The 72,089-nt window shown below is 36.9% G+C and overlaps 1 protein-coding gene across 4 annotated transcripts; it reads right to left on the bottom strand.

Annotated features, from left to right (window-relative positions):
• Positions 1–33,204: 33,204 nt before the first annotated feature.
• On the bottom strand, positions 33,205–70,639 carry MMADHC (metabolism of cobalamin associated D). 4 transcript variants are annotated; one of them, XM_047083293.1, is made up of 9 exons: positions 70,516–70,639; positions 69,986–70,045; positions 65,314–65,458; positions 43,271–43,306; positions 41,419–41,636; positions 39,036–39,141; positions 38,342–38,472; positions 34,482–34,568; positions 33,205–33,732 (listed from the first exon to the last, which is right to left on the bottom strand). In XM_047083293.1, the coding sequence occupies exons 2-9, from the start codon at positions 69,992–69,994 to the stop codon at positions 33,538–33,540; spliced, it is 927 nt and encodes a 308-aa protein (XP_046939249.1). In that variant the 5' UTR covers positions 69,995–70,045; positions 70,516–70,639; the 3' UTR covers positions 33,205–33,537. The 4 variants fall into 4 exon arrangements, with proteins under 4 accessions (XP_046939249.1, XP_046939250.1, XP_046939251.1 ...); XM_047083294.1 differs by having other exon boundaries at positions 70,580–70,611; XM_047083295.1 differs by lacking the exon at positions 70,516–70,639 and adding an exon at positions 70,297–70,476.
• Between the last annotated feature and the right edge of the window lie 1,450 nt (positions 70,640–72,089).

Below are 72,089 nucleotides of genomic sequence, written 5' to 3'. Positions count from 1 at the left end.
GGAAAACATTACATTTTTCTTTTCACTAACATTCAACTGAAATTTAGCATTTCTTTTCATTGTGAATATAGACAACACATCCTGTGTGATTAGCAGGTCCTGTGACTTGTCACCAACAGAAAACACAGATCTTTTCCTATCACATTAGAGATCTCCCTTGACTTACAGTGGCATTATGTCCAGATAAGTCCATTGTAAATTGAGCATATCATAAATTGAAAATGCACTTAATACACTAACCTGCCCAACGTCATAGTTTAGCCTCACCTACCATAAACGTGCTCTGAACACTTACATTATCCTACAATTGGGCAAACTCATTTTAACACAAAGCCTGTTGTGTAATGAAGTGTTCAAATTTCAGTGGTGGTCTTTTTTGAATGTGTATTGCTCTTACACCATAGTAATGTCGAAAAATCCCAAGTGGAGCCATCATGAGCTGAGGAGAGTCTGTGTAGTTGTTGATGATATCTCAATACCATGTATAGTTTCACTGAATCAGAATTACAAATCCTGTAACATTAAGCATTCATAAAACACATATATTCTGTCACAAATTTCAAAAATATTTTGATAAATATTTAAACAGAATCAAGTCTTTAATATATGTACTGTGTGCATTTCAAAACATATTATGGGGGTGACTTGGTGGTTCTGTCAGTTGAGCGTCCACATTTGGCTCAGGTCATGATCTCATGGTTTGTTGGTTCAAGCCCCTGTTGGGCTTTGTACTGTGCCGAGCTTGCTTCATATTCTCTCTCTCTCTGCCTCCCCCTGGCCCTGTTTGCTCGCTGCTCTTTCTGTCTCTCTCTCTCTCTCTCTCACTCTCTCTCTCTCAAAAATAAATAAATACTAAAAAGATTAAAAACACTATTCTGAAAAGAGGGCCATGGCACGAAAAAGAAAAAAACACCTTGAAATATATTTCCTCAGTGTAGCAATGAATATCTAACTTATGACAACAGGGTTACTGCTTCCAAACTTTAAATGTCTAGTTTGAATACTAGCTAAGATGTGATAAACACAGAATCATACCAGACTGAAAAAATCTCATAGTAATTATAACCATCAGGATATTATTAAATAATATATAGAAAATATGAGGAATAAACCAAACTTGTTCATATTGTGTATGTTTGGATACATTCGCCTAATGTCAGTAATCTTTTTGTTTTTGAGGGCAACCATAGACATTTAGAACTATTAAGACTACCGTCGCTATGTTTCTTTCTAATTCATTCATTTTATCAATTTATAAATAGTAAAATTCTGGTTAAGGTATTTACAATATTCTTGACCTTCACTAAACCATCTAAGTAGATGCCTGTGTTGCACAACATATATGATAAAGATTGTCCACTTTATTTATGAATCATGCTGGGGGTTGTAATATTAAGAACTTTAATTTCATCTACATCTTATTAATGATTCTGAAAATAGTGCTCTTTTTCTAAAACCAGAACTCAATGGTGTAAGCTTCAGTTTCCAAAGGCAGCAGAACATAATCTGAATAACTTGTCATAGAATCTTGTACCATCATGTCTTTCCATTTATGACCTAAAAATTCCTAAAAATAATCTTCTTTCAAATCACCTTAAAACACTTCCCAGAGGCGCTTGGGTGGCTCAGTCCATTGAGCTTCTGACTTTGGTTCCATGATTTCACAGTTTGTGGGTTCCAGTCCTGCATTGGGCTCCACACTACCTGTGCGGAGCCTGCTTCGAATCCTCCGTCCCCACCCCCTCTCTGTACCTCGCCCATTCACTCTCCTTCTCTCGAAAATAAGTTAACATTAAAAAAAAGTAAAAAATCACTTCACCATAATCAACAGCCCTTTCTTCCAATAAAATATACAAACGTTATTTCCAAAGTGAGAAGTTTGACCAATGATTTTCTTTTTAAAAAAATTTTTAAGTTTATTTTATTTATTTTGAGAGAGAGAGAGAGAGAGAGAGAGAGAGAGAGAGAGAGAACATGAGTGGGGGAGGGGCAGAGAGAGAGGGAGAATGAGAGAATTCCAAGCAAACTCTGCACTGTCAGCAGAGAGCCTGATGCAGGTTAGAACTCATGAACTCAAGATCGTGACCTGAGTCAAAATCAGGAGTCAGAGGCTTAACCAAGTGAATTACCCAGGTGCCCTTGACCAGTGATTTTCATAAAGCAATGCAGTTCTGAGTTTCAGTTTCTTGCTCATGAATTGGAGATAGGATCACTTACCCCATATCGTTTTTTGTGAATATTAAATGAGGTACTTACGTAAATTTGAACAGAAAATGTCTGTGCAACAAACTGTTAATTCTATCCCTTACTGACTTTTAAAAATACAGTCATCACAATTGCTGTAAACAAATAATGTGACCTTTACAATGACTTAGCGAAATCTCCACAAAGGAACTATTTTGCATCAGGTATGACTTTTTAAGACATGGCTACACAAACACACAGCATCTGTCTTTATAAATATGGATACTTATCAAATCACTATTTTTTTTTACAGCATATGTATGCATCTTTCTAAATTTTTGAAGTGGAGTTCTGTTGGATCCAGTGTTCATGTGTTGGGTTTTGAAGTACTGCCCACTTAACTAAAGGAAACCTATTTAAAACACCAATAAGCAATTTATGACAAATGTCTCTGGGCGTGTAGTGCCTGAATAAATCTACAGTAGTAAATGCCACGATTCGCTAAGCTAATGCGCTGTGTATTAACAGCTAGTGGGAGTAGTCTGCTTATTTGTTTTGGATGTTATGATTCGTTTGTGATGGTATTCTTTTTCTTTCTCCAAAGTTGTGGCTAGATTAAGTACTAAAATGTCCTGCCAAACACACCTCCTGAAGTGGTTGTGTTATATTTTTAGGGGAATACATTTGTGGGGTAATTTTTACTGTTTATATGTCCACAAAATTATACATCTTCACAGATCAGATGATAATAGCAGCTAAAATTTACTGACCTTTTCCATAGGAAATGGCAACAAATGACTCATATATGTCATTTCCCCTAAACCTTACAGTCTTTATTAGATGAGTGTTACCAGAGACAGAAAGTAATGTATCCAATTTGAAAAACTTGTGAATGGCAGAACTAAGATCCAAACCCAGGTGTTTTCCAAAGCTCTCACTCTTTTTTTTTTAAGCCACAATGCTACCCAGCTCTTTGACTTCCTGATGAGTGTCTAGATGCCTGAACTCTATATATCATGGCATGATGTAATGTTGAGATTTTCAAAAGCCTAAACCAGGTTGCAACTTTTAAAATGAGCATGAAAATATGGTAAGCCACCTGATTTCCTAGAACCAAATGGAAATGAATATAGTACTTGATCAAAGGGCAGATTATTAGAATTACAGTATTAGAGAACAAAAAATAAGCAGAACATTACTCCTGTGAGTTCTGGTGAAGAGTTGGCACTATTTCCGATGGGGCTGAAAATCTTTATGGTCTCACTACCAACCCCACCACTGGCCCTTCTCTGAAGTATGAAAAATCAGTGGGCTAAATTCTAATCTCAAATTCAGTAATGGAGAGTTTCAAGGAATTAGGTTAGTTTGAATGAGGTACACCTAGCATTCAATTCTGTGTCCTCAATACTGGCTATTCCCTGAATTCCAGATTCCCATCTCCCTTCCCATCCAGATATTCCCATTTGGGTATTTACCACCACCTCAGCTTCAACACATTTAAAGTTAAGACAACTATAAACCACAAATTAGTGCTTGTTAATGAGACTATCAGGAGAGGCAGTAGACTCAGGGGCCAGAGTGCTGGTGTTCTAGTCCTGGCTGTCACTCCTTATCGTGAACACATCCTGTAACCTCTCTTTGCTTTAGGCTTCCTATTTGTGCAATGGAAACAATAATACTTATTCATGGGGTTATCCTGACGACTAAAGGAATTATTACGCGTAACGCATGTAGGTGCTGGGCACATAGTAAACACCATGGAAATGTGGCTGCTATTTATTATTATTATTATTATCATCATCATCCATCATCCCGGCTGAAAATTACAGTCTTTTGTTTGGATTGTTAGGTGTTGGGAGGATGTGGGAGCAAAGCAAGGGAGCAGTCAGCCTCCAGCGTCTTTTACTTCTCCTTTGGCACACTTATCTCATTTTTAACAGCTACTACCCTCCTTGAGGTCTCTATTACCTTTAATCTTCTCCATTACAGTAGGAGTTCTCTTGTACTTCTCTCCTAGGGTTTATGCCTTGTGCCAGCAGGTCTGTCTTTTCAAAAGTAGATTTATGGAATTATTCTCCTACTCAACAGCTTTCAATGTCTAATGCTATTGTATGTAGTGCAAGTTTGTTGTTCTGGGAGAGAAAATCTGTCTTTCCAGGCTCAGACTCTTTTTCTAGCCTCCTCTCCCTCCTTTGCATGTCAGGGATGTTCTAGGCAAAGCAGTCCACCCACTGCCATGTTCTTCTTCACAGCACATTCCTAGGTCTGGAATATTCTCTTCTCACTATTCAAATCCTACCTTCCCCTCATGGGCCAGCTCAAAATTTCTCTTTTGCAAAGCCTAGACATGCGGTAAGCTCTATGAATTGGAGCAGACATTAAGGGCATCAGAATAAAAAGTCAGACTTTATTAATTCAGTCAGAGTACACATATATTGGGGGTGATTATTTAAAAGGAAAGGTGTGGGGTTTGAGAAATAGTCACTGAATTACAAAATTTTGAAACTATGATTATTTTTGTATTTAGTGATAGCAAGCAATGACTGTAACTAGCAAAGGGCTTGCTGTCACTTATTTTAATAAATAGATCTTACTGTATATAACATAATGCTTGATTACTGTACAAGATCAAATTAATAGCCCTCATGATTTCAGTTGTCCCTTTTGGTGTAACATGATAGTTGCCTTCCTAAGAAAACTTGCATGCGCAAAAAGAAATGTCAGTGGAAAAGCCAGGAGTCAGATCATAGCAGTATTGTTGAGTAAGGAGTCAGCAATAAAGGGGCTTCCTTACTGTAGTAGGTCTATAATTATAAAGCCTCAGCATTATTGAGTAAATCCAGTGTTTTATTACATCCCGCGTATTGGCCTTTCTTTCTCTGTTGCTTCTAGCACCACTGTTAGTCAGAACTTCTTACCATTTCTATCATCACTGATAGAATAAATGAAGCAGAGCTGCTCAGATAAAGTAGGAGTACTGGGAGCATCTTAGTTTCCTCTCTCAGAAGGAGGAGTGTTCCGAATTAAGATTGCATCAAAAATAGATGATCATGCAGTGAAAATTGATTTTATAAAAGCTCCTAGTGTGACAATTCTTTTTTACAGAAAAGAAAATGTTACTTTCAGAACCACCTGGCTAAGTTACCAGAAATTGCCAATTAGAGAAATAGTTCTACAGACCAGGACTCAGCAAATCTGAATTCTAGTGTGACCTTGGACAAATCACTTAAGACTCTGAACACTTGAGTTTTCTCATCTAAAAAGTAAAGGTAGGACTAGATGATTTCAAAGGCCCAAGGCACATCAATATTTCTATGCCCTTTTTTTCTTACCTGTAAGGCTATAAATTATTTGTGTAAGGTTCTGTTACTTACCATGACTTTAAACCTCATTGAATGTGTCTATTCCCACATACTTTACTTTTCAAAGGATTAGAGTATAAATTCTTAATGTTAAAATAATTACAAATTTTCAATTTTCTTTTATGATTCATAGACACTTTGGATTTTTTTTTCAAATATTTTGAGGAGAATGCAAGTGGGGGAGGGGCAGAGAGAGGTTCTCAAATGGGGTGCGCTGACAGGCTGACAGCAGTGAGCCCTTCTGCGGCTCAAACTCAGGAACTGTGATATCATGACCTGAACTGAAGTCGCATGCTAAACCGACTGAGCCACTCAGGCGGTTTGAGATTTTTAATGGCCTGTTCCAAATACTTAGCTTAATATAAAAAATCCAATCACTTCATTTTTAATACACATTTTCTACATTGCACACAGTATTGTATATTTTTAATGACCTTAAAACCATAGTCCATTACTACAGTTCCAAAACCGAATAGTTACTCTTAATAGCTTTTTGGCTTTCGTAGTATTTCAGAAACATGGTTTCTTTTAATGGGGACCTGAGGCAGCAAGTGAGTGTTTAACAACTGGGAATTGATTTGAAACCTGGGACCATACATATATCAGATATTTTGGCTAAACCCAGCATTCCCTGAAAATTCCAGAATTCTTTGGTTGTTTATTGGTGAGGATGAATTTGACCACTTACACCAGGGCTAATTGCTGCCCTTTTCTTTAAGTATGATAGCTACGAGTCCTTCTCCCTATCATAATTCAAGCCACTAGACTGATACTTGCACAGAAACTTATACATATCTTTTTTTTTCCATTTTTTAAATTATAACTATTGAACCATTTGACTTCCTGCACTGGAGATTCATTTCCGATTATAATATAATTAGTTTCATAGACCAAATAATGGCACCTGGGCAAATAGCAGTAGGAAACAAAAAAACAAAGTCATTATCAATGTACAAAACCCTTTTTCTGAGCAGAATGGTTTAAATTTGAAACTGGCAGGATTGATAAGGTGGGATATTCTTTACAAAATCAGAAGCTCCAAATTCTTTGCAAAACTGGAAGTCCCAAATCTGAGGAATTTCTAGGCAATTAGATTGTGACATCTATTGGCCAAATGTATCACTGCATCCTATCATTTTAACCATCTAGGAGCAGAGGGTTGGGTAAAATTGGCAAAATCCCAAGTGCAGAATTAAGGGTTCTTCCCATTTGAGATGTTCACATGGATACATTTGAATGTAGTATTTTAAATTTAGGTAAATATACCTCATATGTATAGCTGTTTTGTTCTTAGAAGTTATTTTGTTCCCAAGATATTCATAAGGTGTGTTTCTCTCTTGCCTCTCCCTCCCTCTCCCTGCTTCTCCCTGCTTTTCCCTGCCTCTTCTCTTTCTCTCTCTCTCTCTCTCTCTCTCTCTCTCACACACACACACACACACAGACACACACACACACTGTATATTTGTGCATATTTGTTTGTGCATATATGTGAAAGACAGTCATTATTAGCATTAGGTTCTTCTACACCATGAAATGGAGAGGCATAGTGGAAAGGCCAGCAGCTAAAGGCAATCCTTGACTTCCAATCTTTAACTTACCAGTGAAAAGAAACTTAATTTAAAAATGGAAAACAGGATTAATTTGAGAGGCAGGCCAAGAGTTCTAATAGCCCATATAGTATATCACATCTTTTTCACTTTGTTGCCATACCTCTAATTTGCTTGGAGGAATTTTTGTTGACGGTTGTAAATAAAACTTCTGTAACAAAATCCGTAAAGATTTTGATAGTCTCAATTTTAACATTGTTTATCTCCATTATAGATTCCTTGACCAGTCTTAAGGTTTTTTCCAATATGCTAAAACAATTTTTACCACCTGGAGACGTTATTGTCTTGAATCAGTGTAGAGCTTATCTGTATAAAATTGTACTACATGTTGACCTATGTTTGACTGTAAGGGAATTATGAAGAGGGAGCAATCTAAAAGCCAAGTGCTCATCCATTTGAGATTAATTGCCTCTTCCAGGTCACTAATTCATACCCCAGTGTCCCAGGAGAGTTAATTTATTTCCCATGAGTGACCACTTGACTCTGCTAAGGTTCTTTAACTCACCGGGCTTAATATAGGACAAATCTTATTACTATAACTTAGTTACTGCAAAAACAGGAAAACCAACCAAACAAACAAAAAACCCCGCCATGGTTTCCCTGTACTTTCCCAGCTTATTTACTCAGTGACAAAACAGAGTGTTCCTTTTGATTGTACCACTTATTTAACTCCATTTGAATAAGTGTCAGTCTCGTCTTTTACAGTTAAGATTGTCTGACATTGGACATGGAATTTTTACACTTTAAAGTTGTTGGGGTGTCTGAATGGCTCAGTCGGTTAAGCCTCCAACTTCGGCTCAGGTCATGATCTTGCAGTTTGTGAGTCTGAGCCCCGTGTTCGGCTCTGTGCTGACAGCTTGGAGACTGGCTTCGGATTCTGTGTCTTCCTCTGTCTCTGTCTCTGTCTCCCTCTCAAAAATAATGAACATTAAAAAAAATTTAAAGTTACTTTGTTATTTATTTTTACTCAAGTATAATTAACATACAGTGTTCTATTTCAAATGTACACTATAATGATTCAACAATTTTCTATATTTCTCAGTGCTCCTCAAGATAAGTGTACCCTAAAATCTTTTATCTTTTTCACCCAATCACCCACCAGCCTCCCCTCTGGCAACCACCTGTTTGTTCTCTGTACTTAACAGTCTGAGTTTTTTGGTCATTTTTGTTGTTTCTTAAATTCCACACCTGAGTGAAACCATATGGTATTTATCTTTCTCCGGCTTGTTTCATTTAGGATTATACCCTCCAGGTCAATCCAATTTGTTACAAATGTTAAAATCTCGTTCTTTTTTCGGGCTGAGTAATATTCCATACAACACACCTTCTTTTATCCATTCATCTATGAGTGGACACTTGGGCTGCTTCCATATCTTGGCTATTATAAATAATGTTTCAATAAACATAAGGGTGCATATATCTTTTCAAATTAGTGTTTTTTGTCCGGGGGGGTGTTGGTGAATACCAAGAAGTATTACTGGATCATAATATAATTCTATTTTTCTTTTTTGAGGGATGTCTACGTGTTATTCTGATCTTATGGGGAAAGCTCTGTTTTTCAGCATTGAGTATGAAGTTAGCCGTATATTCTTCATGTATGGACTTTATTATGTTGAGGATTATTTATTAATCCTAGTTTATTGAGTGTTTTTTTATCATAAATAGCTGTTGTCCTTTGCATAGGTTTTCCTTGCATCTGTTGAAGTGATCATATGATTTTTTTCCCTTTTTCCTGTTAATGTGATATATCACTTTGATTGATTTGTAAATAGTGAACCACCCTCACATTCCTGGAAAAAATCCCTCTTGGTCATCATGAACAATTTTTTTAATGCATTTCTGGATTCAGTTTGCTAATATTTTGTTGAGGATTTTTGCATCTATGTTCATCAAAGATATTGGCCTCTAGTTGTTTGTTTTTTTTGTTTTGTTTTGTTTTTTGTAATGTCCTTGGTTGATGTCAGGTTAGGCCTCATAGAAGAATAGGTATTAGCTCTTTAACTGTTTGGTAGAATTCACCTGTGAATTCACCTGAACTTTTATTTATTGGGAATTTTTTTTTGTTTTCTGAGTCAATGTGATTGCTAATAATTTGTTCAAATTTTCTATTTTTTTTCCTGATTCAGTTTTGAAAGGTTATATGTTTATAGGAATTTATCCATTTCTACTAGGTTGTCCAATTTGTTGGCATATAATTTTTCATATTATTCTCTCATAATCCTTTGTAATTCTGTTATGTCAGTTGTTATTTCTCCTACTTCTTTTCTGATTTTACTTGAGTCCTTATTTTCTCCCATGATTCTGGGTAGATGTTTATTAATTTTTTTTTATCTTTTCAAAGAAACTGCTCCTGTTTTCATTGATCTATTCTCTCGTTTTCCTTAGTCTCTATTTCATTTATTTCTCTTCTAATCTTTATCATTTCTTCTACCAGTTTGAGCTTTCTTCGTTCTTTCTCTAATTCCCATAGGTGTAAGCTTAGGTTATTTGAGATGTTTCTTGCTTCTTATGGTAGGATTGTATTATAATCTTCCCCCCCTGTAACAGCTTTTGCTGTATCCCCAAAATTTCGGACTATTGTTTTCATTTTCTTTTGTCTCCAAGTATTTTTTGGTTTTCTCTTTGATTTACTGGTTGATACATTCATTGTTTAATAGCATGTTTTTTGGCTTCTATGAAGCTCTTCCCAGATTTTCTCTTGTGACTGATTTCTAATTTCATACCATTGTGGTGGAAAAGATGCATGCTGTTTTTAATCTTTTTGAATTTGTTGAGATTTGTTTTATGGACTAATATGATCTTTTCTGAAGAATGTTTCATATGTATTTGATAAGAATACGTATTCTGTTTTTTTAACGTTTATTTATTTTTGACAAAGAGAGACAGAGAGTGAGCAGGGGAAGGGCAGAGATAGAAGGAGTCACAGAATCTGAAGCAGGCTGCAGGCTCCGAGCTGTCAGCACAGAGCCTGATGCGGGACTCAAACACAAGAGCTGTGAGATCATGACCTGAGCTGAAATCGGATGCTTACCTGACTGAGCCACCCAGGCACCCCTTCTGCTGGAATGTTCTGAATATATCTGTTAGGTCCATCTGGTCCAGTGTGTTCATGTTCATTTTCTGTTTGGATGGTCTATCCACTGATGTAAATGGGGTGTTAAAGCCCTCTACTATCATTGGACTACTGTTAATTTCTTTATGTCTCTTAATAGTTAGTTGCTTTATGTATTTAGGTGTTCTCATGTTGGCTGCATATTTACAATTGTTCTATCCTTTTTTTTTTTTTGGATACTCCCTTGATGTAGTGTCCTTCTTGGCCTCATTACATACTTTGTTTCAAAGTCTAATTTTGTTTGAGGTACGTATTGCTACCCCAGATTTCTTTTTACTCCCATTAGAATGCTAAATGCTTTTCCAACCCCTCACTTTCAATCTGCATGTGTCTTTAGGTCTGAAATCAGTCTCTTGTTGGCAGCATATGTCTTGTTTTTTTTATCCATTCAGTCACCCTATGTCTTCTGATTAAAATATTTAGTCCATTTACATTCAAAGTAATTACTGAGAGGTATTTACTGATTGCCATTTTGTTACTTGTTTTATAGTGGTTCTTCTACTTCTCTTTTCCTTTCTTCTCATGCTCTTCTCTCACTGTTTGAGTGCTGTCTTTAGTGATTTGCTTGGATTCCTTTCTCTTCATTTTTGGATATTTAGAACAGGTTTTTGATTTGTGGTTACCATTAGCATCTTATGCATATAGCATTAACACCTTATGCGTATAGCAATCTATATACAAAGTTGATGATCACAAGTTTTTTTGTTTTTTTTTTTATGTTTATTTTTGAGAGAGAGAGGAAGAGAGTGAGCATAAGTAGGGGAAGGGCAGAGAGAGAGGGAGACACAGAATCCAAAGCAAGCTCCAGGCTCTGAGCTGTCAGCACAGAGCCCAATGCAGGGCTTGAACTCATGAACTGTGAGATCGTGACTTGAGCTAAAGTTGGACGCTTAACCAACTGAACCACCCAGGCACCCCAATGGTCACTTAAGTTTGAACCCAGTCTAAAAGCATTAAATTTTTTTTTTAAATTAATGTTTATTTATTTTTGAGACAGAGAGAGACACAGCATAAGCAAGGAAGGGGCAGAGAGAGAGGGAGACACAGAATGTGAAGCAGGCTCCAGGCTCTGAGCTGTCAGCACAGAGCCTGACGCAGGGCTCGAACTCACGAACTGTGAGATCATGACCTGAGCCGAAGTCGGACGCTTAACTGACTGAACCACCCAGGCGCTCCTAAAAGCATTAAATTTTTGCCTGCCCCCACATTTTATGTATATGATGTCATATTGGACATATTTTGTAATTTCCTTGACTAGCTTCTGTAGATATAATTGATTTTTACTGCTTTTGTGTTTTAATCTCCATACTGGCTTTATAAATGATTAATCTACTTTTATTATGTTTTTGTTTATCTGTGAGATTTTTTCCTTTCATAATTTCTTTATTCTGGATTATGGCCTTTTCTTTCCACTCAAAGAATTCCCGTTAATCTTTCTTGTGGGCCCCTCTCCCTGTGTTGCCCTCTGAGAGGTTTTTTGGTGTCTGATGGGTAGTCAGATCAGATGTATATTGTGGCTGTAGTCAAACTTGTGTATATGGTTATCCTCTCCTCTCCCCAGGGAAAGAGTCACTGGTATGATGACACCAGTCCCTGAAGGGGCTACTTGCAGGATGCGAAATGACAGGAGCTTCTTTGGAGTAACTCCTGCTGAATCGGGTGGTTGAAGTGGGAGGAGCCTCAGGATAATGTGAGGGTGGGGCCTGAGGTGTTAGAAGTGCCAAGTAGAAAGTGTTCCACCGGTTCCTGCAAGCGTTGGGCTACCTAGTGTTGGAAGTGGGGGACGAGGAGAGAAATGATACCTGCCAGCTCTTCTGTTCTTAGAGAAGTCTCTTGATGATTCTTGTCCCTCTAGTACACATTCTGAGATTAGTAAATAAATCTCCTTCATATATACCTCATGTGCTTTTCAAACTGTTACCTCTATGATGTATTTCTGAGGTGTTGTTTGTTATGCTGTCTCTTTAATGGCAGGGACTCAGATTTCTATTGTCCTTATGCTTTCCCAGAGGGGAGCCTGCTGATTTTTAAAGAACCTAGTGTTAGGCCTCACTGATTGTAAAAACTCAGGAAGTTAAACCCCACTAGTTTTCAAAGCCAAACGGTATAAGGACTCCTCTTCCTGATGCAGGTCCTGCTGGTGTGGGGTCGGCTCTTCTCCCTTTTCCATACTTGTGGTGCCCCTCCTGTTTTGGTTAGTCTCACCTAGAGCTTAGTTCTTGGCTTGACCGCTGCCCCTCCTACCGTTTTTGATGTGGCCTCCTAAGATTAATTGTGGATAGTCTGTTCTGCCAGGGTTAGGGTCATTTTTGGGTAAGTTGTGCTAATATGGCTATTATCTAGGTGTGTCCATGGGATGAGGTGGGCTCAGGATCCTCCTACTCACCATCTTCCCAGAAGTGCTAAAATAACTTTAAATAATGGCAAATGAAGTCACATGCTGTGTAAGCAAATGACAAATGGATTTCATGTCCCCCTGTAATCAAATTGAAATCTGAGGAATAAAATTTATATCAAAATATTATTGATTCCAATAGTAAAGACATAACTTAGAGTTTTTTAAAGAAAAATAGGAGAAAGAAAAAAACAGCAATCAATGAACTATAGTAACCATGATCTTTCAAGGCAAAAACCTGAAATAAAAAAATGCTGAGTCATGGAAGCCTTAGTCAATTCTAAAAGTGCTAATTATTCAAGGTCATTAAATCTTGTACCCTTTTCAATGTTAGTAGGTATTTGAACATTAAAAAACTTTCAGTTTGCTATTCTATTAAAGTCCCTCTATAATCACACCATCATAAGTCACTATTATTTGGCTATTGTAAATAATGCTGCAGTGAGAATGAAGATGCAGATATCTCTTTGAGATAGTGATTTAATTTCCTTTAGATATACACCCAAAAGTAGAATTCCTGGATCATATGATAGGTTGATTTTTAATTTTTCAAAACCCTTCCATAGTGGCTGCACAAATTTACATTCCCAATAACAGTTTTCAAGGGTTCCCTTTTCTTTAGATACTTGCTAGTGTTTATTTTTTCTTTTGGATAATAGCTATTCTAACAGGTGTGAGGTGATATCTCATCGTGGTTTTGATTTGCATTTTCCTGATTAGTGATATTGAGCAGCTTTTCATGCCTGATGGCCATTTGAATACCTTATTTGGAAAAATGATTATTCAGGCACTATGCCTTATTTCTAAATTAAATTATCTGAGAATTTCAGGATTTTTTTTTTTTTGGCTATTTAGTTGCATGAATTTCTTGTGTATTTTGGATATTAACTCCTTATCAGATATGTGGTTTGCAAATATTTTCTCCCATTCCATAGGTTGCCTTTTTTACTCCATTGATTTTTTTTCTTTTTGTCACCTTTTTAAGAGAAGTTTTTATTTAAATTCTAGTTAACATACCATGTGATATTAGTTTCAGGTGTACAATATAACGATTCAACACTTCATACAGCATACAATAGCCAAGACATGAAAACTTAAATGTTCACTGGCAGATGTATGGATAAAGAAAATGCAGGGTGTATGTATATGGAATATTATTCAGCCAGAAAAGAAGGAAATCTTACCATTTGTGACAACATGAATGAATCTTGAGGGTGTGATGTTAAGTGAAATGTCAGACAGGGAAAGACAATTTCTGTATGATCTCTCACTAATATGCAGAATCAGGAATACCGATTTTATAGAAACAGGGAACAGACTGATAGTTGCCAGCATTGATGGATGGGGTGAGAAAAATGGGTGAAGGTGGTGAAAATGTATGAACTTCCAGTTATAAGTTATGAGGATGTATTATACAGTATGGTGACTATAGCTAACAATACTGTATTGCATATTTGAAAGTTTCTCAGAGTAGACCTTAAAAATTCTTGTTGCTAGAAAAAAATAATTATTTGAGGTGATAGATGTTAGCCAAAGTTATTATGATAATCATTTTGCAATATATTAATATATTAAAGAATTATGGCATCTACCTTAGAGTTACATGATGTTTTATGTCGATGTTTTAATAAAACTGGAGAAAAGAAAAACAAAATCACTGCTGTTTGATAGCAATGTTGTCACTTAGGATCACCAGATTTTGCAAACAAAAATAGAGTACACTCAGATAAATTTGAATTTAGATAAAAAGTGACTTTTTTTTTAAGTGTAAGTATGTACCATGCAATATTTGGGAGATTAGGCAGTGTATTTCATTAACTGTTCCAACTGTGTTGCAGTCGTAAAACATGTTGAACTGATCTGAAACTAATTGGGGATCTTTCTACACGAGATTTTTGGATTAAAATGAGACACTAGGACAAAGTTTCAGTTTGACCCCATCAAAGCTGGGGTACTTTTCTGAACCACCATTAAATTAGTCAGCATCAATTTTACAACATCTGTTAGTGCACATCTATGTGACAGGCACTGTGCTGAAGCATTCTTCCGGCAACAGAACTGGACCTTTGTCAGGCACTTGTTTGTGGAGTTTGTGACAAGGATGGCTTTTAATCTTCAAAGCTACTAAAAATTCAACTTCTAGGAAAACAGCCTAAGCTAGGAGTACAAACCAATGTTGAAAAAGTTTAATGCCTATTTTTTGTGTCATTAAATTGCCACTCATTTTTAACACAGGAATATTGCTCTTTATACTAGAATATGTCGGAAGTTTTAATTTAAATGTAATATTACACAATACAAAATTAAAGCACTTAGAGCCTCTTTTTTTATTGTATTATAAGATCAAAGCAGATTATAGCATTTCAACCTTGTCTGTTTTGCCTGTTTCCTTTTAAGGAAGCAAATTTCATAACCATAGCATTACATGTAAGTACACTGAAATAAAATTGCAAGTGTAACAGAAATGAAACATTTTATGAAATAATTTAATATGATGAAACAACTGTTAGGTCAACTAATAGTTAAAGAGAGAAAATCTACTAGGATGACTTAAGGTTAGAAACTGTAAAAGAGAATGATTTAAGTATCCAAGGATTAAGAGATTCTTGGAAAACTTTTTAAGCTCTTAGCAAAATTGATCATGATTATAAAAAGTGTAAAATATGTCTAAAACAATATTTAAGAAAAATGAATTGGTTTGCAAGCTTATCGCTTTGTTGAACAATTAATGGATAGTTGAACTTATACCTAACTATTTAAAAAGAAAAAACATAATTTTGTTTCATAATTTTTTCAGAGTTAACTATAAATTTTAATTCCTTTTTAACCAATATAGTTTAAGGGTCCTTTTATGTACAGGTTATCTTTGGATAGGTTCTCCCACTATCTTAAGAGTGGATTTGTTGTATTTTTTTAAATTTTATATTTAAATATGATATACATGCAAAAAATGCATATAAATGTGCCACTCCAGTTTTCACAGCTAAATTACCTATGTAATCAATACTCAAATTCAGAACAGAGAACATGACCAACACCCTAGAAGCCCTGTCCTTCTTTCCAGTTATTCCCCTTCCCCTCCCAAGGGTAAGCATCACCCTGACTTCTAGTAGCAGTTCTATTTCTGTAGTTCATATTCATGTAATTATATAGTATGTGCTCTTTTGCATCTGGCTTCTTTTACACAGCATTGTTTATTAGTGTCATCATTTTGTTGCACATAGTGATAAAGCATTCATTTTAATTAATTATTATATAATATCCTCTTATGTAGCTATTCCCCAGCTGATGTATCCATTCTGGTATTGATGGGCATTTAAGCAATATCTTTCTTGTGGTTATCATATATCATGGTGGTATAGTCTTTTATAGGAGTATTTGTCTTTTTTTTGAACAGATGTGTGCATTTCTGTTGGTTTAGATCTCAGAGTGGAATTGCTAGGTCTTAGGGTATGTTAAGCTTTAGAATTCCCAAACTCTTTTCTGAAGTGTTTTTATCATTTTCCAACAACTTTGTAGTTGCTATACATCTGTCAAAACTTTTTCCTTTTTGCCATTCTTGGGACATGTGGTGGTGTGGTTATTGGAGGTTTATTTTGCATTTCTGATAATTAATAAAGTAGAGCACCCTTTCATGCTTACTGGCCATTTGGCTATCTTTCTTTGTAAATGTTTAAGTCTTTCACTTTTGTTTTTCTTTTTTCACTGCCTTTAGAAGTTCTTATATATTTTGGATATAAGTCCTTTGTTGGATGTGTGTGTGTGTGTGTGTGTGTGTGTGTGTGTGTGTGTATGGCTGGACTGTTGTATATGCATGTCTTCAACTCTGTTAATTGCCTTCTCCTTCATGATGTCTTTTGATGAATTAAAAGTTCTTAATTTTAATATGACACAATCGATTTCCATCCTGTATGGCTTGTATCCTGTTTAAAAAAAAACAAAATCCTTTCCTACTGCAAGGTCACAAAGACTCTTTTTTCCCCCTTCTAAAAGCTTTAATTTTTCCCATGTATTTATTCAGTTTCTGTATATTTAATTTTTAATTTTTATTTTTTGAGTATAGTTGACACATGATCTTTCATTAGTTTCAGATATACAACATAGAGATTCAACAACTCTGTTATGTTATGTTCACTGCAAATATAGCTACCACATATCCCCATGCAATGCAATTACAATATCATTGACTATATTCCCTCTGATTTAGGTTTACAATGCATTTGGAAATGATTGAGTATGGTAGAAGGTAAAAGCAAAAATATATTTCTTTCGTATATAAATATCCAACTGATCCAGCTGCACGGCAGTATCCTGTTGGTCATAAATCGAGTGACTACTTTTTTACAGGTCTATTTCTTAGACTTTTTCTATTCATTGGTTAGTCTCTCCTTGTTCCAATACCACTCTGTCTTAATTACTACAGTTTTATAGCAGCAACATGGTTTTAAGTGCTTGGAAATATGATTGGAAATCATATGTTCAAAGCCTGAATTTTAATCTTCTGGATAATTAAGTTATAGCTTACATGTATTGATACAATGTGGGGAGCATAAAACACTTATGAAACAATTTAAAATATCTTGGCTAGTAAGATGAGAATGAAGATTATTATGGCATGTTTAGTACTGTGTTCAAATTTAGTAGGTATTTGGATTCTTGGTATGAGAGAAACAATTGAAGACAACAAGAAATTAAAAGAAAAAACGTGTACAATTATATAATCAAGTGCAAAATGGTGTGGTGTAAACCAGGTGCTATACAGATGAAGGAAAAGAAAAGGTCAGTGAGGAATGAAGTAGTTAGAAAAGGCTTCATAGAGGAAGTGGGGCTTGAACAAATCCTTGAATTGATTTGGACTTGACTAGGTCACTCTTTTTTAAAATTTTTTAATTTTTTTTATTTTAAAACTTTTTTTAATTAAAAAATTTTAATTTATTTTTGAGAGAGAGCATGAGTGGGGAAGGGACAGAAAGAGAGAGGACAGAGGATACGAAGTGGGCTCTGTGTTGACATCAGCAAGCCCAGTGTGAGGTTGGAAACTCACAAACCACAAGACCATGACCAGAGATGAAGTCAGATACTCAACAACTGAGCCACTCAGGTGCCCCAAATTAAAAATTTTTAATTTTAATTCCAGTATCGTTAACATAGAGTGTTATATTAGTTTCCATTGCACAATATAGTGACTCAACTATTTTCTACATTACCCCGTGCTCCTCATGATAAATATACTCTTTAATCCTTATCACCTATTTCACCCATTCCCCCACCCATCTTCCCTTGGATAACCACCAGTTTGCTTTCTAGAGTTAACAGTCTGTTTCTTGGTTTGTCTCTCTTTTTTCTTTGTTCATTTTTTCTTAAATTCTTAAATTGTCTTAAATTATTGCAAATGGCAAGATTTCATGTTTTATGGCTGAATAATAGTCCTGTGTGTGTGTGTGTCTGTGTGTGTGTGTACACTACATCTTATTTATCCATTCATCTGTTGATGGACACTTGGGTCTATTTCCACAATATTGTTATTGCTGCAATAAACATAGGGTTGCATCTGTCCCTTTGAATTAATGTTTTTGCATTTTTTGAGCAAATACCCAGTAATGTGATTACTGGATCACAGGGTAGTTCCACTTTTGACTTTGTGAAGAACCTCCATACCGTTATCCACAGTGACTGCGCCAGTTTGCACTCCCACCAGCAGTGCACAAAGGTTCCTTTTTCTCCACATCTTCTCCAATACTTGTTTTTTCTTGTGTTTTTGATTCCAGTGATTCTGACAGGTGTAAGGTGATATCTCATTGTAGTTTTGATATGTATTTCCCTGATAATGAGTAATATTAAGCATCTTTTCTTGTGTCTGTTGGTTATCTATATGTCTTCTTTGGAGAAATGTCTTTTCGTGTGTTCTGCCCATTTTTTTTTTAATGTTTATTCACTTTTTGAGAGACAGAGACAGAGTGTGAACAGGGCAGGGGGCAGAGAAAAAGGGAGACACAGAATCGGAAGCAGGCTCCAGGCTCTGAGCTGTCAGCACAGAGCCTGACGTGGGGCTTGAACTCACAGACCGTGAGATCATGACCTGAGTTGAAATCGGTCGCTCAACCGACTGAGCCACCCAGATGCCCCTGCCCATTTTTAAATTGGATTATTTGGGTTTTGGGTGTTGTATAAGATCTTTATGTATTTTGGATACCAACTCTTTATTGGATGTCATTTGTAAATACTTTCTCCCATTCTGTAGGCTGCCTTCTAGTTTTGTTGAATTACTGCCTGTGCTATCTTCTAGGATTTTTATAGTTTCAGGTCTTACATTTATGTCCTTAATCCATTTTGAATTTATCTTTGTGTATTGTGTAAGCCAGTGGTCCAGTTTCATTCTTTTGCATGTTGCCATCTAACATGAGTTTTCTCAACACCATTTGTTGAAGAGGCTTTTCCCCTATTGCATGTTCTTTCCTCCTTTGTCCAAGATTAATTGACTATATAACTGTGGGTTTTTTTGGCTTTTTATTCTATTCCATTGATCTATGTGCCTATTTTCATGCCAGTATCCCTGTTTTGATTACATGTAGTATGTAACTTGAAATCTGGAATTGTGGTACCTCCAGCTTTGTTTTTCTTTTTAAAAATTCTTTTGGCTATTTGAGGTCTTCTGTGGTTCCAGGTAAATTTTAGAATTTTTTGTTCCAGTTCTATCAAAAATCATTGCTGGTATTTTGATAGGGATTGCATGAAATATGTAGATTGCTTTGGATGGTATGGAAATTTTAACATTATTTGTTCTTCTAATCCATGAGCATAGAATATCTTTCTACTTGTTTGTGTCCTCTTCAATATCTTTCATCAGTGTTTTATACTTTTCAGAGTATACGTATTTCATCTCCTTAAGTTTATTCCTAAATATTTTATTATCTTTGGTACAATTGTAAATGGGATTGTTTTCTTAATTTCTCTTTCTGTTGCTTCATAATTTGTACATATAAATGCCATGTATTTCTGTACATTAACTTTGTATCCTGCAAATTCATTTATCAGTTGTAGTAGGTTTTGGGTGGAGTCTTTAGGGCTTTCTATGTACAGTATCAAGTCATCTGCAAATAGTGAAAGTTTTATTTCTTCCTTACCAATCTGGATACCTTTTATTCCTTCCTCTTGCCTGATTGCTGCGTCTAGGACTTCTGGTGCTATGTTAAATAATAGTGGTGAGAGTGGACATCCCTGTCTTGTTCCTGACCCTTGGGGAAAGAAATGTTTTCTGTTTTTCACTACTGAGTATGATATTAGCTGTGGGTTTTTCATATATAGCCTTTATGATGTTGAGATATGTTTCCCCTCAACATACTTTGTTGAGGGTTTTTATCATGAATAGATGTTGTACTTTGTCGAATGCTTTTTCTACTTCTATTGAAATCATCACATGGCTTTTATACCTTCTTTTATTGATGTGATGTATCATATTGATTGACTTGGGAATATTGAACCACCTTGCATCCCAGGGATAAATCCCACTTGATTGTGGTGAGTGATTTTTTTTTAATGTATCATTGGATTTGGTTTGATAGTGTTTTGTTAAAGATTTTTTGCCTCTATGTTCATCAGAGATATTGGCCTATAGTTCTCTTTTTTTGTAGTGTCATTATCTGGTTTGGGTATCTGGGTAATGCTGGCTTCATAGAATGAATTAGGAAGTTTCTCCTTCCTCTTCTCTTTTTGGAATAGTTTGAGAATAGGTATTAACTCTTCTTTAAATGTTTTTTTTTTTTTTTTTTTTTTTTTTTTTTTATGAAGTTTATTGACAAATTGGTTTCCATACAACACCCAGTGCTCATCCCAAAAGGTGCCCTCCTCAATACCCATCACCCACCCGCCCCTCCCTCCCACCCCCCATCAACCCTCAGTTTGTTCTCAGTTTTTAACAGTCTCTTATGCTTTGGCTCTCTCCCACTCTAACGTCTTTTTTTTTTCTCCCTTCCCCTCCCCCATGGGTTCCTGTTGAGTTTCTCAGGATCCACATAAGAGTGAAACCATATGGTATCTGTCTTTCTCTGTATGGCTTATTTCACTTAGCATCACACTCTCCAGTTCCATCCACGTTGCTACAAAAGGCCATATTTCATTTTTTCTCATTGCCACGTAGTATTCCATTATGTATATAAACCACAATTTCTTTATCCATTCATCTGTTGATGGACATTTAGGCTCTTTCCATAATTTGGCTATTGTTGAGAGTGCTGCTATGAACATTGGGGTACAAGTGCCCCTATGCATCAGTACTCCTGTATCCCTTGGGTAGATTCCTAGCAGTGCTATTGCTGGGTCATAGGGTAGGTCTATTTTTAATTTTCTGAGGAACCTCCACACTGTTTTCCAGAGCGGCTGCACCAATTTGCATTCCCACCAACAGTGCAAGAGGGTTCCCGTTTCTCCACATCCTCTCCAGCATCTATAGTCTCCTGATTTGTTCATTTTGGCCACTCTGACTGGCGTGAGGTGATACCTGAGTGTGGTTTTGATTTGTATTTCCCTGATAAGGAGCGACGCTGAACATCTTTTCATGTGCCTGTTGGCCATCTGGATGTCTTCTTTAGAGAAGTGTCTATTCATGTTTTCTGCCCATTTCTTCACTGGGTTATTTGTTTTTCGGGTGTGGAGTTTGGTGAGCTCTTTATAGATTTTAGATACTAGCCCTTTGTCCGATATGTCATTTGCAAATATCTTTTCCCATTCCGTTGGTTGTCTTTTAGTTTTGTTGGTTGTTTCCTTTGCTGTGCAGAAGCTTTTTATCTTCATAAGGTCCCAGTAATTCACTTTTGCTTTTAATTCCCTTGCCTTTGGGGATGTGTCGAGTAAGAGATTGCTACGGCTGAGGTCAGAGAGGTCTTTTCCTGCTTTCTCCTCTAAGGTTCTGATGGTTTCCTGTCTCACATTTAGGTCCTTTATCCATTTTGAGTTTATTTTTGTAAATGGTGTGAGAAAGTGGTCTAGTTTCAACCTTCTGCATGTTGCTGTCCAGTTCTCCCAGCACCATTTGTTAAAGAGGCTGTCTTTTTTCCATTGGATGTTCTTTCCTGCTTTGTCAAAGATGAGTTGGCCATATGTTTGTGGGTCTAGTTCTGGGGTTTCTATTCTATTCCATTGGTCTGTGTGTCTGTTTTTGTGCCAATACCATGCTGTCTTGATGATGACAGCTTTGTAGTAGAGGCTGAAGTCTGGGATTGTGATGCCTCCTGCTTTGGTCTTCTTCTTCAAAATACCTTTGGCTATTCGGGGTCTTTTGTGGTTCCATATGAATTTTAGGATTGCTTGTTCTAGTTTCGAGAAGAATGCTGGTGCAATTTTGATTGGGATTGCATTGAATGTGTAGATAGCTTTGGGTAGTATTGACATTTTGACAATATTTATTTTTCCAATCCATGAGCAGGGAATGTCTTTCCATTTCTTTAAATCTTCTTCAATTACCTTCATAAGCTTTCTATAATTTTCAGCATACAGATCCTTTACATCTTTGGTTAGATTTATTCCTAGGTATTTTATGCTTTTTGGTGCAATTGTGAATGGGATCAGTTTCTTTATTTGTCTTTCTGTTGCTTCATTGTTAGTGTATAAGAATGCAACTGATTTCTGTACATTGATTTTGTATCCTGCAACTTTGCTGAATTCATGTATCAGTTCTAGCAGACTTTTGGTGGAGTCTATCGGATTTTCCATGTATAATATCATGTCATCTGCAAAAAGCGAAAGCTTGACTTCATCTTTGCCAATTTTGATGCCTTTGATTTCCTTTTGTTGTCTGATTGCTGATGCTAGAACTTCCAGCACTATGTTAAATAACAACGGTGAGAGTGGGCATCCCTGTCGTGTTCCTGATCTCAGGGAAAAAGCTCTCAGTTTTTCCCCGTTGAGGATGATGTTAGCTGTGGGCTTTTCATAAATGGCTTTTATGATCTTTAAGTATGTTCCTTCTATCCCGACTTTCTCAAGGGTTTTTATTAAGAAAGGGTGCTGGATTTTGTCAAAGGCCTTTTCTGCATCGATTGACAGGATCATATGGTTCTTCTCTTTTTTTTTGTTAATGTGATGTATCACGTTGATTGATTTGCGAATGTTGAACCAGCCCTGCATCCCAGGAATGAATCCCACTTGATCATGGTGAATAATTCTTTTTATATGCTGTTGAATTCGATTTGCTAGTATCTTATTGAGAATTTTGGCATCCATATTCATCAGGGATATTGGCCTGTAGTTCTCTTTTTTTACTGGGTCTCTGTCTGGTTTAGGAATCAAAGTAATACTGGCTTCATAGAATGAGTCTGGAAGTTTTCCTTCCCTTTCTATTTCTTGGAATAGCTTGAGAAGGATAGGTATTATCTCTGCTTTAAACGTCTGGTAGAACTCCCCTGGGAAGCCATCTGGTCCTGGACTCTTATTTGTTGGGAGATTTTTGATAACCGATTCAATTTCTTCGCTGGTTATGGGTCTGTTCAAGCTTTCTATTTCCTCCTGATTGAGTTTTGGAAGAGTGTGGGTGTTCAGGAATTTGTCCATTTCTTCCAGGTTGTCCAATTTGTTGGCATATAATTTTTCATAGTATTCCCTGATAATTGTTTGTATCTCTGAGGGATTGGTTGTAATCATTCCATTTTCATTCATGATTTTATCTATTTGGGTCATCTCCCTTTTCTTTTTGAGAAGCCTGGCTAGAGGTTTGTCAATTTTGTTTATTTTTTCAAAAAACCAACTCTTGGTTTCGTTGATCTGCTCTACAGTTTTTTTAGATTCTATATTGTTTATTTCTGCTCTGATCTTTATTATTTCTCTTCTTCTGCTGGGTTTAGGCTGCCTTTGCTGTTCTGCTTCTATTTCCTTTAGGTGTGCTGTTAGATTTTGTATTTGGGATTTTTCTTGTTTCTTGAGATAGGCCTGGATTGCGATGTATTTTCCTCTCAGGACTGCCTTCGCTGCGTCCCAAAGCGTTTGGATTGTTGTATTTTCATTTTCGTTTGTTTCCATATATTTTTTGATTTCTTCTCTAATTGCCTGGTTGACCCACTCATTCGTGAGTAGGGTGTTCTTTAACCTCCATGCTTTTGGAGGTTTTCCAGACTTTTTCCTGTGGTTGACTTCAAGCTTCATAGCATTGTGGTCTGAAAGTATGCATGGTATAATTTCAATTCTTGTAAACTTATGAAGGGCTGATTTGTGACCCAGTATATGATCTATCTTGGAGAATGTTCCATGTGCACTCGAGAAGAAAGTATATTCTGTTGCTTTGGGATGCAGAGTTCTAAATATATCTGTCAAGTCCATCTGATCCAGTGTCTCATTCAGGGCCCTTGTTTCTTTATTGACCGTGTGTCTAGATGATCTATCCATTTCTGTAAGTGGGGTGTTAAAGTCCCCAGCAATTACCACATTCTTATCAATAAGGTTGCTTATGTTTATGAGTAATTGTTTTATATATTTGGGGGCTCCGGTATTCGGCGCATAGACATTTGTAATTGTTAGCTCTTCCTGATGGATAGACCCTGTAACTATTATATAATGTCCTTCTTCATCTCTTGTTACAGCCTTTAATTTAAAGTCTAGTTTGTCTGATATAAGTATGGCTACTCCAGCTTTCTTCTGGCTTCCAGTAGCATGATAAATAGTTCTCCATCCCCTCACTCTCAATCTAAAGGTGTCCTCAGGTCTAAAATGAGTCTCTTGTAGACAGCAAATAGATGGGTCTTGTTTTTTTATCCATTCTGATACCCTATGTCTTTTGGTTGGCGCATTTAATCCATTTACATTCAGTGTTATTATAGAAAGATACGGGTTTAGAGTCATTGTGATGTCTGTATGTTTTATGCTTGTAGTGATGTCTCTGGTACTTTGTCTCACAGGGTCCCCCTTAGGATCTCTTGTAGGGCTGGTTTAGTGGTGACAAATTCCTTCAGTTTTTGTTTGTTTGGGAAGACCTTTATCTCTCCTTCTATTCTAAATGACAGACTTGCTGGATAAAGGATTCTCGGCTGCATATTTTTGCTGTCTAGCACCCTGAAAATCTCGTGCCAATTCTTTCTGGCCTGCCAAGTTTCAAAAGAGAGATCAGTCACGAGTCTTATAGGTCTCCCTTTATATGTGAGGGCACGTTTACCCCTTGCTGCTTTCAGAATTTTCTCTTTATCCTTGTATTTTGCCAGTTTCACTATGATATGTCGTGCAGAAGATCGATTCAAGTTACGTCTGAAGGGAGTTCTCTGTGCCTCTTGGATTTCAATGCCTTTTTCCTTCCCCAGTTCAGGGAAGTTCTCAGCTATGATTTCTTCAAGTACCCCTTCAGCACCTTTCCCTCTCTCTTCCTCCTCTGGGATACCAATTATGCGTAAATTATTTCTTTTTAGTGTATCACTTAGTTCTCTAATTTTCCCCTCATACTCCTGGATTTTTTTATCTCTCTTTTTCTCAGCTTCCTCTTTTTCCATAACTTTATCTTCTAGTTCACCTATTCTCTCCTCTGCCTCTTCCATCCGAGCTGTGGCGGTTTGCATTTTGTTTTCCATTTCCTTTAAAGCGTTTTTCAGCTCCTCGTGACTGTTCATTAGTCCCCTGATGTCTGTAGCAAGAGATTCTCTGCTGTCCTGTATGCTGTTTTCCAGCCCAGCGATTAATTTTATGACTATTATTCTAAATTCACTTTCTGTTATATTATTTAAATCCTTTTTGATCAGCTCATTAGCTGTTGTTATTTCCTGGAGATTCTTCTGGGGGGAATTCTTCCGCTTGGTCATTTTGGATAGTCCCTGGTGTGGTGAGGGCCTGCAGGGCACTTCCCCTGTGCTGTGGTGTATAACTGGAGTTGGTGGGCGGGGCCGCAGTCCGACCTGATGTCTGCCCCCAGCCCACCGCTGGGGCCACAGTCAGACTGGTGTGTGCCTTCTCTTCCCCTCTCCTAGGGGCGGGATTCACTGTGGGGTGGCGTGGCCCGTCTGGGCTACTTGCACACTGCCAGGCTTGTGATGCTGGGGATCTGGCGTATTAGCTGGGGTGGGAAGGCAAGGTGCACGGTGGCAGGGGGGGCAGGCTTAGCTCGCTTCTCCTTAGGTGATCCACTTCAGGAGGGGCCCTGTGCAGCCGGAGGGAGTCAGATCGCTGCCGGAGGTTTGGCTCCGCAGAAGCACAGAGTTGGGTGTTCGCGCGGAGCGAGCAATTTCCCTGGCCGGAGCCGGTTCCCTTTGGGATTTTGGCTGGGGGATGGGCGGGGGAGATGGCGCTGGAGAGCGCCTTTGTTCCCCGCCAAACTGAGCTCTGTCGTCCGGGGGCTCCGCAGCTCACCCTCCCTTTGTCCTCCAGCCTTCCCGCTTTCTGAGCAGAGCTGTTAACTTATGACCTCCCAGACGCTAAGTCGCGCTTGCTGTCGGAACACAGTCCGTCAGGCCCCTCCGCTTTTGCAAGCCGGACTCGGGGGCTCTGCTTGGCCGGCGAGCCGCCCCTCCGCCCCGGCTCCCTCCCGCCAGTCCGTGGAGCGCGCACCGCCTCGCCGCCCTTCCTACCCTCTTCCGTGGGCCTCTCGTCTGCACTTGGGTCCGGTGACTCTGTTCTGCTAATCCTCTGGCGGTTTTCTGGGTTATTTAGGCAGGTGTAGGTGGAATCTAAGTGATCAGCAGGACGCGCGGTGAGCCCAGCGTCCTCCTACGCCGCCATCTTCCTCTCTCAACTCTTCTTTAAATGTTTGGTAGAATTCCCTGGTGAAGCTGTCTGGCCCTAGACTTCTGTCTGCTGGGAGTTTTTTGATTCAATTTCACTGCAGATAATCTGTCTGTTAAAATTTTCTATTTCTTCTTGATTCAATTTTGGGGGTTATATGTTTCTAGGAAGTTATCTGTTTCTTCTACATTGTCCAATTTGTTGGCATATAATTTTTTATAATATTCTCTTACAATCTCTTGTATTTTTGTGGTGTAAATTGTTATTTCTCCCTTTCATTTCTGATTTTTGAGTTCTATTTTATTTACTATTTTTTTTTTTATGAGTCTGGCTAAGGTTTATCAATCTTGTTGCTCTTTTCAAAGAACCAGCTCCTGGTTTCATTGATCTCTTCTATTGTTTTTATTAGTTTTATTTCTGCTCTATTCTTTATAATTTCCTTCCTTCTAGTTTTGGGTTTTATAGTTCTTTTTCTAGTTCCCTTAGAAGTAAGTATAGGTTGTTTATTTGGGATTTTTCTAGCTTCTTTAGGGAAGCCTGTATTGCTATAAACTTCCTTTTTAGAATAGCCTTTGCTGAATCCCAAAGATTTTAGGCCATCATGTTTTCATTTTCTTTTGTCTCCATGTATTTTTTTTATTTCCTCTTTCATTTCCTGGTAAACCATTCATTGCTTACTAGTATGTTATTTAACCTCCATGTATTTGTGTCCTTTCCAGATTTTCACTTGTAGTGGATTTGTAGTTTCGTAGCATTGTGGTCAGAAAAAAATGCATGGTATGACTTCAATCCTTTTGAAATTGTTGACACTTGTTTTGTGGCCTAAATATGTCTTCTAGAGAATGTTCCATGTGCACTTCAAAAGAACATGTATTGTTTTCATATAAAATGTTCTGAATATATGTTAGATCCTTCTGGTCCACTGTTTTCTTACTGATTTTCTGTTTGGACTATGTATCCATGTCAGTGGGGTGCTAACATCCCCTACTATTATTGCATTACTGTTGATTACTTCCTTTATATTTGTTATTAGCTGCTTTATGTATTTGGGTGCACCCATGTTGAGTGCCTAAGTATTTACAATTTTTAAAAAAATTTACACTTGTCGTATCTTGTTGGATTATACTGTTTATGATTACATAGTGTCTTTCTTTGTCCCTTGTTATGTAGCCTGTGTTTTAAAGTCTATTTTGTCTAAGTATTGCTATTCCAGCTTTCTTTTCATATCCATTTGAATGATGTTACCCCATTGCTTCACTTTGAATTTGCATGTTTCTTTAGGTCTGAAATGACTCATAGGCAACATATAGGTGGGGCTTTTTTCTTTTTATCCATTCTGTTACTCTATGTCTTTTGATTGGAGCATTTAGTTCATTTACATTCAAAGTAATTGTTGATATATATTTGTTGCCATTTTGTTACTTGTTTTATGGTTGTTTTTTAGTTCCTCTCTGTTCTTCTCTTCTCTTGCTCTCTTTTCTCATGACTAGTTGACTTTAGTGAAATACTTGCATTCCTTACTCTTTATTTTTTTTGAATATCTACTGTTTTCGATTTGTGGTTACCATTTGGTTTATATATAATATCTGCATACTCTATATATTAAGCTGATGGCTGCTTAATTTTGAACTCATTCTTTATTCTTCTCCCCTGCATATTTCAGATATTTGGTATATTTTACATTCTCTAAAAAAACTTTTTTAAATGTTTATTTTTGAGAGTGTGCATACGTGAGAGAGTGCCAGTGGGGGAGGGGCAGAAAGAGAGGGATACAGAGGATCTGAAGTGGGCTCTGTGCTGACAGCAAAGAGCCCGATCAATGCAGGGCTCGAACTCACGTACCATGAGATCATGACCTGAGCCAAAATTGGACACTTAACCCAACAAGCCACCCAGGTGCCCCTGTATCTTTTAATTTTGTGCTTCTCTTGACTGATTTTAGATATACTTGTTTTTGCATTTGTGCTCCCTATTTTCCTTACCCTTGCTTATGGTTTTTGTTTTCCACTCAGATCCCTACCTTTCTTATAGGGCTGGTTTAGTGGTCATGAATTCATTTAACTTTTGCTTGGGAAACTCTATCTCCCCTTCTATTCTGAATGTTGGCCTTGCTGGTATTCTTGGCTGCAGATTTTACCCTTTTAGCACTTTGCATATATTGTGCCACTCCCTTCTGGCCTACAAAATTTCTCCTGAAAATCGGCCGATAGCCTTATGGGATTTCCTTTGTAACTGTCTTTTCTCTTGCAACCTTTCAAATTATTATTATTATTGTTATTGCATTTTAATTACTATGTGTCTTGGTGTGAATTTCCTTGGGTTGATTTTGTTGGGGGCTCTCTGTGCCTCTTGAATCTGAATCTCTGTTCGTCTCCAGATTGGGAATTTTCAGTTTTTATTTCTTCAAATACATTTTCTTCCCTCTCTTTCTCTTCTGGGATCCCTATAATGTGAATGTTATTAGGCTTGATGGGGTCACTGAATCCTCTTAAGTCTGTTCTCATTATGCAGTATTTGTGTTTCACCTGTTCAGCCTGATTGCTTTCCATTACTGGATCCTCCAGGTCACTTATACATTCCTCTGCTTCCTGTAGCATCTATTGCATTTTTATGTATTGCATTTATTATCTGATTTTTTTTTTTTTTACCTCTTTGTCAAGGGTCTCACAGATTTCCTTCACCCTTTTCTGAAGTCCAGTGAGTATCTTTATGATCATTAATTTCTTTTTTTTTTTTTTTTAATTTTTTTTTTCAACGTTTATTTATTTTTGGGACAGAGAGAGACAGAGCATGAACGGGGGAGGGGCAGAGAGAGAGGGAGACACAGAATCGGAAACAGGCTCCAGGCTCTGAGCCATCAGCCCAGAGCCTGACGCGGGGCTCGAACTCACAGACCACGAGATCGTGACCTGGCTGAAGTCGGACGCTTAACCGACTGCGCCACCCAGGCGCCCCTATGATCATTAATTTCTGAATCAAGCATATTACTTCTGTTTCACTTGGATCTCCTGCTGTGATCTTTGTCCTTTTGTTGGGGACATAGCCTGTCTCATTTTCTCTCTGTTTCTGTTAGAGGAGTTAGCCACATCTTATGCTTTTGAAATTAGTCCCTTTATGAAGTAGGGGTCCTATAGTCCTCTGCAGTACAGTTCCACCCCCCCCCCCCCACCTTCACCAAAACCTGGAACTGCAGGAAGTCTCGTGTGTTGCTTGCATCCTGCTAATTTTAATTTGTCTGGGTCGCTTTTTAAATCCAGACGTCTGTGCTGACTCTGCCTGTTGTGGGCTGTGCTTGCTCTATGCGGTGTGAGACCCAGGCAGCAGTGTTGTCTAAATTTGCGCTGAGCAGCTGCTAGTCTTTGGCTAGATCCCCCAAAGTGCAGTGGCCACCGGGGCATGTTGTGTGGTGGCTGGGAGCACATAGCATCTGCGTGTGGTATTAACAAAACTTGCACTGAGGCCAGCAGGCTTGGGGTGGGTGAGTCCTCAGAACTCACGGGCGGGTCCCACTCCTAACTGGTTAGGTAGTATCTGTGCAGGGCCACCTCCTGCAGGTGGCTTTGTATTTATGCTTGGGGGATGGGGGAGGAATAACAGCACCTGCTACTTTGTTCCTAAAGAAGGAATACACTCCCTCCTGTTTCTTCCACACATTGTGCAAAGTGTCAATTCTGTGGTGCTTCTCCAACAGCTGTTGTCTTTTTAAGGGCAGGGACCCAGCTATCACTTGCCTTCCTTGGCCCGGTGCTGAACCAGCTGACTTTTACAGCTCTATGCTCCAGGTCCTGTTTGTTATACAGTCACAGAATTAAGTGCTGTTTTCAAAGCCAGTCATTATGGGGATTCTTCTTCTCCATGGGGGTTCCCTGGTGCTTTTCCCTGTCTTTGCTCCCTCTCCTGCAGGCAGCTCCTGACCACCATTTCTGCCTTTTCCTCACCTCTCAGATGTGGCTGCTTCTCTACATTTAGTGTTTTCTGCCAGTCTTCAGATTGCTCTTTGGTTTATTTACTCAGATGTGAGTGATATCTAGTTGTAATGTGGGATAGGGTGAGCCTAGGGACCTCCTATTCTAGGGCCATCTCTACTCAGTGATTACGTCACTCTTAATGCAGAATATATTAGTCTTCATTTTTGTTTCCTGTATCTCCTTAATATATCAAATCTACTCTCATATCCTGCTCTATTTCCTTAGATGCATGCCTCTTTAATTACTGTTTCAAAAACTAATGGTTTTAACCCTGACTGCACATCTGAGGCACCTTGGAAACTGTAATACTGATTCCCAGGCCTCATCACTAATAAAATCACCCTTTGGGTGTGGCAGCCAAATCATCAGTCTGCTTACATGTCTTCCCAGGTATTTCAAATGTACAGAGTTGAGCACTGAAGCAGACTGTGCATTCAATGGTTCTCAACTGGGGGCAGGTTTGTTGGGATCAATTTAGGACACCATGTTAAATGTTTTTTTCAGATATGCATTTTGTTCCCTTCCCCATCCTTCCCCCCATCCAGCAATGTCTTCAGATTTTTTTGTCATGACCAGGAATTGCTATTGGCATCTAGAGAGTAGAGGTCAAGGATGGTGCTGAACATCTTATAATGCACAGGCCAACTCCCACAACAATCACCCAGTTCAAAATGGCTATAGTGTAGAAATAGATAAAACCTGCTTTGGAGCAACATGAAAACCAGTTGTAAGAAGAGGAAATAGATTTGGAACTAAAAGCAGAATTCTGTTTAAATGTAAGGATTATATTGATGTTACAAGTGACAGAAGTTCAAAAAAGAAATGAAAGTTTTATATTTGAAGCCAGAGAACTGTTTGAAGTGTAGCATCTGTAATTGAAATTTTTAGATAGGCTTCAATACATTTTCAAAGAAATTCAGAGCATGCAGAGTTCAACAGAATGAAATTTGAAGTTTCTTTATCTATGAAATGTGGCAACAGTGTTAACCTGAAAGTTCTTTTGGTTTAAATTCAACAGCTCTTTGATATTTTTAATCAGTTAATAAACTTGACAATGACCATGAAGAGCCAAAATAGAAATACATACACACACACACTATATATATATATGTACACACTAGAATCACTCCAAATTCCAGTGCTGGGTTTTAATGCTAGTTGTGTAACCCGATGCATGCTCCTATATGTTTCCATTTTGTCTATTACAAAATGAGGGATGTGGGTCAGATGACTGGAATGACTCCTTCCCACAGTTAACATCTATATAAAAATTCCTCAGTTCTTGTCAAAATACAAATTTCACAACAAAACCTATTTCTCAGTGATAGGTCTAAATTTCAAAGGCTCACCTTCATTTTAAATAGCAAATTTATATTTAAGATGGATAATTTTATGGATTTCTTTATGGGGTCCATTGAATAAGTGAAAAATGATCAAACTGATGTTTTTCTTATTGCAGTCCATAAAAGTCCACTACTTTCTACTATTTATCAGTAAGATTCTCTTGGATTATATTTCCCAAAACTGAATCTTACCAGTAACATTTCTGAAAAAAAAAATTTAACTGGCAGTTACTGCTTCTCATGTTGTTTTTGGAAACTGTTACAAAGCAACATGATAAAAGAAGCCTTGGCACCCCGCACACAGTACAGAACCACAGCCGAGGATCTTTTTAACCAGTAGATGGCACTTCCTAATTGTTAAAGCCAGTGTTGATACTTCAAGAGAACATGGCTCAAACAATGGTGCAAGTTGGGAAATGCCTGAATAAGTAACATGCACATTAGAAACAGAGTGCTGCAAGGCCATGGACCAAGTAATTATTTTTTTGTGGGAGCTGTCCTTTGCACTGTAGGATGTTTAACAGCATCCCTGGCTTCTACCTACTAGATGTCTAAAGTAGCACCCCTTCCACTTTGCCTGCCTCAAGTTGTGACAAAAATATCTCCAGACATTGCTAAATTTCCCATGAGGCAAAACTGCTCCAATTCAGAACCACTGAGAAGTCAAAAGGTATGCAAACAGATTTATAATTATACATGATAAGGATTAAATCTCCTATTGCTGAGTGAAAGCCAGACATAAAAGTGAACATACTATATATATAGTTTCATACAAATAAAGCATGAAAACAGACAAAACCAATTTATGCAGCAGGTGAGAGGAGGAAGAGCCAGTAATGTTCTGTCTTGATCTGGGTGCTGCTTACATAGATGAAAATTTATTGAGCACTTATGATAGGTGCACTTTTTTGCATATATACTTCAATAAATATTTTCCACAATGCTAGGCTATATATGGTATACTGCTTTGTATGAATGAAAACTTTGTAGCCATTTCTCTTTGAATCAACACTTAGTTACATGTTAGCTAAGCAGAGTTCTAAATCAAGGTGTGAAATAAAGTTTATCATCTCCATGTGTTCCTTTTAAAAAGTCACTTAATTGAAAAATACAGAAAAAATCCAATTCACTAATTGATTTGGTAAAAGTTACTTGGTTCTCCTGAGATTGTCTCTATTCCTACAGGCAAAAGCCACACAAATCTATGATGATGCTATGTTTAAAATGCTGTAAAAAGCCACAAATGAGGCATTTCTGTAAAGTATCATAGTTTCTATCTCTTGCTAAAATGGAGAAATATATTTGATTTAGCTGCTGAGGCAAATTTTGTCAAAACAAACTACATTTAAGTATTTATGAGATTCATATTGTAGTATTACCCTTATTCTTCTTTTCCTGTACAGACACTACTTCAAAGTAATACACCTGTACCATAACACTTAACAGGTAATAAAGAAAATTTAAAGCTACAATGAATCTAGAATTCTCAACTGCATTTATTTAAAAACCACATCTTTTAAAAGAACTAAAACTTAAAAATATTGCAATGAAAAAACAGACTGTCATAACCAAATGTGATTTATTTTTAGAGAAAAATAACAGGTTTTTCCAATAAAGGGAAGAAATAACAATATGAGATCATGTCCTGATTACATGTTAATTACCACATCCATGGATGTGATCAACATGTACTCAATGATAATATGAATGAACATTTGAGATTTAAAAATCACAAACCACTTGCCAATGCTGTAAACCCATAAATGTTGAAATAAATACCCAGAAATAAGTAAATTTTAAAAATTTAAGCTTTTGACAGTGTTTATAGATCAACCCAAATGTGATGTACAAATAGTACTGCCAGTAAGCTGACACTGCTGTTAGTTTCCACCTAATTTCTTCATAATATGGCTATCTGGTGTTGCATTAGTGAAGATACTTCCCACAAACACATGGGTACCCCAGAGACTATGACGAATCACTTTACAGCAGCCAAGATCATCCACAGAGAATCCTAAATGTCGATAGCGTTCATCTGTTTCAAAAAGAGTGTTGTTTGTATATGATCCAAAAAACTGGAGGAAATAAAAATCATATTCATTAGCAAGAAAGGCAATGATGTAACAGTTTTTATGCAAACATGAATACGTATCTATTTTAACACCCCAAATATTAAAAAAAATCAAATAAAAAGGGCAGTTTAGGTACTGCATGTGACCAAACACCTCTTCATCTAATACCTGTCCTTCTGGAAATGTGAAACCAATAATCTAGCAAATACACGTTATCTAGAACCAAACATCTAGAATTAAACTAAGTTTTTCATTTCTAGTCTACACTACATGTTACTTTTTGAAAATAAGCTACAAAAAATTTCATTTTTACCTGTAACTGAAAGATACACCCAGAATGTGGGTGACAATAGTGGTTCTTATTTTTTTCAAAGTATAATTTCGGAAAAGTAATTTTTTGGAAGTTAACATTTATAAATATTTAATAACACCCATATTTTAATTCTAAAAGTTTTTCTTCCTTAAGCTATGCTAATTTGTAACTGTCAAACAGTAAACACACTAATTCATTAATATAAATCAAATAGTATTTATTAGAGTAAAAAATAATAAAAAGTGATAGTGGTCCCTCAAAGGTTGTGAATGCAACTGACTCATAGTGGCATTCTCTGGGTAAAATTGTGAGGTTAAAAAAAAAGTCTTAAATCATCTATTTCTACCAAAGTTATAAACAATTTTATACTGTAAATAGTTTTACAATAAAAAACATTCCTACTTCAAATTAATCTGGCTTTCAAAATGTAATTACTCACTGCCAAACCAGATGATGGGTCAATAAAGTCAGCCCAATAGCCTTCAGCTCGAAGAGCGTAGCAAATTTCCTTAGCACCATTAATGAACTGCATTAAAAAAAGACACAAATATGCTGAAGATAGCATCTCTGTGGGTTTTAGTTTTTAACAAATTTTTAAATATCTTTTGCTTCAGAGAATTGGATAAGATTACAGCATAATTTATCATTAGTTGTAGATTTTTACAAGTCCAAAAGATTGATCGTTCATTTAACACTTTTACTTCCTTCAAAAAGTCTAAATTGTGTATTTTTCTTCTAAATTACTTCCTGTTTTATGAAAAATTTCTAATCAGTTCTGTGCTGTTAACTCCCAAATTTGTCATGAATTAGAAAATATAATTGCTATTTTGTATTATAGTGTAAGAAAGGGAAAACAAAATATTCATAATGAAAAGACATGAACTATTCATTCATATGTTAAAAATGTGTGTCTTTCAAAAACACATCTATCCATACTCATGGTCATGATACATGTCATGATACACATTATACCTTTCTGTATTTTTTGTACAGGACATAATTATTACAGACCATGTGTCTGTATATCTTATTTAAAACCTTGGTCTTTCCATTCTCATTTGTAATTCCTATGATGTCTTTATTAGCTTTATCAGACTAAACAGTGAAAAAGTAACAAATATTAGGACCAGATCAGAGTGTTTAAAAAAAGAAAAAAAGGACAAACCATGAATGTTTAAAAACAAGGGCACAGTTCCACTTTTGGCCATTGACAGAATAACAGATGCCAAACGTTATCTGCTATTTGGTGAACACCTGCTAAAAGCTGTAAAACCGACTAAAATGTAAGATACAGCAGTTTTAAATCCTGAATAATAATTAAAACTGTAATCTTGTGGAGAAGGGCAACAAGTCAAGTGATTTCCATATTTGTTCCAGCTCTCTGTCTGGAACACTGTTTGTCACAGGGCAAAGAAGAAGATCCCCAAAGTGATGGTGTCACTAAGCCAAGGAGGTAGAAAGCAAAAGTTCTGGACTGCGGAAGTATCTGGAATTTGTGGGTTAGGGTACTGGAAGAAAGATGCACACTGGGGTTCTCAAGCAGTCCACAGAGCAATTCACCCTGGTTCAGTAGCCAAGGGCAGAACTGTGCACTCACAAGGTGAGATTTCTTGAGGAATCTGTCTCACAGAGAGTGCCAGCTGGGGCCTGAGAGCTCAATGGTGTTATCAGGGTTGTGCAGTCCTAAGTAACGTGGATTTCTGGACAACATAGGATGATCAGACCTTGCTGAGCACATCTGGCATTCAGCTGAGATGCCCAATAGTCTAAGCCTTAGGAAGATGGGCCATATCCTAAAATAAGAGGTTAGCGATTTACAGCCTGAAGGCCAAATCCAGCTGGGTGCCTGTATGTGTTAACAGTTTCATTGGAATATATCCATATCTGTCTATGACTACTTTAACAATACAAGGGTAGACACTATGACCTATAAAGCCTAAAAATTTATTATGTGGCTCTTCACAGAAAGTTTGCTGATCCATGCTATAGAGGAAACTTAAGCTAACTTACCTTCTCCCAGCACTTTCTTGTAAAATAATGAAAAACATTAAATAAAAATTGTATTCTTTAGGTTATTTTCACACTTAATATTTACACATATTACTGCATTTCATTAATCCTATTTCTTAGGAAAACTACTGAATATGGTCTAGAAAAGTAATTAAAAAGTATATCAATTTAATGAACAGATCTGCCATACACAAAACAAGGAGAACAAAACAATACAAACGTTTGTAAAAGTTAAAGAATCCCAAAGTATCATAAAAAGAATCAGTTTAAGTATTTCTCTTTAGATTTCTGCACATCAACAGCAAACACTGACATCTGGTGGAAAAAAACTACAACAGATTTGAACAAGAGAAGTGGGACAGTCAACTATGTGTGGTTCTAAAATAACCACTAATGTATCTAAAACAGAAAAATTTTTTTTTTGTAGAAAATAGCTTTAATCATTATAAAATTAAAAATAATATGGCATTTCAAAGCCCTGAAACTGGTTACAAAAAACTCACAACTATACTGGGGTCAGTATCAAATGAGGCTCAGAATCTTTAACTGATGAGAAATTAGGACCAATAATTCAATGCACATGCGAGTGCTCTCTAGTGACTAAATGACAGTAATGGTAAATGTATATGTTAGATACTGCCTTAATATGTAAATAGAAAATGTCTGAGTTATTGTCTATTTAAATTTCAACTCTCTAAATTCAGATCTCTTTAAAATCAGATAATGTCTTAAGGCCTGCCCTCTCTGTAACTTCCTTGTTAACTAGCATATAACTTGCTCATGATTATTACTACATAAAATTTAATTAGCAAAGCTGTATGTGGGACATTTTAGTATGATGAAGTCATTATCCTAAAACATTCTGTTGAGTATGTGAATTATAATTTACTAATGAAAAGAACCATACATCCAGTCATAAGGAAAACATAAAATAATTCCTAATATCTTACATGAAAATTAGTAAAGGGAATTTTTTCAATTATAGTTAGCTAAGGCGCCTAATGGAGTTAATCTTGACTTGTCACTCGGGCAAAGAAATGTTTTCCTATCTTGTAGAAACTGATATAACCCAACATCAAACTCTTAAGACTTTAAGTTAGCATTTACCATTTTTCAGGTTGGTGAAAATGAAAAGAAACGCTAATATTCTGGGTAAGCTAGCATGACAGGATATATACAAGGAGAATCTTATTTGGTGGGCAAATTGGCACCATCTATCAAAACTTAAATTACCCCCAGATTCAGTAATTCCCTACTTAGGAATCTACCGATTTTATATTTGGGCATACATGTTTATGCACATACTTTTCACTGCCTATAATAGACAAAGTTTTTTAAATTTATAAATTACTAAGGGAATTTTTAAAGTAATTAATTTATAGTTTGCCCATGCAATTTTATGCAGATTTTACATAGTATGAAATCTATGTGTAATGCTATGGAAGGGTGTCAAAACACCTGGTTAAAAGGACAGGAAAAAAATATGGGTCTATAATATGTTATCACTGTACTGTATGTAGTTACTGATTACTCCTTGAAAACTGGAGTAATTTCCACTTTTTATTTGACATGCTTTAAAAACAATTTTTTTTTTAAGGTTTAATTCATTTTTCAGAGACAGAGTGTGAGGCAGGAGGGGGAGAAAGAGAGGGAGACACTGAATCTGAAGCAGGCTTCAGGCTGAGCTGTCAGCACAGAACCTGATACAGGGCTGGAACTCATGGACCGTGAGATCATGACCTGAGCCGAAGTCAGATGCTTAACCAACTGAGCCACCCAGGCGCCCCTTACTTGACATGCTTTAAAGAGAGATACGGATATGAAGAGTTTTACTGTATTTTTCAATTTTCCTAAAACATAAATTTTTAAAAATTGAACTACTGAACAGAATCTAAGTTTTTCAAAGATAACTACAAAAAAGTCATGGCATTTTTATGCTCAGAAAAGATGTAAAAGTCCTTTAGTACTGAAATATATTAGCAGAGAATAAAGGCTAAAAAGACACCCATCACCTTAAAATGTTGGTATTTAAATAAGATTATAAAATTGTCAGCAATTGAGAATTTTTTTTTTTTAATTTTAATGTTTATTTTTTTTGAGAGAGAGACCACACATAAGTTGGGGAGGGGCAGAGAGAGAGGGAAAGAGAAATCCCAAGCAGGCTCCATGCTGTCAGCAGAGAGCCTGACATGGGGCTAGGGCTCATGAACTGTGAGATCATGACCTGACATGAAACCAAGAGTCAAGACACTTAACTGACTGAGCCACCCAGGAGCCCCCAAGAATTACCTTTTCTAAAAGCATTTCTCTTTCATTTTCTACCTCTTCGCTCCAAACAGTCATATCATTCTTGGTTTTCTGTGTTATAGTCAGAATCATTAGTTTGTTGGTGGCTACTTCTGGAAACAGTGACTCAAAATCTATAAATAACAATAAAAATTTCAGGGAGAATTTGTTGTAAGAAGCAGTGTATAAAAGTACTTCTTTAGAAACATGGTGATTAAGTTAAATTATTGTGATACCAAGTTGGATTTATAAATGCACATTATTTTTGGAAAGGATACTGAAATGAAGTTTTAATTAACTTCAGCTCTTGGATGGGCTGAAATATTACTATCAATTCTGAAGAGCAAGTAAAGGTTACTTGTTATTGATCTTACAATTTTCAAAAAAAGTTTATTATTATTTTTCTCAGTATTATGTATTAGCTCAAGAAATTATAGCTGTAATAAAAAGGAGCATAACTTCAGTGAAAAAGTCACTAAAAATTCTATTCTTATCTAATGCCAGCATGAGGTCAGATGTCAGGGGACATTTGGAAGACCTTACCTCAGCCACGTAATCTTTTCTGACCAGACACATTACAGTATTAAGTTACAAAGTATTACAATTCCTATGGAATACATTATTTAACACATTAGAAAATTAGTGACATTGCCTAGTAGTACACATGAGTGTAAAAATGTATAAAAGCACAATATACCTCTTCGCAGCAATTCTGGACATGTTTGGATTGCACACTCTACTTTGGCATTTTCAAAGTAAGTTTCTGCACTGTTGATTTCTTGTTCAACAGGTGCATTATTACCCTAAGAAGAATGAGAAATATAAATAAAATCTGGAGTTCAAATAAAATCTATGGTCTGTTATAAACTTGTCTTTCCTGGAAAGGTTTTAGAAATAATTCTAGTTAACTGGCTGTGGGGTAATGGTGTTATATACCCAAACTTTTCTCTATGATGAATAAAGATTTGAAAATTTAAAAATGAACACATAAATATATTAATATTCTAAGACTTGGTATGAGAAGTTGGCTAAGAAACTAAAATGCCATGACTATGTCTTACAACGTTACCCTGTCTGATACTTTGATATCTACTTGTCCTTTCTTTTGTTCTATAACCTGTAAAACGGGGGAAAATAGCACTAACAAAATAACATGATTAAACATAAATTCTCCTACAGGATGAGGCTTTTATTCATCTGAAATTTACTGGGCACCTACTACACATCAGCTAACAAGAGCAGCCCTACAATGGTTAAAAAGAAAAAAAAAAAAAAAATTCCAGTCTTCACTCTTAGGTATAAAAGAGCTAGTAGAAGAAAATCAGCATGAACAAATAAATGTAATGCAATATGAAAAGTGCTACAGAGTTACAAAGAAAGTCTTTTGGCAGTCTAAATGGGGAAATGCTTTGCTGGGGGAAATCAGGAAAAGGTTGAAATCCTCGTATTTGAGCTACATGTTAATTAATGTGTATTATGTGGTTTGCAAAGAATACTAGGTAAAGCAGGTTAGAAACTGAGGAGGAAAAAATAGTCCAGCAAGAGATAAACAGTGCAAGCATATGCAATGGTTAAAGTGTTTTGTGTTCATTTTCACATTTAATCCTCATAGCAACTTTATGGGCTAGGTATTATTATTATCCCCATCTTACATATAAAGAAACATTTAAGTAGTTTTCTCAAGGTCAAAAAATTAAGTGAAAGAGCAAACACCTGTGAAGCCAAATTTATCCTATCTCCATAGTCCATCTCACTATAATGCCTCTAAGAACTGAGGAGAGATAAGGAGGCCTTGAACTCTGGCTTTATTAGTGAGACTGAAAGGACACAAATAATTAAAAAGCTACATCAGAGATGGAAGCAATGTAATTTTGTCACTCTATATGGAGATATGGGAGAGAGGGGAGCCAAGTTTGGCAGAATTCTTATCTTGGGACAGTGGGAGAATGACTAAGTCACTTATGTTACTGATAACATGGGAGTGAGGACAGGTTTTCAGAGGGGTGGAAAAACCCCTAAGTATTAAACATATAAAATCTAGGGTATTTTAAAGGAATAATGATGTTTGGCAGGCAGACAGAAAAGTGTCAAGAGAGGTCAACTGTCTCCAAATGTTAGGTTACCTGATATAAGCCATAGTAATTGTGAGGGGCTGTTCCTTAATATTATGGCTTCGATCAAACAGCCTGAAACTTTGCAGAAATTCAAAAAATGATGAGGATCAGGAGTTTGGCAGACACTCTGAATCGCATGTAACTTTCCATTTAGGTGAGCAACAATGCAATACCAGTTTGTTTATTGTTTTAATTTTTTTTTTTAAAGTAAGCTCTATGCCAAACATGGGACTTGCGTTCAAAGATGCCCAGATCAAGAGTTGAATGCTTTACCGACTGAGCCAGCCAGTTGCCCCTGCAATACCAGTTTAAAAATGCATTAAAAAAGAAAAAAAAACCTCAGAAGTTGATTTTTCTAAGTCTATCTTTTTTAGTTTACTGTATCTCAAGAATTTCAGAGTTCTCAGGCATTTAAGTTTTAAATGCCTAGGAGTGTAAATCTAGTTGGAATTTGCTCCACAAAAAAATTATTTATAAAAGCAAAAAACAGGGAATCTATATTTCTAGTAATACAGAAATAACTAAATTATATTTGAATAAGCAGTTATTACACAATGTATTTTTGAAGATTTACTTAAGAGATTGTAATCTAATTTTTCTATTTTTGTTTCCTAAGAAAGAGCGAGCAGGGAAGGGGCAGACAGGGAGAGAGAATCTTAAGTAGGCTCCACACTGAGCATGGGGCTTGATCTCATGAACTGAGCTGAAATCAAGAGTCACATGCTCAGCTGACTGAGCCACCCAAGCGACCCCAAAGAGACTGTAATCTAAAGTAAAATTATATAGCCAACATTATGTATAGAACAGTGCCAAGTTTTTAAAAACTATATATGTTGTTTCTGAGAATGTTGGAATTAAGTAGGTATTTTTAAAACTTTTTCAATTCAAGTAACATGCTCACAGTTGTCAGAAATTAATATAGTGTTAATAATTAGAAAAACAGAATAAAGGATATTAACAATTTACCTGAAATTCATTCACATATTGTGCCATCACAAACTCGTGTCTTTCACTTGATAAAGGTTCTGCTAGAACATCAGGTAAAGTTTTATGAACCTGGCTTTTCTTCTGTGACACAGTCCCATTGAGGTGACAATCAAAACCTATGTTCCCAGGAAGCTGGAATCTCTGATCCTGAGGTCCAAATGGGCCCATAGTTTCATCAGGCCATACTGTTCGAGAGCCTGAAGAGGAACAACAAAATGAATCCATTTTCTCAAGTGCATTGGTGGACTGAAAGAATACTCTTCTTCCAATTAGGTATTTTTTATAAAACCGATAGATCTTTGGAATTTGCTTTCCTGTGTGAATATAAATTAGTTTTGTGTTGTTTTCAGCTCATAGGCAAGTCAATTCTAAGGAGAAGGATTTAATAAAGTACAGTAATCCATACTATGTAATACCTAATAGTCAATAAAAAGAATATAGTAAATCTTGGAAGGAGTCCGGGAAGACAGCAGAGGAGGATCCTAAGCTCACCCCCTAACACAGAAACACCTAGGTTAACAGCCATATCAGTGCAGCTAAACCAGGAAATAAGCCAAACACTGGCAGAATAGACTACACAATTAATCATAAGAAAAGGCCAATCAGGGTAGAAGGGGCACAGACGCAGCTGGAAACCATACTACTCTGAGAGACTAACCCCAAAGAGGAGAGACAAACACAGAGAAGGAACAGACCCCATACCAGACATGGGGGACCCACACTAAGAAGACAAGTCCCCATAACATCTGGCTTTGAAACTCAGTGGGGCTTAACTTTAAGAGTTTTTATAGTTAGTGGGTTTAGCTCTGGGAGAGCCAGAGGGTGATAAGAAACTGAGTTCCCACCCTTAAATAGAGAATGTAACAAACAATCCCACTTAGAGGCAGCATAGAACCAGCAGTTTGAAAAGTGCCTGAGGTACACATGAAGGAGATTTTTTTTTAAAACTAATCTCAACCTGTACTGAAGTGTTGGAAAAACAAGGATCTGTAGGAAACTTCTCTGAGAACACAAGAGCTGGCAGGTGCAATTCCTTTCACTCCCACTGCAGCCTAGATACCCAGACATTTGTAGGAACCAATGTAAACACTCTCCACATAGCCTGCTAACACCGAGTGCTCACCCCTGCATTGATTTAATCCATTCAACCAGCTCCACTGGGCAAGAGTGCCTGCAACACAGCTCTGGCAAGGTCTCTCATCCTGTAAGCAGCCCTGACAGTGACCATCATCACTCCAAGGTGATTCTTGCCATGGCGAGTGGAGAAGATGACTACACACACTAGTCTGACAGACATTTCATCTGTTGGTCACACCAACCAAAAGAGCCTCTCAAACAAAACAAAGTACCCTGCACTTCTGTGCAGCCCCTGCAAATGGGCTGAAAGTAGGCATCTGGACTGATCACTGATGCTGCCAACTACAAGCCCTTTCCTGCCCCAAACAGGCTCTGAACTGGACAGGGACCAAACCCTGCCCACACAAGCAAAATGGACATTTGCAGCCAAATGGATTGAAGGCAAATGCAGCTGAGCCACAAGAGTATGGTACACCAAACCCACATAAAAGACAACCTTAAAATGCCCAGTTCTGGAGAAGAGGGGGCATTGTGCTACAAGGCACCACAAGATCTCTTCTTCATAAGGCCATTACTTTCAAGATCAAGAGAGATGTATCTTACTTTCCAAATATATAGGAACAAACACAGAAATGAAGAAACAGAGGAATATGTCCCAAATGAAAGAACAGGATGATACCAAGCAAAGAACTAAATGAAACGGAGATAAAAAATATGCCTGCTAAAGATTTCAAATGCTCATAAATATACTTACTGGATTCGAGAAAAGAGTGTGGCATCTCATTGAGACCTTCAACAAAGAGACAGAAAATATAAAAAGAACCAGTCAGAGATTGACTCTACAACTGAAATAAAAAATACACTATGGGGAATGAATAGCATTGTTGAGGAGGAAGAAGAATGGATCAGTGACTGGAAAGACAAGGTAATAGCAACCACACTGAACAGGAGATAAAAAAAAAAATTAAAAAAATGAAGAAACTTTGGGAACTCAATGACACCATCAAGTATAATAACAGTTGTATTAACAGAGATCCTGGAAGGAGAAGAGAAAAGGGAATGGAAAATTTATTTGAAGAAATAATGGCTTAAAATTTCACAAGTGTGGGGAAGAAAACAGAAATTTAGATCCAGCAGCATAGAGAACACCCCTAGCAAAATCAACCAAAGGAGGTCCACAACATCACATATAGTAATTAAAATGGAAAAAGGAGTGATAAAGAGAATTTTTAAACCTCCAAAGAAAATAGTTACATACAAGGGAAATCTCATAAGGATATCAGCTGATTTCCAAGCAGAAACACTGCAGGCCAGAAAGGAATGGCATGATATTTAAAGGGAATTCTCTGAGTGGAAAGAAAAGGCCATAACACAGAATAAGAAAATTAGGAAAAAATCTTACAGGTAAATACAAACAATAAAAGTAGTAGATTAATCACTTACAAAACCAGTATGGAGGTTAAAACACAAAAGTAGTATCAATTATATCTATAAAAATCAGTCACTAAAATCAGAAATAAAAATATGTCAAGTATGACATCACATACATAAAATGTGGGGGTAGGTAAAAACTTCATGCTTTTAGAATGGGTTCAAACATAAGTGACTGTCAATTTAATGTAGATTGCTGTACATATAAGATGTTCTATGTGAACCTAATGGTAACCACAAATCAAACACCTATAATAGATGCGCAAAAAATAAAGAAATCCAAGCATATCACTAAAGAAAGCCAAAAACCATAAGAGCGAAAGAGAAGGCAACAGAGAACTACAAAAACAACCAAAACCAATTAACAAAATGGTAATAAGTACATACTAATAATTACTTTGAATGTAAATGGACTAAATGTTCCAATCAAAACAGTAAGATGGGTGAGTGAATGGATGAAAGAGCAAGATCCACCTAAATGCTGTGTGAAAAGACTCACTAAAGACACAGGCAGATTGAAAGTGAAGGGGTGGAAAAACATTACCATGCAAATGGAAGTGAAAAGAAAGCTGGGGAAGCAATAGTGCTTTCAGAAAAAAAATAGACTTTAAAAGAAAGACTGTAAAGAGACAAAGAAGGGTACTATAAAGGGAAGAGTCCAATAAGAGGATGTAACAACTGTAAATATTTTTGCAGCCAACATGAAAGCACCTACATACATAAAACAAGTATTAACAAAAAGAAGGTGATAGCAAAACATTAATAGAAGACTTCTCCACTTACATCAATGGATAGATCATCCAGAAAAATCACCAAAGAACTAATGGCTTTGAGTGACACACTGGGCCAGATGGACCTAACCTACATTCAGAACATCCAATCAAAAATAACAGAATACACATTCTTTTCAGATGCACATGGAATATTCTCAAAAGATGTTACATTACAAAACAAGTCTAAGTTCAAAATCACTGAAATCACATAATGCATCTTTTCTCATTGCAACACTGAAACTACAAATCAAGGTTAAAAAAAAAATTGGAAAGAATACAAATACATGGAAGCTAAATAAAATGCTACTACACAATGAATATGTCAACCAAGAAATCAAAGAAGAAATAAATACATGCAAACAAATAAAAATGAAAACACAATGGTCCAAAATCTTGAGATTCCTCAAAAACCTGTTCTAAGAGGGAAGAAGATACAGCAATACAGGCCCACCTAAAGAAGCAAGGAAAATCTCAAACAGCCTAACCATACACCTAATGAAGCTAGAAAAAGGAGAGCAAACAAAGCCAAAGAAAGGAAATAATGTAGAGCAAAAATACATAAAATGAAGACTAAAAAAACAATACATCAATGAAACCAGGAGCTGGTTCTTTGAAAAGAACAACAAAACTGATAAACCTTCAGTCAGACTCATTAAAGAAAGAAGACTCAAATAAAATCAGAAATGAAGGAGAAATAATGACACCACAGAAACACTATGGATTATAAGAGAGTATTAGGAAAAATAATATGCCAACAATTTGGACAACCTACAAGAAACGAATAATTCTTTTTTTTTTTTTTTTTAATTTTTTTTTTTTTCAACGTTTATTTATTTTTGGGACAGAGAGAGACAGAGCATGAACGGGGGAGGGGCAGAGAGAGAGGGAGACACAGAATCGGAAACAGGCTCCAGGCTCCGAGCCATCAGCCCAGAGCCTGACGCGGGGCTCGAACTCACGGACCGCGAGATCGTGACCTGGCTGAAGTCGGACGCTTAACCGACTGCGCCACCCAGGCGCCCCCGAATAATTCTTAAAAACACAATAACCTTCCAAAATTGAATCAGGAATAGAAAATATAAACAGACTGGTTACTAGCGATGACACTGAATCAGCAACCAAAAAATTTGCTTTGTTCGTTTCTTACATTCCACATGAGTGAAATCATATGGTATTTGTCTCTCTGACTTACTTCACTTAGCAAATGCTATCTCCACCCATGTCACTGCAAATGGCAAGATTTCATTCTTTTTTATGGCTGTGGAGTATTCGATTGCATATATATATATATGTGTACATATACATACACACCACATCTTCCTTATCCATTTATCAGTTAACAGTACTTGGGCTGTTTCCATAATTTGGTTATTGTAGATAATGCTATAAACATTGGGGTGCATGTATCACTTTTAATTAGTATGTTTGGATTGTTTAGGTAAACATCTAGATGTGCAATTGCTGGATCACATAAGTGTGTATATATACACACACACACCAGCAATTGCACATCATATATACATATACACACATATATATATATACACAATATATATATGTGTGTATATGGTTTATACACACAGAAATCTGTTACATTTCTATATACTAATAAAAGGAGAGAGAGATTAAGAAAACAATCCCATTTATAATAGCACCAAAAAGAATTAAATACCTGGGAATAAACGTAACCGAGAGGTAAAAGACTCATACTCTGAAAACTGTAAAACATTGATAAAAGAACTGAAGATTCCACAAACAAATTGAAAGATATGTGATGCACATGGATTTGGAGAACCAATATTGTTAAAAATGTCCATATTATCTAAAGCAATCTACAGATTTAACGCAACTCCTACCAAAATTACCAACAGAAGTTTCACAGAACAAGAACAAATAATCCTAAAATTTGTATGGGACCACAAAAAAACTTTAACAGCCAAAGCAATTGTGAAAAAGAACAAAACTGAAGGTACCACAATCCCAGACTTTAAGATACACCACAAAGTCAGTAATCAAAGCAGTATGGCACTGGCACAAAAACAGTTACATTGATCAATGCAACAGAATACAGAGTCCAGAAATAAATTCACACTTTTATGGTCAATTAATTTACAACAGAGGCAACAATTTGTAACGGGAAAAAGATAGTCTTCAACAAATAGTGTTGGGAAAATTGGTTAGCTGCATGCAAAAGAAATGAAACTGGACCACTTTCTTATATACAAAAATACTCTCAAAATGGATTAAAGGTCTCAATGTGAGAGCTGAAACCATAAAACTCCTAGAAGAAAACAGGCAGGAAAAAAAAACAAAAAAAAAAACCCAGGCAGTAATTGCTTTGACATCAGCTACAGAAACATTTTTCTAGATATCCTTTGTCAAGGGAAACAAAAGCAAAATTAAACTATTGGGACTATATCAAAATAAAAAGCTTTTTTGCACAGTGAAGAAAACTATCAACAAAAGGACTACAAATCAAAAAGGCAGCATACTGAATGGGAGAAGACATTTGCAAATAATGTTTCTGATAAGAGAATAATAATATACAACATATATAAAGAACTTACATAATTTAACATCAAACACCTGCCTCCCCCCACCCTGCCCTGCCAAATCAAATTAAAACATGGAGAGAACAGACATTTTCTCCAAAGACAATGGTCAAAAGACACATGAAAAGATCTGAACATCACTAATCATCAAGGAAATGCAAATCAAAAACCACAATGAGATATCACATTACATCTGTCAGAATGGCTAACATAAAAACTGAAGAAATAATAAATTTGGTGAGGATGTGGAGAAAAAGGTACACTTGTGAAAGATGCACTGTTGGTGGTAATGCAAGCTGGTGCAGTCACTGTGGAAAACAGTATGGAATTTCCTCAAAAAATAAAAAACAAAATTACCATATGATTGGTGCAGTCACTGCGGAAAACAGTATGGAATTTCCTCAAAAAAAAAAAAAAAAATTACCATATGATTCAGTAATTCCAGTACTGGGTATTTAACCAAAGAAAACAAAAACACTAATTCGAAAAGATACATACACCCCTATGCTTACTGAAGCATTAGCTACAATAGCCAAGATATGGAAGCAACTCAGTGTCCATCAACAGATGAATGGGTAAGAGGATGTGGTGTATATATACACAATGGGACATTACTTCACAATAAAAAAGAATGAGATCTCGCTGTCTGCAACATATGGATGGATGCAGTGGGTATAATAATAAACAACGTAAGTCAAAGACAAATACTGTATGATTTCACTCTTATGTGGAATTTAAAAAACAAAACAACAAATAAGGGAAAAAAGAGACTGAATCTTAAATATAGAAAACTGGTGGTTGCCAGAGGGAAGGTGGTTGGGAGGGAAGGGTGAAATAGGTGAAGGGAATTAAGAGTACACTTATGTGATGAACAGGGAATAATGTATAGAAAACCAAATTTTTTGGTTTAAATCATATTGTATACCTGATACTAATATAACATTGTATATTAATTATATTTGAATTAAAAAAAATACAATAAACGCTTACTGATGTTGAACAAAGTGTAGGACACATTAAAAGAAAAAGGTTAGTCAAAAATAGTCTATGTGACATTTATTCTACATTCTTATATTTATGCTTTTATTTTTTAAGTTTATTTTTCTTTTTTAAAGAGAGAGCACATAAGCTAGGAGAAGGGTAGAGGGAGAGAGAGAATCTTTTTTTTTTTTTTTTAATTTTTAATGCTTATTTATTTTTGAGAGAGACAGTGTGCAAGTGGGGGAGGGGCAGAGAGGGAGGGAGACACAGAATCCAAAGCAGGTTCCAGGCTCTGAGCTGTCAGCACAGAGCCTGACGCAGGGCTTGAGCTCATGAACTGTGACAACATGAACTGAGCTGAAGTCAGAAGTTTAACTGACTGAGCCACACAAGTGTCCCTATGTTTTTAAATACAGGAAAAAAGATCTAAAAGATACTGAACTTAATAGTGGTTACCTTTGGAGAGGGCCATTCAACTGCAGTTACCTGAGGGCACAAAATATTAATAGACTGGGAAAAAAAATCTCATATCAACCAATGTGACCTAATGTCCTGTTTGTAGCCACAGGAGTTAATATGGATTAAATTCTTACAGAAGAACAGACCACATTGCTTAAATCTTGACAAATATCTTACCTTGTGAAAAATTTAAAAAGATCTAGAAAAGAACAAAGTAGAAAATAAAACAAAAAAGTAGAGCAGTTTTGTTTAAAGGGATAATTGCTGCAGAATTAGTTGACAATAAAAATATTTTTTAATACTTTGCTAGAACTAAATGAGTAGAAATGGGTATGATAGAATGGCTGCCCCACCACTAGATCTAAAGTGCCACCATATCCCTTTTGCAGACCTATGACAGACATCACCCATCAATCATGGACTTCTTTCATGACTAACAGACCCTGTCTCATGATTCTCAACCCAAATTAGTCTAATACTTCCCAAAGTTTTAAGTATTTAAGAATCACCTGAGATCTTTGTTAATACGCAGAATCTGATTCGTACTGTTTGGTGTGGGGCTCACGATTCCTCCTTTCTAACACATTCTCAGATGATGCTGATGCTACTGATCTGCAGATCACACTAAGCCAATAAGGCTATATCTAGATAGCCATTAATGACTGACTTGAGTCAGTTCACAAAGTAAAACATTGCAGAAGTACTGACAATATGGACTCTAATTTTGGTCTTTCATTTTGTTCATGTTTGCTGAATCACCTCTCTTAGGGCCACATGTTCCAGATTCTTCAGAGATTAAAATACGTATTGTAGAAATGCCTACAAGGCTGGGACAGGGAAAGGCTTGTTCTGGCCTCCCATAAATCTGTTAGAGATAACATAGTATTTCTTTCCTCTTTCTGATGCACAGGTGGTGCCCCAAGATCTAATTGAAGGTTAGCTGTCAATTAGGAGCATGCATGCCCTTTGAAGTACATGTAAACCCTTTGATCTCACTATAATGACCTTTGTCCTTTTCTCCTTGCTCTATAAAATCAATGCACTAAGGTATGGATTTTACAGAGAGTAACTATTTAGCTGCTGTGGACTGCCCTCTGTCTGATCCCACCTGTAAGTTAACCCTGAATAAAACTCTGTAAACTGTATGAACTGGAGTGTTTTGTTTTCTGGTCTCAAAGTGCCTTAGTTTGGGGGATACTTTAATGTCTCTCCCCCACCTTCTAACAAAGATTTCAGGTATTTTGAAGAAGATGAGTTTTAAAGACTGAAGATCTAAGTTTCTTTAAAGAAAAGAAATATCCCATATTAATAGTAGATTTGAGTATATCTTTATGTGTTGGCTGGTTATTTAGGTTTTCTCTTCTTGGAATACCTGTTCATATGCATTTCTAAAAAGAATTTTCTGGGTCACCTAGTCGATTCAGTACATGGAGCATGTGACTCTTGATCTCGGGGTTGTGAGTTCAAGCTCCATGCTGGGTATGGAGCCTACTTTAAAAAAATTTGGTTTTTTATTGGTTGTCTTTTTCCAATTATCTCTATAAAAATTCTTTATATACTCAGCAATCTATACATTTTGAATGACACATTTTTCATTTATGATACGTTATGTGGTTAGCCTTGAGAATATATAAACTGGGGAGTAATAAGAGATGAAGTTATAAAAGAAAAACAGGGCAAGAAAACCAGGGAAGGTTTTCTTCCCCTGGTCATCTTACGTGACACCGTAAGTAATGTATTGCAAGTAAAAAGATTTCTGTGTGGAATCCCTTTAGGATATATTAGGATATATATTCTTACTTAAATCTACTCACAGAACTAAAAAAAACACAAAACTGTTTTTAGAACTTGAACAATGATGCATAGCTTGAGGACAGTTTGTGAAATGCTAGTGAAAGCAGTGGGAAATAGCCAAGGTTTATCAAGGAAGTAACATGATGAAAATGTTTTAGACTTAATATGATAGTGATGTGCAAACTGGATTAGAAGAAGCAGACTTTGTAGATGTGGGTACGTTATTGATTCAATAAGAATTCATATATTGAGGACTTCTGGGAAGATGACACGACAGGAGGATCCTGAGCTCACTTTGCCCCATGGACACAACAAGGTTAACAGCCATATCAGAACAACTAACTCTGAAAACATCCTGAAGACTGGCAGAATAGACTTTCTACCGTTAATCATACAGAGAGGGCCATATCACAAAAAGAGTAACAGGGGCAAAGATGCAGTCAGGAACCAACCCCCGCAGAGAGACTAACCACAAATTAGAGGGTCCCACAATCATAGAGAAGGAGCACCTCAGGCTTGGGGTGGGGGGAGAACCTACACTAGGAAGATGAGTCTGCATAACATTTGGCTTTCAGAAGCAGAGGAGCGAGTGAGCGAGTTATTTATTTATTTATTTCAATCAGGCTTAACTCTAGGTACTTTAAAAATCAGCAGACTTAGCTCTAAGAGAGGCAGAAAGAGATATGAAATTGAAGCATAACAACCTTAAAAAAAGCATTAACAACCCAGTTGAAATACAATATAAAAGTAACAATTTGAGAAGAGCCTGGGATCTTTAGGAGACTTCTCCAAGAATCCCGGCCTCAGTCTAGACAGCAGGCCACTTGCAGGAACTAGCAGGAGCACTCTTCCACCTGTCTTGCTACCATCATGTGCCCTGCTACAGTGCTCCCTTTCAGATCTACCCTATCCAATCTGCCACGCTTAGCAGCCATCCTGCCAAAGGAACTCGTGCCATGAAATACCTTGCAAGCAGATATGGCAAGAACCTGTGTCACTCTAAAGAGACTCCTGCTCTAGGAAGAAGGAAAGATAATCACACACACCTGGGCACACTCAGTCCCAGCAGCTGAACCTTATAGCTGGCATTGCAAAGACAGTGCCCCAATAATCAGTGCAACTGCAGCCCCAGCAGATGGACTGAGGGCAGGCATCTGGTTGACTGTTGATGCTGCCCAACATGCCTTGGTGGCTCCAGACTGGCCCCTTGACAGCACAGGGACCAAATGCACACAACAAGCAAAGTGGGCCATTGCAGCTTACTGGACAAAAGGCAAACAAGGCTCAGCCACAACAGTAGGGAGCAAGCAATCTGCAGTGGAGACAGGCCTGAAGTTCCTGGCTCTGGAGAACAGGGGAAATTGCGTTACAGGGTACCACAGTACCTCTTCTTCATAAGGCTATTACTTTCAAGATCAGGATAAAAAGCTGACTTTCCGAATACGAGGAAACACACACAGATAGTTAAACAAAATGAGGAGACAGAGGACTACACATCCCAAATGAAATGAGAACAAAACCACAGCCAAGACCTAAATGAAATGGAGTTATCTCAGTATTTGAAAAAAACAAAAAAAAAAAACCAGAAAACAAAACAAAACAAAAAAAAAAACTATCAGGAATCAACAGCAGATTACAGGACACAGAAGGATGGATCAGTTACTGGGAAGATACAGTAACGGAGAACAACCAAGCTGAAGACGAGAAAGAAAAAGAAAACATTGAATGTGCCTAAAAGAAATAAAGAGGAAATACAAAATACATGAAGACAAATCAAATGAAAACGCAATGTCCAGAATCTTTGGAATGTCATGAAAGACGTTCTAAGAGGGAAGATTACAGAAACACAGGCATACCTCAAGAAGCAAGAAAAATCTCTAATAACCTAATCTTGTATCTAAAGGAGGTAGAAAAGAAAAAGCACAAAACCAACAGAAAAAAGGAAATAACAGATTAGAGCAGAAACAAGTAAAATGGAGACCACCTCCACCCCCCCCCCAAATCCACAATAGGTCAATGCAACCATGATCCAGTTCTTTGATAAACATCAGTAAAATTGATGAACCTTTAGTCGGACTCACCAAAGGAGAGAAAAATCAAGTAAATAAAACCATAAATAAAAGAGGAGAAATAACAACTGACATCACAGGTACACGAAACACAAATTGGGAATATCATGTAAACTTATATATCAACAGAAAGCAGAATATAACAGGAATGAAAAAATTCCTAGAAACATAAATTTCCAAAACTGAATCAGGAATATAAAATTTACACAGACCAATTACTAGCAATGACATTGAAACAGTACTCAAAAAATTCCTAACAAACAGAAGTCTAGAATCAGATGTCTTCACAGGTGAATTCTAACAAACATATAAAGAAGAGTTAATACCTATTGTTCTAGAAATATTCCAAAATATAGAAGATGCAGGAAGCTTACAAATTCATTTCATCAGGCCAGCATTACCCTGATACCAAAACCAGATGAAGACACTACAAAAAAAGAAAAGTATGTACCAACATCTCAAATGAACACAGATGCAAAGATCCTGAACAAAAAATTACTAAACAAAATCCAACTATGCATTAAAAAAATCATTCACAATGATTAAATGCACCTTATTTCAGGTACACAAGGGTGGTTCAGTATTTGCAAATCAAAGTGATAGATCACATTAAGAGAAAGGACACATGTGAGATGGGATAGACATTGGTATGGCCCTCTTTGGAAAATTGCATCTTCTACACCAGGCAAAGAGGTCGAAGACTATGGGGTTTATCTATAGGGATATGAGGGATCTGACACAAGGGATAAGCCCAAGGAGAAAGGAAGCATCACTGGTTCTGGGAACTCTGTGTAGTGAGAAGAGGCAAAGATGTCCAGATGCTTCCCAATATTCATTCTCCCTCTTTTTTAATAACAGGATTTCTAAATTTTGGTTGGACACATTGACTGCCTAGCTCAATGACCCCATTTCCCAGCCTCCCTTGCACCTAGGTAAAGTCATATGATTAAGTTCTGAGATGCAAGGAAAGTATTAGATGGATATTTCAAAATGTGTCTTTTAAAGGGAGAGAGCACATTTCCCTCCAACCTGCTGCTTAGAATACACAATACGATGGCTGTACAACTTGCAATCATTTTGGACCAGGAGGAGCAGAGCTGCACCTGTTAGTAGAGCAGTGAGCTGGAAGGAGCTTGGCTCCCTGGTAACTTTGTTGAATGACCCAAGAACCCCACAACCTATTTCTTTTTTTTTTTTTTAATTTTTTTTTTCAACGTTTATTTATTTTTGGGACAGAGAGAGACAGAGCATGAACGGGGGAGGGGCAGAGAGAGAGGGAGACACAGAATCGGAAACAGCCTCCAGGCTCTGAGCCATCAGCCCAGAGCCTGACGCGGGGCTCGAACTCACAGACCGCGAGATCGTGACCTGGCTGAAGTCGGACGCTTAACTGACTGCGCCACCCAGGCGCCCCTCCACAACCTATTTCTGGACAGATTTGGATGTGAAAGAGATATAAACTTCTAAATTGTTTAAAATATTAAAAAGAAAAAAGAACAAAAACCATATGATCTGAACGGACGTAAAAAAAGCAACTGAAGAATATAACATCCTTCAAGATTAACTCTCAACAAAGTAGGTTCAGAGGGAACATATCTCAATATAATGAAGGCTGTATTTGAAAAATTCAGTTTCATACTCAATGGTGAAAAACTGAGAGTTTTCCCTCTAAGATCAAGAATAAGTTAAGGATATTCACTCAACAGTTTTATTCAACATTGTACTAGAAGTCCTAGGCAGGGCACTCAGGCAAGAAAAAGAAATAAAAGGCATTCAAAATAGTAAAGAAGATGTAAGATTTCCACTGTCTGTAGCTGACATGATACTATATACCGAAAACCCTGAAGACTACCAAAAAGTACTAGAATAACTGAATTCAATAAAGTTACAGGATAGAAAATTAATATAGAGAAATTTCTTGCATTTCTGTACACTAGTAATGAAATAACAGAAAGAGAAATTAAGAAAACAATTCCATTTACAATTGCACCAAAAAGAATAAAATACCTAGGAATAAACTTAACAAGGGAGGTGAAAGACTGGTACTCAGGAAACTATAAAACACTGATGAAATAAATTAAAGATGTCACAAACAAATGACAGATATATGATGCACATGAATTGGCAGAGCCAATATTGTTAAAATTTCCATCATTACCCAAAGCAATCTACATATTTAATGCAATCCTTATCAAAATAAAATTTTTCACAGAACTAGAATAAACAATCCTAAAATTTGTATGGACCCCCCCCCCCCAAAAAAAAAACCCATGTAGAAAAAGCAATGTTGAGAAAGAAGTACAAAGCTGGAGGTATAACAATCCCAGTATTCAAGATATACTACAAAGCTGTAGGATTGAAAGCAGTATTGCATTGGCACAAAAACAGACACATAGATCAGTGCAACAGACTACAGAGGCCAGAATTAAATCCACACTTACATGGTCAATTAACCTATGACAAAACAGGCAAGAATATACACTGGGGAAAAGACAGTATCTTCAACAAATGGTGCTGGAAAACTGGACAGCTACATGCAAAAGAATGAAACGGAACCACTTTCTTACACTAATACACAGAAACAAACTCTACATGGATTAAAGACATAAATGTGAGACCTGAAACCATAATACTGGAAGAAAACATAGGCAGTAAGGTCTTTGACATTAGCTATAGAAACATTTTTCTAGATCTAGATCCTAAGACAAGGGAAACAAAAGCAAAACTCAACTATTGTTACTACACCAAATTAGTAAACTTTTGCATGGAGCAACGAACCACTGATAAAGCAAAAAGGCAACATATGACAAGGCAAAATATATGACAAAGCAAAAAGGCAAATGGGAGAAAATATTTGCAAATGATATATCTGATAACAGGTTAATATTCAAAACATGTAAAGAACTTACACAACTCAGCATCAAAAAATCCCAAATAATCCAATTAAAAATGGGCAGAGGACCTGAACAGACACCCAGGCACATACAGGTGGGCAACAGACACAGGAAAAGATGCCCAACATCACTCATCATCAGGGAAAGTCAAATGAAAACCACAGTGAGATATCACCTTAAACCTTCAGAATAACTAAATCAGAAACTCAAGAAATAACAAATTTTGGCAAGGATGTGGAGAAAAGGGAACCTTCCTGCACTGTTGGTAGGAATGCAAACTGATGCAGCCACTGCAGAAAATACTATAGATGTTCCTCAAAACATAAAAATAGAATTACCATATGAGACAGTAATTCTACTACTGGGTATTTACCCCCTCCTCCTCAAAACACCAAAAACATGAATTCGAAAAGATACATGCATTGGTATGTTTATTGCAACATTATTTATAATAGCCAAGATATGGAAGCAACCCAAGTGTCCACTCATAGATGAATGGATAAAAGGTGTGGTGGATATATACAATGGAATATTACTCAGCCCTAAAAAAGAATGAGATCTTACCATTTGTAACAACATGGATTGACCTACAGGGTATAATCGTAAATGAAACAAGCCACTCAGAGAAAGACAAATACTGTACGATTTCACTCAGGTGTAAAGTTTAAGAAACAACACAAATGACCAAAAAAACCCCAGACTCTTAAATACAGAGAACAAACTGGTGGTTGCCAGAGGGGAGGCTGGTGAGAATTTAGGCAAAAAAGATAAAAGGTTTAAGGGTACACTTATCCTAAGGAGCACTGAGAAATACAGAGAATTGTTCAATCATTACAGTGTACATCTGAAACTAATAAAACACTGTATGTTAATTATGCGTGAGTAAAAATAAATAACATTATTTTAAATAGTACAAATCCCACGTCTAATGTCACACAATCTTAACTGTCCATGACCAGATTGAAACTATTCAGAGTTAAATCATTGGTAGGGTCAAAAGGAAGACTGTCTTGGCATTCAGTAAACAAGGTGGGAAAGAGACAGGGAAACAAACTATGTTTTTGGCAGTAACTAAGTTATACAGTGTAAAATTTGTTCTATATTAGGCCCAGGTGAGTTAAAATACCTTAGCAGAGTCAAGTGGTCACTCATGGGAAATAAATTAATTCTCCTGGACACTGGGGGTATGAATTAGTGACTTGGAAGAGGCGATTAATCTCAAATGGATAAGCATGTAACTTTAATTGCTCTCTATCCACAGTTCCCTTACAATCAAACACAGGTCCCCATGCAGATAAGCCCAAAGCTCTATACTGATTCAAGACAACAATGTCTCCAGGTGGTAAAAACTGTTTTAGCATATTGGAAAAAACATGAACACTGGTCAAGGAATCTGCAACAGAGACACAATAAATACTAAAATTGAGACTATCAAGGGGGGCCTGGGTTGAGCATCTGACTCGATTTCAGCTCAGGTCATGATCTCAGAGTGGTAGGATTAAGCCCACACTGGGCTCCTTGCTGAGTGTGGAACCTGCTTAGGATTCTCTCTCTTGGCACCCCTCTCCCCTGCTCATGCTTGCACACTCTCTCTGAAATAAATATGAAATAAAGTAAAATAAAATACTACAGAATAGAAAAGATAAAATAAAATTGAGACTACTGAAAACTTTATGGATTTTGTTACGAAAGTTTTGTTTACAACAGTTAACACAAATTCCTCCAAGCAAATTAGAGGTGTGGCAATAAAGTGAAAAAGATGTTATATATTATTTAGGGCTATCAGATCTCTCGGCCTACTTCTCAAACTAATTCTGTTTTCAATTTTTTTTTTAATTACTTTTTATTTTTTTAGAGAGAGACAATGTGTGAGTAGGGGGAGAGGGCCACAGGGGTAGGAGAAGAGGGATGGAGGGAGGGGGGAGATGGGGAGGGAGAGGAGGAGAGGCTTCTGAAAATCTGAAAATCTCAACATTACATCATGCCATGATTCAGTGAGTTCAGGTATCTAGACACTCATTAGGAAATCAAAGAGCTGTGCAGTATCCTGCCATTAAAAAAAAAAAAGAGAGCGAGCTTTGGACAACACCTGAGTTTGGAGTTCTGCCTAACACAAGTTTTTCCACTTGGATACATTACTTTCTGATTCTGGTAGCACCCGTCTAATGAAAACTGTAAAGTTTAGGGGAAATTACATATATAAGTCATTTGCTGCCATTTCCTATGGAAAAGGTCAGTAAATATCAGATGCTATTATCATCTGATCTGTGAAGATGTACAATTTTGTGGACATATAAATAGTAAAAATTATCCCCAAAATGTATTCCCCTAAAAATATAATATAACCACTTCAGGTGATGTGTTTGGCAGAACATTTTAGTACTTAATCTAGCCACAACTTTGGAGAAAGAAAAAGAATACCATTACAAACGATTTGTAACATCCAAAATAAATATTGAAATACTCCCACTAGCAGTTAATACACAGCACATTAACTTAGGTAATTGTGGTTATCACTGCTTTAGACTAATTCAGCCATTACATGCCCAGGGACATTCATCAGAAAATGTTAATTGGTAGTTTTCTATAGTTAGGTGGGCAGTACTTCAAAACCCAACACATGAACACTGGATCCAACAGAACTCCAAGTCAAAAATTTAGAAAGATGCATACATATGCTGTAAGAAAATAGTGATATGATAAGTATCCATATTTATAAAGACAGATGCTGTGTGTTTGTGTAGCCATGTCTTAAAAAGTCATACCTGATGCAAAATAGTTCCCTTTGTGGAGATTTCGCTAAGTCATTGTAAAGGTCACATTATTTGTTTACAGCTATTATGATGACTTTATTTTTAAAAGTCAGTAAGGGATAGAATTAACAGTTTGTTGCACAGACATTTTCTGTTCAAATTTATGTAAGTACCTTATTTAATATTCACAAAAACAGTATGGGGTAAGTGATCCTATCTTCAATTCATGATGAGGAAATTAAAACTTCATGGCATTAAGGCCACAAAGTTTTTAAGTAATGGACTAGGAACGCCAACCTAGGTTTTTTCATATTAAAGTTCCCAGATTTCATACTGCATTACCTTATGAAAATCACTGGTTAAGCTTCTCACTTTGGAATAGCTTTTGTGTATTTTATTGGAAGGAAGGGGTGTTGATTATGGGAAAGTGATTATTTACTACTTTTTAAATGTGTATTTATTTTTGAGAGAAAGAGAATGAATAGGGGAGGTACAGACACAGAGGGGGACAGAGGATCCGAAGCAGGCTCTGCACAGGTAGTGTGGAGCCCAATGCAGGACTGGAACCCACAAACCGTGAAATCATGGAAACAAAGTCAGAAGCTCAATGGACTGAGCCACCCAGGTGCCCCTGGGGAAGTGTTTAAAGTGATTTGAAAAAATATTATTTTTAGGTATTTTCAGGTCATAAATGGAAAGACATGATGGTACATGATTCTATGACAAGTTATTCAGATTATGTTCTGCTGCCTTTGGTAACTAAAGTTTAAGCCATTGAGCTCTGGTTTTAGAAAAAGAGCACTATTTTCAGAATCATTAATAAAATGTAGATGAAATTGAAGTCTTGGCATTACAACCCCCAGCATGATTCATAAATAAAGTGAAAAATCTTTACCATATATATTGTCCAACACAGGCAACTACTTAGTGAAGGTCACTAAGTTTAGTGAAGGTCAAGAATATTGTAAATACCTTACAAAAATACCAGAATTTTACTATTTATAAATTGATAAGATGAATTAGAAACATACCGACAGTAGTCTTAATAGTTCTAAAGGTCTATGGTTGCCCTCAAAAACAAAAAGATTACTGACATTAGGTGTATGTATCCAAAACACACAATATGAAAAAGTTTGGTGTATTCCTGTATTTTCTATATGTTATTTAATAACATTTGATGGTTATAATTACTATGAGATTTTTTCAGTCTGGTATGATTCTGTGTTTATCACATCTTAGCTAGTATTCAAACTAGACATTTAAAGTTTGGAAGCAGTAACCCTGTTGTCATAAGTTAGATATTCATTGCTACACTGAGGAAATATATTTCAAGGTGTTTTTTTCTTTTTCGTGCCATGGCCCTCTTTTCAGAATAGTGTTTTTAATCTTTTTAGTATTTATTTATTTTTGAGAGAGAGAGTGAGAGAGAGAGAGAGAGAGAGAGACAGAAAGAGCAGCGAGCAAACAGGGCCAGGGGGAGGCAGAGAGAGAGAGAATATGAAGCAAGCTCGGCACAGTACAAAGCCCAACAGGGGCTTGAACCAACAAACCATGAGATCATGACCTGAGCCAAATGTGGACGCTCAACTGACAGAACCACCAAGTCACCCCCATAATATGTTTTGAAATGCACACAGTACATATATTAAAGACTTGATTCTGTTTAAATATTTATCAAAATATTTTTGAAATTTGTGACAGAATATATGTGTTTTATGAATGCTTAATGTTACAGGATTTGTAATTCTGATTCAGTGAAACTATACATGGTATTGAGATATCATCAACAACTACACAGACTCTCCTCAGCTCATGATGGCTCCACTTGGGATTTTTTGACATTACTATGGTGTAAGAGCAATACACATTCAAAAAAGACCACCACTGAAATTTGAACACTTCATTACACAACAGGCTTTGTGTTAAAATGAGTTTGCCCAATTGTAGGATAATGTAAGTGTTCAGAGCACGTTTATGGTAGGTGAGGCTAAACTATGACGTTGGGCAGGTTAGTGTATTAAGTGCATTTTCAATTTATGATATGCTCAATTTACAATGGACTTATCTGGACATAATGCCACTGTAAGTCAAGGGAGATCTCTAATGTGATAGGAAAAGATCTGTGTTTTCTGTTGGTGACAAGTCACAGGACCTGCTAATCACACAGGATGTGTTGTCTATATTCACAATGAAAAGAAATGCTAAATTTCAGTTGAATGTTAGTGAAAAGAAAAATGTAATGTTTTCCATCCAAATTTATTCTATGCATGGACCCCACATTCAGAAAGCCTGCGGGTAATATGTTTTCCAAAATTTTGTATCAACAGTGATTATTTACTGGTATTGCATGCTTTGGGGCTCCTACTATAGTATCCTTGCAATTTTCAAAGTAGACTGAACATTCTTTACCAAATGAGCTGATCTACATTTTGTTGTCTAACATGATGGAAGGCTTATTTCTGAGTCACGTAACACGAAGGCAGGTGGCTCTCTTCCATAAGGTAATTCAAGGGCCCAGACTTCTTCCATCTGTGTCAGCATTAGCATCTAGGGCCTTGCTGTTATTTAAATTCAGTAGCTGCATCGACCACGATCAAGTTTTCTCTCATAACTTTTATATGGTAGAGTTGAGGGATAGTTTTCCTACATATTGTACCATCCCTCACATTCCTGAAATGAACTCGACTGGTAGCTCTTGCTCTGTGAATGGAAGCACCTAAGCTACAAACCTAGGAGTCATCTCTGAAGTGTCCTTCTCTTTCCTCCTCAAAGGTACTCTATCAGCTACTGCTTCCTATTTATTTTACCTCCTAAGTACAACTTCAATCCGGACTGCCCCTGCCACATCCTCACTTCAGACCCTCCTAAATTCTCTCCTGGATGACTTCTATAATAGCTTTCCGACTAAACATTCGGCCGGCAGCTTTGTCCCTCGACTGAGGCCATTTTCTCTACCAATATTCTCAAATTTTAAAAACTTCACACTTCTGTAAGTGAACAAATTGGGCACACATCTCAACACATGCACTCTGACTTCTTTAGAAGTCATGCATGCTTCCTCTTTCACCATTACGTCAGTCATAAAATGTATGACATGGAGAGATTAAAACATAAACAGGAGTTTTAACGTGATCTTCTCCATCCAGTGGATTACTTCATACACACGTGTATCAGTCTGAGTTCCATCAGGATAAGGGAGGCCACAATATTATGGGACTAAGGGGATAACTCAAGACTTACAGTTTACCTGAAGGAGGGAGAAGCTGGGAAGTGAAGGTCCGTCAGCAGGGGTAGTCAGAGGGTCAGAGAAACAGTGACTTCCTCAACTTGAAGTGGAAGAATTGGGCTTTATAGGCGTCTGAGAAGCAACAGGTCTGACCACAAGGACCACTGTGAAATGGGAGCTTCTGCAGAGGTCTCCAGCATCAGCTATGTGGGACCACACCTATGACTCCCACAGCCTTCTGGGTATAGTGGGCTGTGCTTCACCTGTGCCTGCTAAATCTCCGCAAGTTCCTCTCATCAGATAGCTAATGCATAACTACTGGGAAGGCATTAAAGGGAAATCTACTTCCCAGCCTTAGGACACATGAGACGCGATGGTGCCAGCTGACAACAAACAATCCAACACAATGTACTTGGAATGCAGCCACTTCGGGTTGGAGACAAATACTCTAATCTGGACTGAGAGTGATTATTCTAAAACGCACCAGATTTTGTCTTACTCAAAATCCTTCTGTAGTTTCCTTTTGCCTTCAGTAGGAATTTTTTTTTTTTTTTTTTACCTCCAGTAGTTGTTAATGATTTTAGCTTTGCCAACTTTCATTCGCATACTTATGTACAGGCGAAAACAAATCAAATATAGTTCTTATTTTAAGCCTTGGCTGAACAGCGAGAGAGCACTGGAAGCCTCTTCTACACCCTCAGAGCCCCACAGGACCTGTGTGGACATCACCATCCTAAAGGGTGACATCCAAAGTCACCAGCTTGGTGCATAAGGCCCTCTATCATCTGCCTCGTGCCTACCTCTTCCATTTAATTTTCTAATAGCCTCAGGCCACCCTGCATGCTAGCATTCCCAATTTAATTATTCATAACCTCAAAGCTCCTCCTTGGCATATGTGCTCCCCTTTCCTTGGAATGCTTCTCCACCTTGTCTGTCAGGTATATTCATATTCACAAATCATCCCTATGTGCAGATCATTTTTCCTCACCCTAACAATCTCCCCGCTGTGAGTACAATGTTCATTACAAAGGAGGACTCCAGAGTGGTGTCATGAGTTGAGGAGGCATGGGTTGAGCTTGCTCAGAAATTTTCCCTGAAGCATACAGCATCTACTATCTCCATCTTCATTTCTCAATATGAGTACTTTGAAAAATATAAAGATGGTGTAAAACTTCAATTTTGGTGTTGTTTTAATAACATACAGTTTCACCTGTGTGTGTGCGTGTGTGTGTGTGTGTATGATTTTGTGAAAATCAAGACCTTTTTTGAAACTTCTCATTGTAAGATGTTTTGCCTTTGCTGGAGAAAAACTGAAAATCATTACAGAAATGACAAAACAAGCATTCCTTCACTCCGATATTGATAAATTCATATGACAGCATTTTCATGCCAGTCAGAATGGCTAGACAAAAAGAAATAAGCGTTGGTGAGGATGTGACAAGAGAACCCTTGTCCTCTGCTAGTAGGAGGCAAATTGGTGCACAGCCACTGTAGAAAACAGTGTGGAGGTTCCTTGAAGATTAAAAATAGAATTACCAGACAATCTAGAAATTCCACTTTGGGTATTTCCTCAAAACAAATGAATGTTGAAATTAATAAAAGATATATGCACCCTGATGTACACAACATTATTTATAATAGATAAGATAGCGAACAACTTAAGTGTATACTGATAGATAAATGAATAAAGAACACGTGTATACACACGATAGAATAAATCATCCATAAAGAAAAGAATGAAATCTTGCCATCTGTAGCACAGACGGATGGACCTGGAAGATACAATTCTCAGTGAAATAAGTCAGACAAAGAAGGACAAATACCACATGATTTGCATGTGAAACATAAAAAAACAAATGAAGAAACAAAATGCAGAAACATACTCAAATCCGGAAAAGTGGTGGTTTCCAGAGAGAAAGTGGGTAGTACTATGGGCTAATTAGGTGAGAGAGTAAGAGGTACAAACTTTCAGTTATAAAATAAACTAAGTCAGAAGGATGAAAAAGTAAGGCATAGGTATACAGTCAGTAATACTGTAATAATATCATATGGTGATCGATGGTAACTCCATTTGTGGTAAGCATTGTATAATGTTCAGAAGTGTTGAATTACTCTGTTGTACATCTCAAACTAATACAACATTGTATGTCATTACACTTCAATAACATAGGCAATAATTTCCTTATTATTGGCTATAGAAACTTTTTTCTAGATATGTCTCCTTGGGCAAGGGAAACAAAAGCAAAATTAAACTATTGGGACTATACCAAAAGGAAACAGTCTTGCACAGTGAAACCATTAATAGCACGAGAAAAAAAAAAAAAAAGTAACTTACTGAATGGGAAAAGATATTTTCAAATGATATACCTGATAAGTGGTCAATATCCAAAATATATATATAAAAAACTTAACACACACACACACACACACACACACACACAAAGATCCTATTAAAACAGGGGCAGAGGTCCTGAAGAGACATTTGTCTAAGACACATAGATGGCAGACACATGAAAAAATGCTCAACATCAATAATCATCAGGGAAAGGCAAACCCAAACCACAATGTGATATCGCCTTATACCTGTCTCAGAATAGCTAATATTAATAATGCAAGAAATAACCTGGGTTGACAAGGATGTGGAGAAAAAGGAACTCTCACGCACTGTTGGTGGGAAACTGCATTCTTATATTGCAGCCATTGTGCAAAACAGAATGGAAACTCTTTAAAAATTTAAAAAACGAGTTATCAAATGATCCAGTAACTGCAATACTGGGTATTTACCCAAAGATAATGAAAACACAAAAGAAAAAGACATATGGACCCTATATTTAATGCAGCATTACTTATAATAGCCAAGATATGGAAATAATCCAAATACCCACCAACAGATGAACGTATAAAGATATGATATACATACAAAATGGAATATTAGCCATAAAAAATAATGAAAGCTTGCCATCTGTAGCAACATGGATGGATGTAGAAGGTATAATGTTAAGAGAAAAAATTCAGTTAGAAAAAGACAAACGCTATATGATTATACTCATGCAGAATTAAGAAAAAAGGGGACAAACAAAAATAGTCTTTAATACAGAGAACAAACTGGTAGTTTCCAGAAGGAAAGCATGTGTGGGGGAGGGGTGAAATAGAGGAGATCAAGAGTATACTTATCTTGATGCGCACTGAGAAATGTACAAAACTGATCATTTTACTGTATACTTAAAACTAACATACACTCTATTAATTATATTCCAAAAAAAAAAATCTTTCCTCTTTTCTACATTAAAGAGAACTAGTTGGAAGAACAAATTTTTGTGAGATGACTAAAATATAAAAGAAACAAAACGGTCTCAAATAAAAAGAATAAACTGGTGTTTGCCAGAGGGGAGGAGGGCAGGGCCATAGGTGAAATAGGTAAGGGGGATTAGGAGTACATTTATCTGAAGACGGTGTCATATAGGACTGCTGAATCATTATATTGTACTTCTGAATCTAATGCAAGTATGCAAATCATATTTCAATAATATATGCATGTGTATATATACACAAAATACGAGCTAAATTTAAGAAATTCAGCAAATAATTGATAGTAGTTTATGGGATCAAAAGATTTGTTTCAGGCAGGACTAAGTGTGTTTACAATAGAAACTACAGTTCAAGAAAATAAGTTTTAAAAACCAAATGTATTCTTTTTTTTTTCATTGTAGTTCTCCAATATAAATATGTATACAGAACTGATTTTATTTTTAATGGCATAAACTTAACCTTGTAAGATTTGTAAAACCTCAAGAAACATTACAGAAAGCACAACTCAAAATGTTCTGCAATAATTATATGTAAATCAATAATAAGTTTTACTTACATATATCTGGAGGTGTAGTGGCCACATGAGACTCATCAGAACCTGAAGATCCTGCAGTTGAAAAGGCTTTGGGATTGACAACCCTTTTAACTAAAGAGCAAAATCCTGGGAGATAGGAAACTAGTCTGGCTCTATTACACAGCACCTAAGAATAACACAAAAATGAAAACTATTTGTTCTGAACATACATTTTATACTTCTAGACAATCTGTGGCAAATCCTCACACTGCAATGTATCTTTTAAAACCAAATTTTATTCTATTATTGAGCAACTACCATTTGATAAGCATTATGTATATAATTTTAAAAAAACAAGTCTATTAAAAAACGAACAGTAAGTTACTTTGTGTAAAAATATGTGGCCTTTCCAATAAAGGCCAGAATCAAGAGTGCCACATTAGAGAGAATAGGAACTTCTAAAAGTTGCCCTATTTAGGAACAATACTAAAAACGTAGTACAAATAAGATTTTTCCATTCTTAAGGACTTTCAAAACCTTTAGTACGTAGCTTTGTGGTACATTTTTTGCTCCTTTGTTCCTGGACTCTGAGGTCAGTTACAATGGGTGAACGTGTAAACATCTTTCACGCATAAACTTCTAGCAAAATACTTGGGTCAGAGTAATTTAACGCAGGGGTTGGCAAACTATAGCTGAATATAGCTTGCCTGTTTGGCAAATAAAGTCTTATTCTATCACAGCCACTTCCATTTTCCTCATGTATTGTCTATTGCTGTTTTCATGCCATAATGGCAGTTAAACAGTTGCACAGGGACTGCAGAAAGCCTAAAATATTTACTTATCTGTCCCTTTGCATTAAAAAACTAAAATGCCAACTCCTTGTTTAGTAGGCAATATTTAAGAACAAATACCACACTATCTGTGAAATGCTGTTAAAAGATTTGAACAATTAAGAGATCCTTGAAAGGGAGTAGGAAAAAAATTTCAGAGGATACACTAGGTTTTGAAGAAACAGCAATAAGTTGAGAAGGGGCATTTCAGTGAGTGACTTTAGGAACAGATGTACAGTCATAAAAGGTATTTTCAAAACAGTGAAAAGTTCAATGAGGATACATAGATAAGGGAATACAGTAAAAAACAGGCTTGAAAGTTAAGTTGTGGGCAATTATAAAACACTATGTATTTTACACAATAAAGGACTTATTACATCAAGACAACAAACCAGAATTTTAATCTGGAGGCAGGGAAGAATAGTGAAAACTGATAAAAACAAGGAATGTTTTTAGGAACGTACCACTCAGGGCAGTAGGGCCTGGAGTGGGATTAGAGAGGTGGCATGTAAACTAGTCACCAGGATATTGAAATAGTGTAGCCATTTGATACTTTAGAGTATTCTCCCTTTCATATAGTATTCTGAAATTCAACCCAGGTATTCTGACCTTTTTATCATAAATAGAAGAGAATATCCTAACTGGTCTTTCTACCTCTCTGGCATAATTTCTTACTAGCTTTACCGTCCTTTCCCTTTTCTATTCTTTAGTCACATAAAAATATCTACCTAACATTTCCCATATTTTTCTGCCTTCTTTTATACTGCTATAAGATTTCTTCCCTTTTGCCTCTCCTTCTAGGTCTAGCAAATTTCAAGATCTGGATAAAGAGAACCTCCTTTATGTGTCTCCAAAGTATAAGGCCTGTCTCAAGAGTATTCTGCCCACCTAACAATTTAAACACGCTCCCTTGGGTTAGCACTCAACCTGCCCAAAGAAACAAATGTGATAGTTATTAGATTTTAACCTACCAGACAAACTCAGACTTTTGGGTGTTTCTGTAATTGAAATTTACCTTTACAATTGAAGACATTTACATTCAACAGAATATGGCTCAGGATCTAAAGGCAATATAAATTTTAAATTCCAAAAATATTTTAGTCAAGGCCTCAAAGTAAAAGATTGAATAAAATATTATCTGAAGGGGACAATATTAAATAGTAAATAATCAATGGATGTTACTGTTGGCTAGGTTCTGTGTGCTAAGTGCTTACATGCACTGTTTTACTTACTTCCACACCAGTTCCATATACCATTAACATTAAAGTATTAAATATTATATTTAATATTATTTAGATTACTAAAATATTATGTGTAATAATACATTGCTTCACAAGTAAAAAAGGAAAAAGAAAGATTATCCAAATTATTTTAGCAACTGCCTAATACTATTAAGGATTATTTAAGCCTCTGAGTACCAAGGCCACTAATTCTACTTTGGTATTTTTCCTTGATGGTAAAGCTTTTAACAAAAGTTACAGTAAAATGTGAGTTTTTTTCCCAATCTAAGAAAATCTACTCACCAAGTTTCACTTTATTTATTTAACCAAGTTTCATTTTAATGGCAAAATAAGCCATTAAGTATCTAATTTATCCACTGAAAGAATAGCTGACGACAGTGCTAACGTGTTTCAAATTTCATCTTCTAACTTGTTTGATCCTCTAATTCTTTACTTGGCAGATTTTACGCCATTGGGTCAACTGGTAAATATAAGAACTAAAAGTGAGCCAATAAATAACTCAAGAATTAGAATAGTCAGTTTATTTTAGTATGAGGACAACTATGTATTTTATATGATTACTTCAAACCTAGGATTCTAAACTTGGGAAGATGAAAGGCTATTAAGGCTTAATTCTAAAATCTTTGTTAGTATAAAAAGAGAAACAGTCTTTTAGATACTATTTTAGGACTAAATCCTGCTTTTGGTCATGTGAGCAGAAAATATGGTCTATACCAAAGACCGAAAACTGGTCATCTAGGAAATTCATCCATATCCGTCTAGACATTTTTGTGTGATCCACACTGTTAGAAGAAACTTGAATTGAATATCAGCATTGAGAAACTGTAGATTTCCACAAAAAGCCCATATTTAGCACTGTTCTTGGAAACATGGAAGAGCTAGCAGCCCCGGATTCCTATTTTCAAATGGCACTGGTTAGCAACAAATCACCGTAGCTATGGAAGGCTCCTCCCATCATCAGTAGTGAACACTGCAATTTGTCAAAATTCCTATCAAGGCATCCTGATTTACCTGTCCAGCTTCTGAAACATGGACAACTCTTGCTATGTATGCTAAGTTGTTGAAGACATACTTGCATGTTTCATTACTGACAGCCATTCAGCATGCATGCACACACAAATGCAGGTTAAACCTTAATATTCTATTCTAATTAAGGTTTCTCCTTTGAGAGTATCACATGTTTCTTTTACAACCTTCCCTCGGCTAGGTAAAAATTCACCTTAAAATGGGGTCAAGACTAGTGGTCTACTTTTATGACTTGTCCCTACTGTCACATCATTAGACTCTTAATATATCATGTTTAATTGCATTATCCTGGCTAATTACTGCCATATTAATCTTCCTAACACAGCTCAGCTAAAATGACCACAATTTAAAGAATCAAATCTAAATACTGCGACACTCAAGGCTATTATTTGATTCCAACTCCACAACCCAACATTATTTCCCACTAATCTCTTTCATGTATCTTACATTCCACAAGGCAGAAATGATTTCTTGATTTCTGAAAGGGAGGGTGTCTTTGAACATACCTCCTGTTCTTCCATTCAAATCTCCGATTATCTAAGTTTCACTCTTCTTTCAAAACTCAGATTAAATGCTTCTTTAAGTAATCCCAAACCCCTAGTTTCTCTTCTCCACCAAGCTTTGAACCTGCACTAATTTTTAAGAAATGATTACAATTGTTTTTAAGTTTACTTATGTCTTTTGAGAGAGAGCAAGCGTGAGAGGGGCAGAGGGAGAAACAGAGAATCCCAAGCAGGCTTTATGCTCAGTGCAGAGATCGATGCGTGGCTTTGGAACCCCATGATCATGATCTGAGCTAAAACCAAGGGTCGGACGCTTAACCAACTGAAGCACCCAGGCACCCCAATTACTTTATACTTTTTTTTTAAATTTTTTTTAACGTGTTATTTATTTTTGAGACAGAGAGAGACAGAGCATGAACAGGGGAGGGGCAGAGAGAGAGGGAGACACAGAATCTGAAACAGGCTCCAGGCTCTGAGCTGTCAGCACAGAGCCTGATGTGGGGCTCGAACTCACGTACCGCGAGATCGTGACCTGAGCCGAAGTCGGCCGCTTAACCGACTGAGCCACCCAGGCGCCCCTACTTTATACTTTTTAATGCAGCTATTTCATGTATTTCTAGTGTCCCCCTATATCAACTCCTTATGGGAGGATATGTATAATTATTGGAGAGTTAAGATCAATAAATATTTCTGGTCTATGTGAATTATACCTCTTGCTCTCATTTTGCAGGATTTGGAAGGTTACTTCTATACTGAAACTGCTAGAAAACTTTCAGGTTAGCGAACCAAAAAAAAATAAAATAAAATAAAAATAATAAAAAGCTTAAAAATAGATTCTGAATATTTCCTGAAATAATGTCTCTAAAAAATATTGGAAGGATGCTGGCACTGAATTTATTTCCAAAAATGAATCTGCAGAAACAAGTACATGTGTATTGAAGAGAAAGTTTTTTTCAAACTACCTTCAAAGCATACGAACAGAATTTCACACCCCTTCCTTCCCTTGACACTTTTCACAAGAAACATTACGCCACCAATGCCGTAATTAAACCAAACCCTCCATTTCCTAAAAGTGCCCAAACCACTATACCGCTTAAGAGACTAATTTACTCACAGTGGCCATTTCCAGCGGGGAGAGAGGGTGCAAAATACCTTTCCTTTCGTAAAGTTATTCCTGAGAAAGGACAAAAGAGGCCAGTGACAAATTAAGCTCTAACAACACAAAGCTCGGGTAATGCCGACTATTCTATGCTTCTCTCCACCACCATTAAAGCTAAAGCTAAAGCCCAAGCTCTCTCCGTAACCCAAGAATGCCAGAATTGGGTCTTCCCCTCCCCCTAAAGGGCACAGATCCCTGCCCAGAGGAGGCCGTGCTGCCCTCGGCCCTCCCGGTTTGTGCCCCCCACCCCCAAAAGCAACTCGGACCGGATGAGGGCGGGGAACCAGGAGTCGGTGACCCAGCCTGAGTCCCCAGCGTCGAGGCAGGTATATTTTAACACAGGTCCGGGGGGAGTGGCGGGGGTTGATAACAGCTCCAAACGAGGGTTCAAGCGCCGCTGACAGTGAGGAAGCGAAAAACAGCCTAAAGACAGAGTGACAAGACTGGGGAGAGACACGGGGACCCTGTGGGAATAAAAGCAATACCGAGTGCTGTGGCCCCAAGACCAGCGAACTTGGAGGGGCTAACGCGGGCGGAAACCATCCGTACCAGTTACCGCCGCCGCCTCCAGCTGTCCCAGACCCTCACTCTTTCCGCCGTCAAAATGGCGGCGGCGGCAGCAGAGGTAGCGTCGACGCCGGTAGTGACCAGGCTGAAGAAGTTGCTTCCGAAAACATCGATGCGAAGGATCGTCGAATTGATGATGCGCACGCGCACAGTAAGTATGTAGAGCCTACCTTCCATTGGATAGTGGGCAAAAGCGATGTAGGAGGAGGAAAGGTGAGGCTGGGTGACGTGGAAGGAGGAGGGCTTCTGGTCTCGGTTAGGTGGCTCATTTCATTTCGTTCGGTTCCTCAACTCATTGATCTATTTGGTAGATTCCTCCACCCTAAGGCGTTCTTACTGCCCCCCAAGAGCTACAATCTATGGTTCTTTATATCACACTTGTTAATTTTGTACGAATCCCTGTTTTCGAGCATAGGGCACTTAGGTTTTTCTATTTGTGTACCAGGCCTTAATAGGCTCAATAAATATATATCAAACGACTTATTTATAAACAGTATGTAATTTTCATTTGTCAATTGTGTTTTTTTTTCAATATATGAAATTCATTGTCGAATTGGTTTCCATACAACACCCAGTGCTCATCCCAAAAGGTGCCCTCCTCAATACCCATCACCCACCCTCCTCTCCCTTCCACCCCCCACCAACCCTCAGTTTGTTCTCAGTTTTTAACAGTCTCTTATGCTTTGGATCTCTCCCACTCTAACCTCTTTTTTTTTTTTTTTTCTTTTCCAATTGTGTTTTTTTTTTAATTAATTGAAGTCCATACTTTTTTCATGCCAGTATTTCTGGGTAAGTAATGTTAGATGAGTTACTTAGTCTCTTTTTGCTTTAATTTCTTCACCTGTAAAACGGGAATAATAACAGTGCCCCTGCCCCATACACTGTAAAGAGTAAATGAGTTTATATATAGCTAACATATAACTATACATATGCACACACACAGCTCAGAGCTTGGGAGTCACAGAAAGGCTTCTAAGAAGGGACCACTGAGCTGAGTGTTGAAGTTACGTACAACTCAATTTTTCGTGCCTCATAATTTCTTTTTGGCTTACTTGTACAGGTTATATAAGAGGATTTCTGGTTGAATGATTGTAAGCTTTTTGAAACCAGGAGCCATATGCTATTCATCTTTACCATGATAGAAATCATCTGTCAGTTACAGATGGGAGATAAAGGAGTCAGTGATCAACAGTATGGCAGGAGGCTGTCAGGAGTAACTTCATAGCAGAGGTGATGCTTGAACTGTATTCTGAAACATGAATGGGTGTTTTCCTGAATACCAAGAAAAGATGTGGAGGGGTGAGGACATTTCAGGCAAAGGGAGCAGTGTGAAAAGAGTTATGGAATCAAAAACTGCACGCTTTTGGGGAGATCTACAAGTAATCAAGAGAATGAGTTTGACATAGACAGGGGCTAGATCATAGCCTTCAGTACAATACTAAGATAGATGTAATCCTGGGAACAACGAGAAGCAGTTGGGAAGACTGAAGCA

The sequence above is a fragment of the Lynx rufus genome, unplaced genomic scaffold, assembly GCF_022079265.1.
Source record: "Lynx rufus isolate CCGP_SWC_20201006 ecotype Redwood Valley unplaced genomic scaffold, mLynRuf1.p SCAF_2, whole genome shotgun sequence".
NCBI classification, from domain to species: Eukaryota; Metazoa; Chordata; class Mammalia; order Carnivora; family Felidae; genus Lynx; species Lynx rufus.
This window is presented reverse-complemented; position numbering and strand designations above follow the sequence as displayed.

Coding starts and splice junctions, on each gene's coding strand:
- MMADHC (XM_047083293.1), bottom strand. Junction 34,569..38,341: donor GAGAAATGCTTTTAGAAAAG/GTAATTCTTGGG, acceptor TTTTTAATGCAG/TTCATTAATGGTGCTAAGGA. Junction 33,733..34,481: donor ACCCATCATCTGGTTTGGCA/GTGAGTAATTAC, acceptor TATTTCCTCCAG/TTTTTTGGATCATATACAAA.